This window comes from Scyliorhinus torazame, chromosome 16, assembly GCF_047496885.1.
Source record: "Scyliorhinus torazame isolate Kashiwa2021f chromosome 16, sScyTor2.1, whole genome shotgun sequence".
Taxonomy (NCBI): Eukaryota; Metazoa; Chordata; class Chondrichthyes; order Carcharhiniformes; family Scyliorhinidae; genus Scyliorhinus; species Scyliorhinus torazame.
The window spans coordinates 42,745,748-42,806,695 of NC_092722.1; the positions used below are offsets into that span (position 1 = coordinate 42,745,748).

General features: G+C 47.2%; 2 long non-coding RNA genes across 3 annotated transcripts in view; one reads left to right on the forward strand and one right to left on the reverse strand.

Annotated features, from left to right (window-relative positions):
- Window positions 1-2,019, forward strand: part of LOC140392359 (uncharacterized) — a 6,981-nt gene extending 4,962 nt beyond the window's left edge. The window contains exon 3 of the long non-coding RNA XR_011935304.1: window positions 1,212-2,019. This is a non-coding gene — a long non-coding RNA (uncharacterized lncRNA). The remainder of the gene's footprint in view (window positions 1-1,211) is intronic.
- A 5,138-nt stretch (window positions 2,020-7,157) lies between these two features.
- On the reverse strand, window positions 7,158-41,780 carry LOC140392360 (uncharacterized). Of its 2 annotated transcripts, XR_011935306.1 has the most exons (6): window positions 41,384-41,780; window positions 39,519-39,630; window positions 14,162-14,315; window positions 11,430-11,710; window positions 9,280-9,619; window positions 7,158-7,466 (listed from the first exon to the last, which is right to left on the reverse strand). It is a non-coding gene; the product is annotated as an uncharacterized lncRNA (long non-coding RNA). The 2 variants fall into 2 exon arrangements; XR_011935305.1 differs by lacking the exon at window positions 7,158-7,466 and having other exon boundaries at window positions 9,209-9,619.
- Between the last annotated feature and the right edge of the window lie 19,168 nt (window positions 41,781-60,948).

Here is a 60,948-nt window from a genome sequence, read left to right on the forward strand (position 1 = left end):
TCAACCGCTCATAGCTAATGCCCCCCATACCAGGCAACATCCTGGTAAATCCCTTCTGAATCCGCCACATCCTTCTGGTAGTGTGGCGACCAGAATTGAATACTATACTCCAAGTGTGGCCTAACTAAGGTCCTATACAGCTGCAACATAACTTATACTCAATGCCACGGCCAATGAAGGCATGCATGCCGTATGCCTTCTTGACTACCTTCTCCATCTGTGTTGTCCCTTTCAGTGACCTGTGGACCTGTACACTTAAATCTCGCTGACTTTCAACACTCTTGAGGGTTCTACCATTCACTGTATATTCCCTACCTGCATTAGACCTTCCAAAATGCATTACCTCACATTTGTCTGAATTAAGCTCCATCTGCCATCTCTCCGCCCAAGTCTCCAAACGATCTAAATCCTGCTGTATCCTCTGACAGTCCTCATTGCTATCTGCAATTCCACCAACCTTTGTGTCATCTGCAAACTTACTGATCAGACCAGTTACATTTTCCTCCAAATCATTTATATATACTACGAACAGCAAAGGTCTTAGCACTGATCCCTGCGGAACACCACTAGTCACAGCCCTCCAATTAGAAAAGCACCCTTACATTGCTACTCTCTGCCTTCTATGACCTAGCCAGTTCTGTATCCATCTTGCCAGCTCACCCCTGATCCCGTGTGACTTCACCTTTTGTACCAGTCTACCATGAGGGACCTTGTCAAAGGCCTTACTGAAGTCCATATAGACAACATCCACTGCCCTACCTGCATCAATCATCTTTGTGACCTCTTCGAAAAACTCTATCAAGTTAGTGAGACACGACCCCCCCTTCACAAAACCATGCTGCCTTCCATCTCTAGATTGACGTCATCTGTGGATTTAGACGTGTTTTTAATTTCAAAGTCTAAATTGTTCATACAAATTGTGCACAAAGTGGTCCCAGCACTGATCTTTGTGGCACATTACTTCCCACTTTCAGCCACTCTGAATAGCTACCCTTTAGCTCCACTATCTGCTGTTTGTCTCGCAGCTAATTAGCTACACATTATGTGACTTGCCTCCTGGTTCCACATGCATTGGTTTGTTATGTGGTACCTGACTGAAGATCTATTGGAAATCTAGGTTAATTACATCTGCTACATTACCCTTGTCTCCTTTATGTTACTCCTTCAAAAGTATTCAGAAAGGTTGGTCAGACTGTGCTTTTGTATTCTAGGGGTGGGATCTTCCAGTCCTATGTAGTCTGGCCCTAAGCTTTCTGGGAAACATGGCCAAGTTATAAGAGACACTGTAGCCTGATGGGAAATACGGCCAAGTAACACAGCCACTCGAGAAATCACAGAGGTCTGGAGAATTTCTGCAAATGCAGTTTCTTCAACAGGATGCTGGTCACCTTTGCTTCAAAAGGTGGTCATTAGCAGCTACATGATAATGCAAAAGATAACAGGTATGTGACAAAGAAAGCTGGAGGATGATTTGAAACCAGGTCAATGGAGACACCGAGAAAGGGGCCACATAACCTTTGTCGTCGCAGAAACTGTTAATCTGGACGCTGTTTTATGGCATAATGGAACAAATGGATTCCGTTCACTGGATCTGTGAAAAATAACCTCAGCAACAAGAGAGTAATAAAACTAACGTTATTGAACTTTCGAGAAGCTGGAAGAAATTGTGTAAAGAAGCAGGGATTTGAAGCTTCATCAGTGAAAAACCATCAAGAGTACCTCAAGTCAAGGGCTCGGTGAGCAGTAAAATATCCTTCGAGAAAGTTTGGCCAGCTGTTCTGATTGGGGTGATGTTTAAGTTTGATTTGTGAGTTGAGTAACACATTGAGCAACTTCTTGAGTTAAGGTCAGTGTGATAGTTTTATTCAGAATTAAATATTAGTTAGTGTGACAATAATTACCTGCACAAGAGTCCGTGTGACACATTTCACCCAAGTAAACGTGATTCAAGAATACTTGTGTAAGTGATTTGTATGTTGTGTCAGTTGTGACCCGCGTCCAAGAGGGGCAACACGTGTTTGGCAGTGGGATTTCCTAGTGCCACCAAAGTCAATAGGCTTTTCCTGTTGGGGCAAGGTCAGAAAATCCCAGTCCAGAGGTGCGATCTACCGGAATGGGGACAAAGTCCCTTCGCGTGAGATTAGCCAATTGTTTCCCAGTGCTCGGATTGCCGAGAAACACCCCGCTATCTAACGGTCATCTGGGTAGATCGGGGTCCTCAGTGGGGAACTCACCAACGAGGCCGCACATCGCCCCATTTCCTACACTGAGGAGCTCCGCTCGCCGGAACTCAGTGCAGCGGGAGATCGGCACGCCATTTTTAAATGCTATCCCAATCTCTCGAACCCCCAATGCGACCCCCCGAATCCCCAACTCACTATAAGGGGGTCCTCGGGTGCCCCTGCATTCCCCTGCCCAGGTCACCACAGTTTAAAAACTGTCAGTTATTCACCTTGACAGAGCCAGCCTGGCACCCTGGCAATGTTCCTGCCAGCTGGCAGTGTCACCTTGGAAGTGACAGGCTGGCCGCAAGTGGCACTGCCAGGGTGCCAGGCTGGCAGTTAGAGTGCCTAAGCAGCACCAGCAGTGTCAGGGTGCCACCCTGCCCGAGGGCATGACTTGGGGGTCTCAATCCCCTGAGAGACCCCCATGAGTACCATTTCATCTAGTCCCCGTTTGTGGAGACCAGCACTGAATGATGCTGTCCTGAAGTTTCCAAGGCAAAGGGGTTAGATCCCACGCCTTGGGGAGGGTTCCTCACTATAATATGCAGATTTGCCAGAAAGTGATCCTGCTTACAATTGGTCGGACTCACATCGTAACATCTCACAGGATCGTGTTAGATCTCACAAGGCGTGGCAAGCTGGGTAGATTCCGGATGCCGGATCTCCTGGCATCTGCCAGTCGCTTTGTGCCGCGCCATGCTGCTTTCCTGGCGCAACTGGACCGGTAGATCCTGCCCTAGGTGTCTTCTCCATTTTCCCTTTAGTAGGATTATATTCCCGCCACTGATGTGAAGCTGAGTGGTCTATTTCTCCCTGGATATGTTCTATCTCCCTTTCTAATAATAGATATAATGTTAGCCATCTGTCAAACCTCCAACAAATTCTTAAATATGTGCAATATTATCTCTTCTACCTCTTCCTTAGATTCTGCTAAAATGCATGGGTTCAATCTGTCCAAATCCAGGCTTTGATTCTCTTGGAATTTGTTTAGTTTGTTTAATATTCTCCTCTTTATTTTATAATAATAATAATCTTTATTGTCACAAGTAGGCCTACATTAACTGCTGCTGTGTTATTTCTTTTTAAAAATTCCAATTAAGGGGCAATTTCGCGTGGCCAATCCACCTACCTTGCACATCTTTGAGTTGTGGGAGTGAGACCCATGCAGGCATGGGGAGAATGTGCAAACTCCACACGGACAGTGACCTGGGGCTGGTATTGAACCTGAATTGTCGATGCCGTGAGGCAGCAGTGCTAACCACTATGCCCACCGTGCCACCTAATGTGTTATTTATAATAAGTACAGTTATCCCATCTCCCATTTTCCCTCTCCAACATTTGTAATTATGTTATGGACCGCAATGTTTAATTCCCAGAGGAGGTTCAGCACCGAGGGCAAGGAGTGGCTCTCAATGCCCAAGCACCACCCCACTCCCCATATCCAGATGTTTTATCCCTCAATCAGACACTGGGTGCCTTTGTATGAGGCAACCCTCCGGGATCCTGCAAGAAACCTCGACAGGATTGCTTGCCATGTTCCCTGGATGGCGCCCCGCCTGCCCACGGCTGGGTTAATACCAACTGCAGCAGGTGAAGACCCTTAAATGGGCATTAATTTCCCATTTAAGGGCCTCAATTGGTGGCAAGGCTGGAACGCTGTCCACAGGCCTTCCCACCCTGGATTTAATCGGGGTAGAGGCGAACATACGGACAAGGAGCAGGGCATTCACCCCATTGAACCTGCTCCACCCTTTAATAAGATCATGGTTGACCTGAAATAACCTCAAATCTGCAACGTGCCTCCCCCCAGTAAACTATCGTCATCGCCTTGCTTTCCAAGAATTTATCTACCTCTGCCTTAAAAATATTTCAAGACTCTGTTTCCACCACCTTTTAAGGAAGAGAGTTCCAAAGACTCCCAAGCTTCTGAGGGAAAGAATTTTGTCTAATCTCCAGTTTAAACAGGCGACTCCCTCTTTTGAAACAGTGAACCGAGTTATAGATATATAGATAAGAGGAAACTTCTTCACATCCACCCTGCCAAGCCCACTCAGGATCTTATTTATGTTTCAATCAATCGGGATCCCCACTCGCCAACTGATTAATTGACCGCTGCCACCAAACTGGCCACAAGCGAGGGCGCAATATTCCACGTGATGAATCTTTAGCTCCTCAACTTCAATCATCCTCAGCTTTGTCTTCTTCAACACTCTTTCCCTTTGACAGTCAGCCTTTTGAAACCCCAAATTCCAGTCACCTAATCTTTGTTCACCTCGTCATCTTTGGGAGTGCCCTTTACTTTTGGTCATTCGCCAAGGTTTCTTCATCCAAAATATTTCCTTTGCTTTGCATGAGTGACATTTCAGTGAGCCAATACCTGATCTGCTTCCAGCCTCTCAACCAGGTGGCAGATGGAGTATAACGAGGGGAAATGTTGAGTTATTCACTTTGGTCATAAGAACAGAAAAGCTGGATATTTTTTAAACGGTGTGAAACCTGTCAACCTTGATGTTATGAAGGACTTGGATATACTCCTACAAGGGAAACAGACAGCGTGATTTAACGGAAACATTTCTGAGTGACATTTTGGGCACGTTTGATGGAGTGTTCTTTGATGGTCGTGTTGGTGGGATTGTGGCCTGTATTCAATGGCACTTTGTGCCGAAAATGAGCTCCCACGAGCTTCTCATCATTACTGGCTATCTCGCCGTCTGATCCACCGGATGCGTGCCTCAGCTGCTTGCTGCCAACACCTCTCAATCAACACAAAAGCATGGCATGTGCAGAAATGCTCCTCACTTTGGTGATGCCGAGGTGCCCAGGCTTCTCGATGCTCTGAATGAGAGGCAGAGCATCCTGTTCTCCGGAAGCGGTTGGAGGACCAGCAGCAGGGTCAGCAGTGCCATCTGGGAGGCAATGGCAGTGATTGCCAGGTCAGTCAGGGTGACCAGGACCGGCCACTGTCAGAAGACTAACTACCTCCACTGAACTGCAAGGGTAAGTTACCACCTCTCTCCTGGCATCAGTTCCACCTGACGCCCCTTACAGTCCCATCCCTGTCCCCACAAATCGCTGGCTGCCAGCTCGCACCCTCCCCACATCTGGCCTTCGTGCTTGTTCCTCAGAACCCCCTGCCACCCACCAGCACAATGCCTTCATGTCCAGGTGCGATGCCCACACATCCCGCCTGCTATAGACCCCCCCCCGACCCATCAGTCATGAGGCTCAGTGGGGTTTACCGAGGAGAAAGCAGTCACTGGCACCGCGATTGGCCTGTGGCACAGAGCTGAGGATCTTCACCCAGATGACCTGTCTCAAGTGAATAGGTCATGTCAGACAAAATGATCCTTCCCTCTCACTGACCACATGTCCATTGTCTCGCAGGACCTCCATCTGATGAAACCAGGTCATCCGAAGTTGTCCCCCCCCCCGTCACCCAAGAGACCAGCTCAGAGGAGGGCACCGAGGAGACCACTATCGAGGTGTCACAGCTCTCACCCCCACATTCCCCCAGCGCAGAGACACACACCTCGGTGGGTGATACTAGTGGACAGGCTTCTGAGGGACAAACTGGTGAGCAGCACACAGTTGCTGATGCATATTAGGTGAAGGCAGGGACATGCAAGGGAGCCAGCAGTCGGAGGTCTGCTGGATCCCAGGACTCAGCTGGGTCCCAGTCAGGTGCCAAGCCTCTGGACCAGGATCTCTGAGAGCTGATGCAGGGGACAGGACACAGCAGTGACATTCAGGACGGGCCAGCTCCCTTGAGCTGCATGCCGAAAAATGGAAATGGCTACTCACCTCCTCACGTACCCTCAGCAACCATTACGCCAGCTGCACGTTTTTGAAAAGGAGTACTAAACGACACCGGGGAGTCGGGTAATTCCCGGGAGGTCGCTGCATTCGACTTCAATCTCGCTAATGAGAATGAAATGAATGCAAATTAGGGTTAATGATATCCTCGCCATTTTGAGAGGTGAGATCTGAAACTCACCATTGGGAGTGGAGAGCGAATCTTGATTTTGGCCTTTACGGCTATTTACGCGGCATGCCCAGATCCGCGCTGCGGTGGTTAAATCGCGACCAAAATGTTGCATGCAGGTACAGCAAGCAATTAGGAAGGGAAAAAATGTCATGTTGGTCTCTATTGCAAGGGGATTGAAGACTACGGAAGTCCAGTTGTTGGTGAGACCACACATGGAGTATTGTGCACAATCTCCGTCTCCACAATTTTTGTCTCCACCACGGCACAGTGGCACAATGGTTGGCACTGCTACCTCACAGCGCCAGGGACCGGGGTTCAATTCCGGCCTTGGGTCACTGTGCGGAGTCTGCACGTTCTCCCCGTGTCCGCGTGGGTTTCTCCGGGTGCTCCGGTTTCCTTCCACAGCCCAAAGAAGTGCTGGTTAGGTGGATTGGCCATGATAAATTGCCCCTTAGTACATAAAGATGTGCAGGTTAGGTGGGGTAATGGGGTTACGGGGATAGGGTGGGGGAGGGTGATCTTTCAGAGGTTTGGTGCAGACTTGATGGGCCAAATGGCTTCCTTCTGCACTGTGGGAATTCTATTCTACATGATTAAAAATTTTTTTTTTTAAGAGTACTCAATCCCTTCTTTTCCAATTAAGGGGCAATTTAGCGTGGCCAATCCACCTAGCCTGCACATCGTTTTTGGGCAGACATGGGGAGAATGTGCAAACTTCACACGGACAGTGATCCGGGGCCAGGATCAAACCCGGGTCCTCGGTGCTGTGAGGCAGCAGTGCTCACTGTTGTGCCACCGTGCTGCCCTTTATTCTATACTATCCTATTTAAAGAAGGATATTCTTGTTTTGGAGGCAGGGTGGCATAGGTTCATGATATATCCTCAATTATGACATGAGAGAGTGTACTCGGAAAACGAAGGCTTTAATAAACAGACAACTTCGCCAGATGAGTGCTCACTGAGCGCCGCCCACAGGACGTCACCTTATATCCGGCCCCTGGGAGGTGGAGCCGGAGGCGGAGACCCCCGGGGTTCCAAACCCGGTCTTAAAGGAACATTACATGCATCATCTTAAAGGCACATTACCGATTCACCACAGTTCACTAGATTGGTTCCGGTTAAGAGGGATGATAAGCTGAATAATTTGGTCCGATTCTCCATGGAGTTTAGAAGAATGAGAGGTGAGATCATTCAATCACACAAGATTCTGAAAGGGCTTGACAGGGTAGAGAGGTTCCTTCCACTGAGTGGAGAATCTGGAACATAAGAACATGAGAACTAGGAACAGGATTTAGGCAATTCAGCCCCTTGAGCCCACTCCACCATTCAATACAATCATGGCTGATCTCATCTCGGCCTCAACTCCATCATCGATAACCCTTCAACCCACTACTAATGAAAAATCTGTCTATCTCCTCCCTTCATTAGATGGGGCACCACGTATAAAAACTGGCAAGTCATGCTACAGTTGTATAGAACCTTGGTAAGGCCGCACTTGGAATATTGCACACAATTCTGGTCGCAATGCTACCAGAAGGATGTGGAGGCTTTGGCGAGGGTGCAGAGGAGGTTTACCAGGATGTTGCCTGGTCTGGAGGGCGTTAACTATGCGGACAGGCTGGATAGACTCGGACTGTTTTCATTACAGAGACAGAGATTGAGGGGTGACCTGATAGAGGCCTACATGATTATGAGGGGCATGGATAGAGTGGATGGGCAGGCACTCTTTTCCAGCGTGGAGGGCCAGTCATCAGGGGGGATTAGTTTAAGGTCCGTGGAGCAAAGTTTAGAGGAGATGTGCGAGGCAGGTTTTTTTACACAGAGGGTGATGAGTGCCCTGAATGCGTTGCCAGGGGAGGTTGTGGCAGCAGATCCATTAACGGCGTTCCAAGGGCATCTTGACAAATACATGGATAGGATGGATATAGAGGGATACAACACAATGAAGTTCTGAGGGTTTGGGCCAAGGGTGGTATCATGACCGGTACAGGCTTAGAGGGCCGAAGGGCCTGTTCCTGTGCTGAATTGTTCTCTATTCTTTGTTAAATTTACTCAATGTCCCGCCATCCACTGCACTCGGGTTAAATGAATTCCACAGATTCCCGCCCCTTTGGGACAGGTAATTTATCTTTTTAAATTTGCTACCCCTTATCCTAAAACCAAGATTGCTCATTCTACATTGTCCCCCAAGAGTGTGCACAGTCTCAGGGTAAGGATGTCGACCGTATAGATCTGAGATTAGGAGAAATTTCTTCTCTCAAAAAGGTTGTGAAACTTTGGATATGGATGCTGCATAGTTGAATATATTTAAAGCTAAGACTGACATATTTTTGAAATTGCAGTGAATTAAAAGATATGGGTCGGGGGGAGGGCGGGGGGGGGGGGGGGGGGGGGGGGTGGGGGGGAGGATGTGGAGTTGATACCGAAGATTAGTGATGATTGTATTAAATGGCGGAGCAGGCCCTTGGGCTGTGTGCTCTACTCCTGCTCCTCTTTCTCATGACCTTATGTTCTTACATTTTAATTCCAAATTGTGCATGACCCGTTATTTAGAGGTCAGTATGCCAGCATTCCCTGTCAGAGATGTTAGATATGGTTGTCTCATATTTGCTATTTGCTCATTTAATTTTGTGTAGGCAGAGGCTAATGACGTGGAACATACCCTTCAAATTCCGGGCATCGCAGTTTGCTTCATGTTGAGGTCTGACCTATACTATCAAAAATAATCTATTCTTGTTTTATATTTCATGAGGATTTTAAAGGTGACACAAGAACAGGATGAAGTATTCCAACGAGCGACAGTATCAAAGGACTATGGACAAGAGCCCAGGTGTGATTTAGTGATCAAACTCATGCTCCATTTTGAGTTTTTAGAAATGCGCTTGTTGACCCTCTTATCTCGGTATCTTCGCAAGAGGTCAGTTAGGTATCAAACAAACACTCTACACTGAACTTACAATGCAACACGGGTTATTTACTAAATTTGCATCAAGTATACCATGTATTCAAATCTTATGCTATACAACTGATCACAATTTGTCTCAAGAATCACAGATGTAGACATATTACCCCTTTGAACTGAATTGGCCAAATACTTCTTGGAGGTCTGTTCTGTTCCCAAAGCCTTCACTTAGGGTCTCGGCCTCCACTTCGGTTTACCCTAGGTCGTCGCTGATAATGAGTGCAATCAGTTATTTTAGCACACACAGGGTCTTATCCCAACAACCCCATTCAGTATAATTAATGGAAGAGTTTATCTCAAATCAGTGCAACTTTTTGATGATTTTGCCCTGAGGAAGCGGAAAAGTGGTTTGAAATTACACCTGTCACCAAGGCAATCACTTCAGTTGTTGGAGGGTAAACCAACTTCCTCAGTCCTCCCGAGCAAAATATTATGGATGCTGCAAATCTGAAATAAAAGCAGATGATCCTGGGAATACTCAGATCAGACAGCATTGGCGGAGAGAAAAACAGGGCGTGATTCTCCACTCCCACGCCGGTTGGGAGAATCGCCTGGGCCGCCAAAATTTCCAGGGACGCCGGTCCGACGCCCTCCCACGATTCTCCCAAGCGGCGGGAACGGCCCGGTCGAGTTTCGCGGGCTGCAGGCCGGAGAATCGCCTGAGACACCGAAAATGGTGATTCTCCGGCACCCCCGCTATTCTCAGGCCCGGATGGGCCGAGCGGCCAGGCCAAAACGGCGGGTGCCCCCCAGCGCCGTCCACACCTGGTCGCTACAGTCGTGGGCGGTGCGTGAACGCTGGGGGGGCAGCCTGTGGGGGGGCGAGGGGGGATCCTGCACCGGGGGGTACCTTAAATGTGGGGTGCCCACCGATCGTCGGGCCGTCCTCTCTGAAGGAGGACCTCCTTCCTTCCGCCGCCCCGCAAGATCCGTCCCCCATCTTCTTGCGGGGCGGATTTGGACAGGACGGCAACCACGCATGCGCCGGCCAACCCGCGCATGAGCGGATGATGTCCGTTATGCAGCGCCGGCCACGTCATCTATGCGCCGTCGCTTTTACGCAGGCGACAAGGCCTGGCGCGTGTAGATGACGCGGCCCCGATACTGGCCCATTGTCAGGGCCTGAATCGGTCAGGACCGGGGCCGTTCCGCGCCGTCGTGAACCTCGACGGCGTTCACGACGGCGCAGCCACTTCGGCGTGGGAGTGGAGAATCCTGCTCACAGAGTTTAAAAAATATATATACTTTATTAAAGTTTTCAAACACAATTTTTCCACTTTACAAACCAACATAAAAAATAACACAATAGCTAATAAGTAACAATATTTAAATAAAATAGTGAACTAACAAAGTAACAAAAAATAGTGAGAAAAACAGAGTTAACGTTTCATGTCTGTCGCCTTTCCTCAGAGATGTTAAACTTTGGCTCTCTCTCCAGACCTGCTGCGTAATTATCCCATTTTATGCTTTTCCTTCTTTGCTTTTTGTTTCCCCCCTCCAATTAATATCCCAACTCCACTGGATGTGCTGACTCATCTGGGGTACAGAGCCACGGGGTGTCTGTGGCCCTCTCATACATTTCCCAAGTAACCCTTCTTCACATGCATATGACGCCATGGAGCCATATTCCTCTGTGGAGGGGGAGATTGTGTTACATTCATGACCAGACTTTCTAGCCAGGGTAATCAAGAGCAATCGAGGCTTGATTTTCTTTTAGCCCCGGCCTAGCCCAGGTTGAACCAGGCCACGCACCGAATCACTTCTCCCACATTGCCTGAGATCAGCAGGGAGAATCTGGGACCTCCCAAGCAATGCACCTCAGTTCACAACGGGTGGTATATTGAAGGAACAATTTAAATTACTGTTAAATCCCTTGAGCTGTCAATTAATCCCCTCCCCATCTGTGAAAAAAGCAAAGCAAGGCTGACACTCTAGTGCTGTACAGAAGGAGTGCTGTTGGGTTGGCGATGCCGTGTCTGGCCCTGTCTGGGATCTCGAGTGGCGGTACAAGATCCCATAACACTATTTTACAGATGTGCAGGGGTTGGGGGGGGCCGGGGGGGGGGGGGGGGGGTTCTCCCTGGTGCCCTGGCTGATATTTATTCCTCAATTATTACATTTCGAACCCGGGTCCTCAGCGCAATGCTAACAACTGCTCCACCGTGCAGTCCCATTATTACATTTCTGTTTGTAGGAGTTTGCTTTGTGCAAATTGTCTTCCTACATTATTACAACAGTCACTCAACTTCAAACGTACCTCATTGGCTGTAACGCACTTTGTGATGTCCGGAGGCTGTGAAAGTGCTTTAGAAAGGCATGTCCTTTCCTTGCTTTTGTTGTTGATTTCTCAAAGGAGCATCCTCAATCTGGTCCACCTCTATCTAACGTTGGAGTTTCATTGCAGTCCTGTTCATTGACGCCCAACATTGAGATCAACCTAGCTGGCTACATTTTACAGTGCAGAGCTCTCCCAATTCAGAAGCTGACAAGAGCGCTTGACTTGCCCCAATGCAAATTAATTCTGCCCTGGGAATCATTCTGTCTCAGAAACAAAAGCATCAGCCGTATTAGTCATTGGAGATTGACCAGATGGACTCATAAATCCTGCGCTCATAAATCCTGCGCTCTCTGAGGTAATTAGGTGAATAATGTCTTCAAACAGCCGCTGTTGTGTCAACTAGCTGTGGTTTAATTAAAATGGCCATAAAATGAGTATAAAACGTTTTTTGTTTCGTTTTGAATGTTGATACCTCGGTTAACCTCATTAGATTAGCCAGATTAATGTCACAATACTATCACTAACGCAGACCTCCTTAACCAGATAACTTGACTGTACAAGCGGTCTGCCACTGGTGTAATTTTACTGTCGGCTGACGTCATTTAATTCTTCCATTGTTTTTTAAAAAATTATTTTTATTCATATTTTATCAAAACATAATTTTTGCATAACCATGAACAACATTTAACAAAACAAGATAAATGTTAACGTTATATAAAGAAAAAAGAACAAAAATACGCCCCCCCCCCACCGCTTCAAACAGAACTTTTTCTGTACTTGTTTATTCTCTGTTCACTGGTGCTCTGGGGAGTGCCTCTTTTAGATTGCAGGAGCATTTTCTGTGTTTGAGTCATCGGAATGCATGATGGACACAGTTTAAAACTGAGAGGTCTCCCATTTAAGATGGGATTGAGAATAATTATTTCTCTCAGAGGGTCATGATCTTTGGAACTCTCTTCCCTGGAGAGGCAGGGCCGCTAGCGATTTTTACGGCAGAGGTCGATAGATACTTGACTAACCAGGGAGTCAAAGGTTATCAAGGGGTGGGTGGAATGTGGGGGGTTGAGGCCGGAATTGGATCATCCACGATCGTGATGTATTGGTGGAGCAGGCTTGAGGGGCTGAATGGCCTACTCCTACTCTTGATTTATATGGTCATCCGGTTACTTTGGTTTCGAGGCTGCCAGTTACCCGGGCATTGGCTGAATGTCTGCATTGCCTGAGCCTGGGAAGGCACAATGCTGCATTGTAAGGGCAGGATCAGGAGCTCATAATGGCTGCACCCAGAATAAAAAATTGGCTTGTAGCATTGCATCTTTTACCCACTGCCAACGGTGCTGCACTGCCAATGGCACAGCGGAATAACTTTTATGATTTACCATGGAGGCTCCACCCACTGGGTGGAAAGACGGAGTTGGGTCCACCTCTGCCATCCCTGAAAGGCTTGACTGAATTTTGCAATGTTAAGGCGATTCGTTTGTCGAGGCCATGGCTTCCACCTCTCTGAGGCAGATGTCTAACCTCCAAGAGCTGCCAGACAATCAGTTCCTCACTCCCAGCAGTACTGCAGCTGGGACAGCAGTGGTTCTGGGCCAGGATCACCATTGGAGGCCGGTGCTTAAGGTGAGTGGGGGAGCTTGCTGGTGGGGGGAGAGGCAGGGAAGGGGGAAGCCAGGAAGGCCCTGACAAGGTGGTGGTGCAAGTGAGAGGCTGGGCCAGGGTTCTTCAAGCAGGATGGCCTCAGTCGCTGGAGTGTGAGGGTAGTGGTGGGGGTGAGGATGTTCCTTCATGGGAACAGGGTGCCAGAACAGGAGGGGCAACCCTCTAACCCATAGGCAGGCTGCCAGGGTATACCTGGCATCTCACCAATGGGGCTGGTTTAGCACAGTGGGCTAGATAGCTGGCTTGTAATGCAGAACAATGCCAGCAGCGCGGGTTCAATTCCCGTACCGGCCTCCCCGAACAGGTGCCGGAATGTGGCAACTAGGGTCTTTTCACAGTAACTTCATTGAAGCCTACTCATGACAATAAGCGATTATTATTATTATAGCATGCCCCTCCCCCTCCATCATCCCCACCCCCAACAGCCCCCCCCCCTTCCCCCATGCTGGTAATTGACCCAAGGGCAGATGGGCCGTTTGCCACCCATTCTGGGGCTAGTAAATTACCAGAAAATGTGGGTGGCAGGTGGGCATGGCACCTTCTGCCATCCCACCTCATCGTGTGCAGGTCCCTGCCCCCCCTACCCCCCCCCCCCCCCCCACACCTCCCCCGCACAACCGCTAGCCAGGCCCTAGCTGGGGGGCAGGGAGGGGGAGGGTGAAATTCTGGCCTTTGTTTATGTCACTGCTTTGCCTTCAGAAGCAGGGCTGCTGGCTTCACCAGTGTTGCAATCTAACAGCAACATAGGATATCATTTCATAACGGCATCGAGGCTTGTATCAATAGTTGCTGTGCCGTGCTTGGACTGAGGTCGGAGTCATTAAGCTGTTAGGTGCAATTACTCTTTGAATTTAAATAGACTGTAACCTATTCTTGCGCACTTTGTGACAGTAATTCAGTATTATTCAAATACTTGTAATTCTGCAGCTTCCTTCAACATTAATCAGCACTTGATTTACCTCATCTCCTCTCTTATTCCTTTCAACCGTGATTCTGTTCTGCTTTAGCCAGTCACCTAGGTTGCTTAATGATAATTAAAATATACTCACCCCAGGAATCATAGTGTCTCCTGTCTCATCAATTCAGAAGACTTGCATTACCTCTTCAGCCACCAATCTGAATCAGGACTTAATTCTACTTCACATAGATCTTCCTCCTTGGCTTCCATCTGGAGATTATGCCCTCAATTCCGAACAATGGTTTCTATTTAATAAAACGCACACCCAGCTCATTATGTAGTTCTCTGGGAACGGAGCAGAATGACTTAAAGCTTTTGGACAGGCCCAGACGTTTAGTGGCCCAGCTTATCTCTGAACCCCCAGCAAATCTGGCTAGATCCTAGATCCACAGCTCCCGGCCAAGCCCTCGTCGTCACTGTCATGATTATTTTCTTTGTCCCTTTCCCAGCAGGCAGCTGCCAGATTGGCAGGCTGGCCAGTTGGCAGGCTGTGACAGGCAGTGGCAGGAGGCCCCAGCGAAGTGTCCTTGGCGACAGTGCTTGGCCATCAGGAGAGATTGGAGCTTGGTGCCGATGAAGGGGTGGGGTCGTCAGAGCCTGGCAATCTGGATGCACAGAGAACAAGATAGGGTCTGGGATCTGGATGCGTTTGTGGGTAGGGGGGAGATTGGAGCCTCGCACAAGGTGTCTAATGGGGTTGGTTTGGGAGGGAGGGAAGGTGTGTGCATGGACCGCAGTAGCGAGGCGAGGCTGAAATTGGCTGAGGGAAGGCTGAATTTTGTTTAAACAGCACTCCTGTTACTCCTGACCCACGAGCAGTGCTGTAAAAAGCGGCAACACTCTTGCAATTCCACAGCTTCATTCAGCGTTAATCATGACTTGATTTCCCTCATCGTCTCTCTTGTCCTTTTCAACTGCAATTCCATTCTGCTTAGGCAAGTCACCTAGGTTTCATAAATGATAATTAAAAGACATTCACCCCAGGAATCAGAAAAATATGAAAATTGGATAGTGGGGAACATAAAAACTGACTGTAAAAATTTCTGTAGGTATGTAAAGAGAAAAAGATTGACAAAAATTATGTAGGCCCCTTCCAGTCAGAAATGGGGGAATTGGAGTTAGCACATTCATCCCGTGACTGCATGGGTCTCACCCCACAACCCAAAAGGTGCGCAGGGTAACTGGATTGGCCACACTGAAATTGCCCCTAAAAAAAAAAAAACGGGGGAATTCACAACGGTGAACAAAGAAATGGCTGAGGAACTAAATTAATTCTTTGCTTCTGACTTCACAAAGGAAGACATGAATAATGTATTGGAAGTTCTGGGAAACACAAGTTTCAGTGAGGTGCTGAAGGAAACTAGTATTAGTAAAGAAACGATTTTGTGAAAATAACTTAATGGGTAATGGAAGGCAGATAAATCTTCAGGGCCTGATAATCTTCATCCCAGAGTACTTAAGGAAGTGGCCCTAGAAATAAGTGGTCATTTTTCAAAATTCTTTGGACTCTAGAATGGTTCCTACAGATTGGAGAGTAGCTACTCAAAAAGGGAGATAGCAAGAAAACAGGAAACTATAGGTCGTTGAGTATAACATCGGTGGCAGGGAAGTTGTGAGAGTCTGCTATCAAGGATTTCATAGCACAGCATTTGAAAAGCAGTGGTGTAGTCAGACAAAGTTTAAAAAAAAAAAAAATGTTTTTATTCTCCATTTTCACATTTTCCTTCAAAATTTACACCCCACCCACAAACAGTAAATGGTAACAAATACAAAATCAATCCCCTTAACCATACCAACGATCCCATCCTCCCACCGCCCCAAACAACGGCCCACCTGTCAATATATGCATCCAATAAACAAACCCTCCCACGGTGGCAACAAAAAATCAAAGGAGAAAATTGCCCATGGTCACCATTGACCTATAGAGTCCACTCCCCCTCCCCCCCTACACTCAACGGCATCCAGCCTCTGAAAGAGTACCGTACATGATACCCAAGAGTTGTACCCGCCCCCCCCCCCCCCCCCCCCCCAGTCTCCAACTCCTCCCATCCACTGCCTCTTGTAAAACTCCTCCCCCCAAACACGGTTCCTTCCCCCCAACTTTCCACCCCGGCTAGACCACTCGGACCCTGTTCTGCCAGGCTCCGATGGCCGCAGCCCCTCCCCAACCTCGGTTCCTCACCCCAACTTTCCACCCTGGATAGACACTCGGACCCTGTTCTGCCAGGCTCCGATGGCCGCAGCCCCTCCCCAACCTCGGTTCCTCCCCCCAACTTTCCACCCTGGCTAGACACTCGGACCCTGTTCTGCCAGGCTCTGATGGCCACAGCCCCTCCCCCACCTCACTCCCATTCACGGGCCGGCTTAAACCGGCCAGCGTGGAGGCCCCCGCCCGCGTCCCTTTCCCCCTTGCCCGGCCCTAGGAAAGCCCAGAAATCCCCTTTTAGCACACAAGCCCCGCAGATCCACCTACATCCCAAAGAGCCCTCATTTCGAGTGAAAGTCCCATCACTTCCCTTGTCCAAATATATACAACATTGGCTCCTTCAGCCCCTACACCCGCGCGCAGTGAAACAAAAAAGAAGAAAATACAGTCATGGGGTTACGTCGGCACATGGCCATTTCTCAATTTCTCAGTTCTGCCACAGTCCTTCTGCCTTCGCAAACTCCTCCGCTGCTTCCGCCGTTCCAAAATAAAAGTCCCTGAGCTTGTAAGTCACCCTCAGCTTCACTGGATATACAATGCCGCACTGCACCTTGCTAATGTACAGTGCCACCTTCACCCGGTTGAAGGCAGCCCGCCTCCTCGCCAGCTCCACCGTAAAGTCCTGGTATACACGTATACCAGCTCCAGCCCACTGCACCACCCGCTTCTGCTTGGCCCAGCTCAGGACCTTCTCCTTCACACTGTACCTCCGGAAGCACAGAGTCACTGCCCTTGGCGGCTCACTCGCCTTTGGTACAGGCCTCCACGACCGATGAGCCCGATCCAGTTCATATCGGGAGGGATCCTCCCCCTCCCCCAATAGTTTTGCCAGCGTCACAGCAAAATACTCAGTCGCCCTCGGTCCTTCAACTCCTTCGGGCAGCCCCACAATCCTCAAATTCTGTTGCCTGGATCTGTTTTACAGGTCTTCCATTTTTCCTCGCAGATCCTTGTTAATGTCCATCACCTTCCGCATCTCCTTCCCCATCGAGGCAAGTTGATCACCGTGCTGCAATAACGTCTCCTCCACTTCCTTCAGCGCCTCCCCTTGCTCTCGCACCTCCGCCACTGCGCTCGCCACTGCCTTCGTCACCAGGGAAATCGCCTCCTCCACCAGCACACTCAAAGCCTCTTTCATCTCCTTCCTCATTGTCTCCATGTATTTTGTAAACTGCCTTTCGAATTCCGCAGCCATCACCTTAATTATTTCTTCAGCCTTAAGCAATGCGGCCTCCCCTGGTGCGCCAGCCTCCATTTTCCTTGGTGACTCCGTGGTGACCTTTCCACTCCCCGACGGATCTTCAGCTGTTTTCCTTACGGACGTTCTTTTGCTCACCCTCAACATTTTTCTTCACTGTGCCTTCACTCTGCCGCCTCTGTGCCTTCTCCCTACTTTTGCCGCCTCCGTGGACCCTGGGACCAGGCTTAAAGCCTCGAAAATACCGTTCCCGAACGGGAGCCCTCCATTGTGCGGCTGCCTCCCGCCCGCTGTCACCGGAAGTCCCAATCGTAATCAGACAAAGTTAGCAAGAATTTACGAAAGGGAAATCATTCTTAACAAATCTACTGGAAATCATTGAAGATATAACTAATAGAATTGACCAGGGAGAACCGGTGGATATGGATTATTCAGACTTTCAATAGGCTTTCGACAAGGTATCACATAGCAGCTTATTATGTAAAGTTAAAGTGCATGGGATTATAGGTCGTGTCTTGAGATGGATAGAAAACTGGTTAGCAGACAGGAAGCAAAGAGTTGTAATAAATGGGTCCTTTTCCGATTGGCAGACAATGACTAGTGGGGTACCAGAGTGATCTATGCTAGGATCCAACTGTTCACATTATATATTAATGATTTGGATGAGAGAACTCAATGTATTGGGCGGGATTCTCTGTCCCGCCGCCCCTGTTTTCTGATGTGGTGCGCGCCTGCTGGCAGCTGGATTGTCCGTCCCACCAGCCAGCTGATGTGTTGGGTGTTCTGGATCACACACAGGTCACCAACACTTGAAGTAGTGCAACACTATTTTATTAAAACGTTAACTATTTAAACATGCTTGAACTGTGGGTAAATACGGTACCAGCTTTAACTAAAGACCCTTGCCTTGTCCTAACCAGTTGATGCACTCAGCACATTGTGAATGTCTGTGTTGCAGGCTGTGAGCTCTGTGCTCCTAGCTACTACTCGAATGAGCGGGAACTCTCCTGTCCCCTGTCTTTATAGTGTGTGTGCTCTCACTGGTGATTGGCTGCGGTGTTTTGTATGTTGATTGGTCCCACTGTGTGTCCATCAGCGTGTGTCTGCACCATGATATACTGGTGTATATTATGACACCAGCCAATGGGGTTTCCCATTGTGGGCACCCCCATGCTGTCGGAAAATCCGTAGGCATGAGTGCGCAGCTGGCGAAACAGAGGATCTCGTCAGCGGAGAATCTCTTATCTTCAAATTTGCAGATCATCCAAAATTGGGTGGGAGGGTGAGCTGTGATGAGGATACAGAGATGCTTCAGGGTGATTTGGACCGGCTGAGTGAGTGGGAATATGGTGTGGCAGATGCAGTATAATGTGGATAAATGTGAGGTTATCCACTTTGGTAGTAAAAATAGGAAGGCAGATTATTATTTGAATGGATTAAATTGAGAGAGGTGTATGCTGAGCGAGACCTTGGTGTTTTCATGCATCAGTTGCTAAACGTAAGCGTGCAGGTACAGCAGGCAGTAAAGAAGGCAAATGGTATGTTGGCCTTCAAAGCGTGAGGATTTGAATGTAGGAATAGGGATGTTTTACTGCAATTGTATAGGGCATTGTGAGGCCACACCTGGAGCACTGTATGCAGTTTTGTGTCCTTATCTGGGAGGATGTTCTTGCTATGGAGGGAGCGCAGCGAAGGCTTACCAGGCTGATTCCTGGGACTGTCATATGAGGCGAGGCTAACTTGGTTAGGATTGATGCGACCATCAATTCACTCGAAGACACGTGGAGAAGTAAACCGTGGTTTTAATCAGCTTAGAACTGAGCCTGCCTGTGACCAGTACAACACTGAAGGTGGCCCCGCAGGTCAGCAGCTCTTATACTTCCTGTAAAGGGGGTGGAGCCATGGGTGGAGCCCGTACATGCCCCAACATATCCCCTGTGGGTGAAGCCACACAATGGCCCATAGGTAGCGCCCACAGGGTTAATAACATAACACAGTGCACTGGTGAATTATCAGTAATTATACATTCACCACAAGGATTATATTCATTGGAGTTTAGAAGAGTGAGAGGGGATCTTATAGAAACTTATAAAATTCTAACAGGACTAGACAGGGTAGATTTAGAAAGAGTGTTCCCAATGGTGGGGAGAGTCCAGAACTAAGGGTCATAGTTTGAGGATAAGGTGATGAGAAATGTCTTCACCCAGAGAGTGATGAATCTGTGAAATTCACTACCTTAGAAAATAGTTGAGGCCAAAATGCTGTGTGATTTCAAGAAGGAATTAGATATAGCCCTTGGGGCTAAAGGGATCAAGGGATATGGGCAGAAAGCGGGATCAGGGTAGTGAATTTGATGATCAGCCATGATCATAATGAATGGTGGAGCAGGCTCAAAGGCTAAAATGGCCTTGACCTGTTTTTATTTTCTATTTATGTTTCTGGGTAATCACAGTGTCGCCTGCCTCATAAATATAAAGGACTTATATTATCTCTGCGGGTGTCAATCCGAAATAGGACTTAATTCTGCTTCAGACAGATCCTGCCTCCTTTTCACTGCTGAGTTTCCCAAGCCCTGGGATTTAAACCAAATTCCCAACCATCATTGTCGGAGCCTGATTTAAATGTGATACGAACAGCCAATTTCTGTCAGTGGCCTCCAGCCCAACAGGCAACCAACCTGTCAATCTGGCCAGCTGCCTCTGCAATGGGGACATTTGCATGCCTTGCTGTTTAGTGTCATAAATATTGTTGTGAGGGCTTTTTCAATAGGTCTCACTAAAAGGTTCGGAGGTGGAACGGCAGTGGCCGAGGTTTTCCGGCTCTACCCGCCAGTGGGATTTTCCGGTCCCGCTGAAGGTAATCCCCAGCAGCAGGCTCTCCGGCAAGCTGCCACCGCTGCTGGAAAATACGACGCACGGGGGCCGATAGCGGGGAAAACCCAGTCAGTGTTTACTGGTAACATCGATGTACAAAGTATAGCCCAATCTAGGGGCTAGTTCCAGGTTGACGTCCCCTTGACTCTCTCCATACAACTCTGCCTCCTGTCTACTGTTAAGTGGTCTCGACATCACACAGTGGGAGGTACTGTTCACCAGTCCCACCTTACCCCTTGCTATGATGAATGACCTTATACTGCACCCCACCCCCAAGTCTTTGATCAACATATCTACAGTACAACCTTCCTTTTGTGCGAACCGTTGCCTCTCCACTCTCTGCTGTAAACCCCCCCACCACTACGCTCGCCCCCCCCACCCTGAGGTCACTCAAGTCTTGGACTTCATGAATTCAGATGGTCTGGAGGAATGACAATTCTTCCAGATCCCATTCTGCTCACACCGGCAGGAGTGTTAGTTGGCTCAGTTGCTTTGTGGCTTGGAGTTGAAACCATAGGGCAGAGTTTCACGCTCGGTGGGAATAATGGGAAGCGGCCGCAATACCCGGTGCCGACCAAGATCAATTCAGAATCGTGATATTACGCTGGCTGGTCAGTTAAATGGCAGCCAGCATGAAATGCGTCCCCAGCGGGGTCAGTGGGTGCCCTGTCCAATGGAGGCCCACCGCCAAGTTTACGTAGAGGCCAGAGAGCTGCAGAGAACTGCCTGCATAGTGGCCAGCATTGAGACACAGCAGGAGGGAGGGGAGTTCTAGCAGTCAGCAAAGGGACAGCAATGCCTGGAGAGCTGTAAACTGTGCGGAACCCAACACGGAAAAGACTCTCAGAACCACAAAACACCACCTCAACTCACTCCGTGAAACTCCCAACTCCTCATCATTTGCTCCATGCCCCTTTTATACCTCCCTTGAATCCAAAAAGTAAACAAATTGTTGGCCCGCCTGCCCGTGTCTCCCGTGCGCCGAGCTTGAAGTCGCATGGGGCACATAAAATGTTGGTCGATTGGGGATTTAATCCCCTCAGCAAGCAGCACAATTGTCGGTGGGCCCGCTGCCAATCCGTGCCTTCACCCATCGACCAAAATCTCGCGCGAATGGACCATGGCATCGGAATATGAGCCTAAGGGCGCACGCACACCCACCAGATGTAAACATCTACCCTGGTATTCTGTGTTTCCAGAACTCGGTTGTCTCCCTCTGATTTGCTTTTTACACACCTTAGAGTTGAACTTTTCCTTATCAACTATCCATCTGCTTTGTTCAGTCACCATAGGCTTGCCCCGTTCCTTGTGGAGAACGTGTTGACTCCGCTCCTTCATAATATGAACACGGGCTTTCTTTTCCCCTGGGGTCTGTCATGACCTTTCTGGGAGTTGGCGGTATCCCCAAATTCCGTATTAATGTTCCTCATCCATGAACTCAATCAAGTGTTTGGGCTTTCAGTGCTACACTCTCTTTTTTCCCTTGCCCTCGAACCTCCCTGAGGTGTGTTCTGGTGAGTTGACGGATGTTATTCTCCTGTTCCATCATCGCCTTACTGCTCTGTGCTTCTGCTAGAAATTGCAGTTAATAATAGTCTTTATTGTTGTCACAAGTAGGCTTACATTAACACCGCACTGAAGTTACTGTGAAAATCCCCGAGCCGCCACATTCCGGCGCCTGTTCGGGTACACGGAGGGAGAATTCAAAATGTCCAAATTACCGAACAGCACGTCTTTCGGGACTTGTGGGAGGAAACCGGAGCGCCCGGTTCAAATCACACTTTGGCAGATGGTGAAATTTGAATTGAATCAAAATGTGGAATTATAAGTGAGCATGAAACCATTGTCGATTGGTTTAAAAACCCATCTGGTTCACTAATGTCCTTTAGGGAAGGAAATCTGCCATCCTTACCTGGTCTGGCCTACATGAGACTCCAGATCCCACTCAAGGGCAATTAGGGATGGGAAATGACACCCACATCCCATGAAAGAATAAAAATAAAATTCTGCAAACGTGGCACTGAGATGTTTAATCTTTGTTTTGGTAATATTAGTATATTTTTGGCCTCGGTAGACAGAACCAAGCTGGTAGACAGGGTACAGGATACCCATTGGATCTTACTCCAAAGGGCGGCACTTTGAAAGTGCATCATTCTTTCAACTTGCACTGGGTTATCTGCCTGGTCTGTGTGCTCAGGTCCTGTATCCTAGCTTGAAACCTACTACTTTATAACTCAGAAAGGGATGCTCTGAACTAGCCAAAGTCAACATCTAGATTGAACATACGTCTCCTCCAGCTTTTCTCCCGGAGAAATCGAGGCCCGTAACTTCCTCAGAGTGGGAACCTCCGGTGGATTGCCACTCTTGACGGACTTACCTATGCTGACGTTCCAAAGTCCCTGTCAACCTTCCTCACTGAAGCTGGGTGAGACAAGAGCAGCAAAGTGCAAAGCCGGATGCATGGAGTTACTGGGATGCAGAGAGGTACCGGGCAGCACAGCAGCATACTGGTTAGCACAGTTGCTTCACTGCTCCAGGGTCCCAGGTTCGATTCCCGGCTTGGGTCACTGTCTGTGTGGTGTCTGCACGTTCTCCCCGTGTCTGCGTGGGTTTCCTCTGGGTGCTCCGGTTTCCTCCCACAGACCAAAGATGTGCAGGTTAGGTGGATTGGCCATGCTAAATTGTCATTAGTGTCCAAAAAGGTTAAGTGGGGTTACTGGGTTACGGGGATAAAAAGGATAGGGTGGAGGCAGGGGCTTAAGTAGGATGCTCTTTCCTAGGGCCAGTGCAGACTCGATGGGCTGAATGGCTTCCTTCTGCACTGTAAATTCTATGAAATCTATGAAGAAACGCCACTTTTGAACCACACTAGCCACCATCAAGTGTTTACAGGGACAATTAAAAGGTAAGAGGTTTGGGGGCGGTGTCATCAGACAGGAGTTGTCGTTGGATCAGAGAGAGAAGACAGTGGTTGGGCGGGATTGAGGGAAGGAGGAGTGGTCAGTGTTGTGTTATGTAATTTGGAATAACACGAGCTGCCACTTGATGCAGTTTTGAATAAAAGATGCTCCAGACTTTGAAATGAGTTCAATGTGTTTTATTGAACTATTAGCACAATTCTCAATGAGTTCGACTCTCTGCTAATCTAAATGTAGTAACTCAGTCTAACTGAACCAGCCTTGCTCTAAGCCATGTGCTGGGGTGTGATGCTGAGGATACACCCTGTCTCACTCTGTAGATGTAGGTCTGTGGAAAGAGGCAGGGTGTGAGTGCCTCATCCCTTTTATAGTGAGATACCACCCCTGAGTGTCCTGACTGCTCATTGGTCATGTCCTATTCTATGTGTTCATTAGCTGCATATTTGCATATCATGACAGGAGGGGGAACGGAAGCGGGGGAATGGATCTGGTTGGGCCATGGTGGTGGGTCAGGCCAGGTCTAGCGGGGGGAGTTGGGTTGGGTTGGGTCAGGTTGGGCCACGGGGGGGGGGGGGGGGGGGGGGGATTGTGTATATGGAGTGTCTCATGTGAGGCTGGGCCTGTGTGTTTTAAATAGTTACTCTGGAGTTAGAAGTGACTTTTGTTTCTTCTAACTCTTTCAGAGTAACTGTCAGGGTAAAATTGTCGGAGTCGTCCGAAGTTAGTGATTGAAATTGCTTCTGTCTGATGGTTCCCAGCGCAATTGCCGGGTAAACCCTTACGTGGGAACTTCCTAGAGGGGTTCCCTGGTGCATCACTGGGTTACCCTCTAAATGTGAAACTGGGGAACCAGGAACTTATGGCCCTAACAATGTACACAAAGAGTCAACTTCATCCTGGATGGAGATTTTAATAGAATGATTTCTCATGAATGTTCTTTTGTAGTTCATCCAGAAGCTCTCAGAATTATCTATGATGGTTCACAACTGGAAAGACCCCCGAGCTGTAAAGTTACATTTCCTTTGAAGTTCAGACTGTCAATCAATCATGAGCAAAGCAACTGTATGTGGCAAATGCTCAGCCCTTAAAAACATCTCCTGCAAAACTAAAATAGACAATTATGAGAAGTATTAAAGTGCAAACACATACCTTCTGGAGGTTTTAGCCAAGGCTTCACTCTGAATGCAGAGCACAGTACATACTGGAGAATCATTGAGAAAACTCCCAACTGAAGACCCAGGAAGCATAAAAGTAGCAATTTGCATTCTTAAAATCCACAATCTGATCAAATGAAGCTTGTCTACTGGGCTGCCAACTTGCTCACAGCTGACTCAATTTTAGATTTAAAGACCGTATCCCCCTTAAAAAAATATTCTCTGCCACCTGACCAGGAAAAGAATGTATTTGACACATCATCTAAACGTGCTCACCTTCTTGGTAGTCCTGAAACTTTGGGTTTAATGATTTATCACTTATTCCACAACAGTGAGCTTGAATATTAATCCATAGAAAAAAGTCATGGGGATTTATCCTATTCATCTTTGTGTTCAGTTCCAACACGTTATCGAATGCAAGGAATGTTCTGGTCAATAGTCATTCTCCTGATATCATTGCTTTCTTATTTACCCGATTGGATTTTTTTTTTAAATGTTAAGAAATAAAAATCTGCGGAGTCCACACCTAATCAGCCCATGTCTAGTTTTGACCGAGGTGGGCTTGGGTGCAGGCAACCAATCTGCTCTCACTAGAATATTTTAACAAAGCTGCATACCTCCAGTTTAACAAGAGTATTACTTTTAATGCTGTCGGACCTTGGGAAGGTAGCTGAAGGGAGCTGGGGGAGGAGGACTGGATCCATTAGGTAAGTAACTTTCCAGCACTGCTTGTGGACCAGGAGCAGCAGGGCACGGTTCGCACCGCCAACTCACCAATCTTACCTGCCCGAGATGAGAACCCAAATTCCGACTCACGTCTCTGCACTATCCATTCTCCAATTCTCCAGCGAAACTGCAACCCCTTCTCCAATCTCCCCCTCAGTGGCAAACCTCCCCCAACACATGTCTAAGTTCCCCCCCAACCCCCCCCCCCCCCCACCCCACTAAATGACCACTCCAATGTTGATCCCCCAGTCCAAAGTAGGACTTGCCTGTTCTCTGCTCCCTGGCTGTCTTCCCACCCCATTTTCAGCCATTCTTTCAATCTGGCTGGCTACAGCCAGGAAAACATTTACAAGAGGTCCTGCTGCTAAATTAAACCTCCTGTTTTTTGGCCACTAAATCCCCCCCTCCCCGCTTCCTTTCCATCTCACAGATGTAACCCAAGCCTATGTTTCCAACTGTTCCATTGGCCTAGTGGATAAAGTCATTACTCAACTCTAACACCCTCACTCAGTTATTTTCTCATTTTGTGTTATTAGCTCTGCTCCAAATTGTGTCCTGTGAATAATAGGGCTTTCTTTATTTTCAAGCCTATTTATTAGGATTTTCAATTTTTTAACAAAAATCCCCAACAAACAAACAAATAAAAGCAGAATGATAGCTCCTGGTGCCAATGTGCAGCAGGTCCAGCACAAAACAATAGTCATTACATAATTGGGAACAAATAACACTGGATGAATCAGGGACAAAACCCCAACAAGCCCCCCCCCCCCCCCCCCCCGCCCACGGATAAATGACCTGTCTTCAACCAAACAGGATACAGGCAACATTATCGATCTACATCACATCCATAGCTACAAAACAAAATGATAGAAGTCAAGAACAATAACCTGAGGATCCCGGTGCTCAGAGGGAATCGACTAACAGCACAAATTAAGCTCTTCTCCAGATCCAGACCAGAACAGGAAGCCACCCCACCCCGTCAAGGTGACACAATGACAAAAACAAAGACAAAGGACAGGTGTTAGATTTGGAGATAGGTGAGCACTTTGGTGATAGTGACCACAATTCGATTACGTTTACTTTAGTGATGGAAAGGGATAGGTCTATACTGCAGGGCAAGAGTTATATCTGGGGGAAAGGCAATTATGATGCGATGAGGCAAGACTTAGGATGCATCGGATGGAGAGGAAAACTGCAGGGGATGGGCACAATGGAAGTGTGGAGCTTTTTCAAGTAACAGCTACTGCGTGTCCTTGATAAGTATGTACCTGTCAGGCAGGGAGGAAGTGGTTGAGCGAGGGAACCGTGGTTTACTAAAGCAGTCGAAACACTTGTCAAGAGCAAGAACGAGGCTTATGTAAAGATGAGACATGAAGGTTCAGTTAGGGCGCTCGAGAATTACAAGTTAGCTAGGAAGGACCTAAAGAGAGAGCTAAGAAGAGCCAGGAGGGGACATGAGAAGTCTTTGGCAGGTAGGATCAAGGATAACCCTAAAGCTTTCTATAGATATATCAGGAATAAAAGAATGACTAGGGTAAGAGTAGGGCCAGTCAAGGACAGTAGTGGGAAGTTGTGCGTGGAGTCCAAGGAGATAGGAAAGGTGCTAAATGAATATTTTTCGTCAGTATTCACACAGGAAAAAGACAATGTAGTCGAGGAGAATACTGAGATTCAGGCTACTAGACCAGAAGGGCTTGAGGTTCATAAGGAGGAGGTGTTAGCAATTCTGGAAAGTGTGAAAATAGATAAGTCCCCTGGGCCGGATGGGATTTATCCTAGGATTCTCTGGGAAGCTAGGGAGGAGATTGCTGAGCCTTTGGCTTTGATCTTTAAGTCATCTTTGTCTACAGGAATAGTGCCAGAAGACTGGAGGACAGCAAATGTTGTCCCCTTGTTCAAGAAGGGGAGTAGAGACTACCCCGGTAACTATAGACCAGTGAGCCTTACTTCGGTTCTGGGCAAAATCTTGGAAAGGTTTATAAGAGATAGGATGTATAATCATCTGGAAAATAATAATTTGATTAGAGATAGCCAACAAGGTTTTGTGAAGGGTTGGTCATGCCTCACAAACCTTATTGAGTTCTTTGAGAAGGTGACCAAACAGGTGGATGAGAGTAAAGCAGTTGATGTGGTGTATATGGATTTCAGTAAAGCATTTGATAAGGTTCCCCACGGTAGGCTACTGCAGAAAATACGGAGGCATGGGATTCAGGGTGATTTAGCAGTTTGGATCAGAAATTGGCTAGCTGGAAGAAGACAAAGGGTGGTGGTTGATGGGAAATGTTCAGACTGGAGTCCAGTTACTAGTGGTGTACCACAAGGATCTGTTTTGGGGCCACTGCTGTTTGCCATTTTTATAAATGACCTGGAGGAGGGCGTAGAAGGATGGGTGAGTAAATTTGCAGATGACACTAAAGTCGGTGGAGTTGTGGACAGTGCGGAAGGATGTTACAAGTTACAGAGAGACATAGATAAGCTACAGCGTTGGGCTGAGAGGTGGCAAATTGAGTTTAATGCAGAAAAGTGTGAAGTGATTCATTTTGGAAGGAATAACAGGAAGACAGAGTACTGGGCTAATGGTAAGATTCTTGGTAGTGTGGATGAGCAGAGAGATCTCGGTGTCCATGTACATAGATCCCTGAAAGTTGCCACCCAGGTTGTGAGGATTGTTAAGAAGGCGTACAACGTGTTAGCTTTTATTGGTAGAGGGATTGAGTTTTGGAGCCATGAGGTCATGTTGCAGCTATACAAAACTCTGGTGCGGCCGCATTTGGAGTATTGTGTGCAATTCTGGTCGCCGCATTATAGGAAGGATGTGGAAGCATTAGAAAGGGTGCAGAGGAGATTTACCAGAATGTTGCCTGGTATGAAGGGAAGATCTTATGAGGGAAGGCTGAGGCACTTGAAGCTGTTTTCGTTAGAGAGAAGAAGGTTAAGAGGTGACTTAATTGAGGCATACAAGATGATCAGAGGATTAGATAGGGTGGACCGTGAGAGCCTTTTTCCTCGGATGGTGATGTCTAGCATGAGGGGACATAGCTTTAAATTGAGGGGAGATAGATATAGGACAGATGTCAGAGGTAATTTATTTACTCAGAGAGTAGTAAGAGCGAGGAATGCCCTGTCTGCAACAGTAGTGGACTCGCCAACACTAAGGGCATTCCAATGGTCATTGGATAGACATATGGACGATAAAGGAATAGTGTAGATGGGTTTTAGAGTGGTTTCACAGGTCGGCGCAACATCGAGGGCCGAAGGGCCTGTACTGCGCTGTAATGTTCTTTGTTCTATAATATTCAGCCTCAGGTCTCACATAGACAAAGTGAAAAGAGAGCGAGAGCCAAGAGCAAAAATCCGAACTTCCAGAATCCCAACTCCCAGTCCCAGATCAAAGTACAAAACAGATCATAGTAATAATAATCTTTATTGTCACAAGTAGGCTTACATTAACACTGCAATGGAGTTACTGTGAAAAGCCCCTGATCACCACACTCCGGCACCTGTTCGGGTACACAGAGGGAGAATTCAGAATGCCCAAATTACTGAACAGCCGTCTTTCTGGACTTGTGGGAGGAAACCGGAGCACCCGGAGGAAACCCACGCAGACACAAGGAGGACGTGCAGACTCCGCACAGACAGTGATCCCGCCGGGAATCGAACCTGGGACCCTGGTGCTGCGAAGCAACATTGCTAACCACTGTGCTACCGTGCCGCCCATCACCGGGCCACCAGCATCGCCCTCAAGAAGACAACAGGAAATCCTAGGCCAAGAACCAAAAGGAATATAAACTGCTCCCAATCATAAAACAGGGAGGAAACCCACTCCAGGATGGGAGGGCCATCAGAGCGAGCCCCAGACTGTGGAGCGCCCTCGAAGGGAGTGCTGGTGTGCCCCCAGAGTATTGGAGAATAGCCAATGTTGTCCTTTTGTTTAAGAAGGGGAGCAGGGATAATCCAGGTAATTAAAGGCTGGTGAGTCTGACGTCAGTGATGGGGAAACTGTTGGAGAAGGTACTGAGGGACAGGATTTATTCACATTTGGACTTGTTAGTGATAGGCAACATGGTTCTGTGCGGGGAAGGTCATGTCTTTCCAACTTGATAGAGTTTTTTTGAGGAGGTGACAAAATTAATTGATTACGGAAAGGCTGTGGATGTCGTCCACATGGACTTTAGTAAGGTGTTTGTCAAGGTCCCTCATGGCAGATTCATACATAGAACATACAGTGCAGAAGGAGGCCATTTGGCCCATCGAGTCTGCACCGACCCACTTAAGCCTTCACTTCCCCCCATCCCTTTTTGGTCACTAAAGGCAATTTATCATGGCCAATCCACCTAACCTGCACGTCTTTGGACTGTGGGAGGAAACCGGAGCACCCAGAGGAAACCCACGCAGACACAGGGAGAACATGCAGACTCCGCATAGACAGTGACCCAGCGGGGAATCAAACCTGGGACTCTGGCGCTGTGAAGCCAATGTGCTATTCACTTGTGCTACCGTGCTGCCCACAAAAGGATACAAAAGGTAAAGTCGCACGGGATTCGGGGTGTGCGAGCTAGATGGATAAAGGACTGGCTTGACAACAGGAGACATACAATAACAGTAGAAGGGAGTTTTTTAGAATGGAGATCTGTAACTGGTGGTTTCACAGGGATCAATGCTGGGACCACTGTTGTTTGTATTATATATAAATGATCAGGAGGAAAATGTAGATGGTCTGTTTAGCAAGTTTGCAGATGACACGAAGATAAGTTGAGTTGGTGATAATGAAGGGGACTGTCAGAGAATACAGCAGAATATAGATAGATTGGAGAGTTGGGCAGAGAAATGGCAGATGGAGTTCAATCTGGACAAATGCGAGGTGATGTATTTTGGAAGATCAAATTCACGTGTGCATTACACAGTAAATGGTAGAACCTTTTGGTGCATTGACAGACAAGGGATCTGGGCGTTCAGATCCATAGTTCCACGAATGTGGCAATGCAGGTGGATAAGGTGGTTAAGAAGGCATGTGGCATGCTTGCCTTCATCGGCCGGGGCATTGAGTACAAAAGTTGGCAGGTCATTTTACGCTGTATAAAACTTTAGTTCGGCCACATTTTGAATATTGCGTGTAGTTCTGGTCGCCATACTACCAGAAGGACGTGGATGCTTTGGAAAGAGTGAAAAGAATGTTTACCAGGATGTTACCTGTGTTTAGCTATGAGGAAAGGTTGAATAAACTTGGAAACTTGTTGGAAAGACGGAGGCTGAGGGGAGACCTGAATGAGATGTACAAGATTACGAGAAGTATAGACTGGGTGAATAGTCCAAAGCTTTTTCCCAGGGTGGAAGACTCAATATCAAGGGGGCACAGGTTCAAGGTGAGAGGGGGAAAGTTTAGGGGCGAGGTCTTTATGCAGAGGATGGTGGGTGTCTCACAGGCATTGTCAGTGGAGGTGGTGGAGGCTGGCACGATAGCAACATTAAAGATGTATCTTGATAGGCACCTGAACAGGTGGGGAATGGAGGCATACAGATCATTTGGGCAATAAGTAGTACATCTAAATAAGGAATCTGGATCCGTGCAGGCTTGGTGGCCAAAGGGCCTGTTCCTGTGCTGTAATGTTCTTTGTTCTTTGTTCTCTTTATTAGCCAAGAAATATAGTTTAAGAGCAGGGATGTTATGCTCCAACATATAAAACATTGATTAGGCTCAGCTAGAATACTGTGGGGCAGCATGGTGGCACAGTGGTTAGTGCGGCTGCCTCACAGCGCCGAGGTCCCAGGTTCGATCCCGGCTGTGGGTCACTGTCTGTGTGAGTTTCGCCCCGACAACCCAAAATATGTGCAGGGTAGGTGGATTGACCACGCTAAGTGGCCCCTTAATTGGAAAAAAATGAATTGGGTACTCTAAATTTATTTTAAAAAACAAAAAACAAAGAAAGAATCTAGAATACTGTGTGCAGTTCTGGATTGCACATTATAAGAGGGATGTGACAGCACTGGAAAGGGTACAGAGCCGATTTACCAGGATGTTGCCTGGGCTGGAGAGTTTTAGCTATGAAGAGAGATTGGATAGACTGTGGTTGTTTTCCTTGAAGCGGCGGAGACTGAGGGGGGACATGATTGAGATATATGAAAGTATGAGAGGCATGATTTGTTATGTTGTAGGCGTAACATAAGCGGCTTCCTTGTGGTGCACTTGACAAAGGAAGGTTCAGACGTGGAGATAACTTCAACACGTTTATTAAACTATTTACACTTCTATTACTCTATTAGTTCAACACTACTGCTAATCCTACTATAGCTACCCAGACTGACCAACCAGCTGCTGCAATCCACGTGGTGGGTGTAATATTGAATCAACCCTGTGTCTGTCCTCATTGACTGTCTCCACTGGAAAGAGGCAGATCATGTGTGTGATGTCCTTTATATATGGGTTGGTGTAATGCCCCCCTGCGGTCGTGTCACCTCCGTGTGCATCGTGAATATCCATTGGTCGCGTCCTATCTAACTGATTTAATGGTTGAGTGTGTGTGTGTGATGTTTCTGGTGCTCCCTCTAGTGTCTAGCTAGCCTACATGCACTTACATTGATGCACATCACCACAGGGCATAGATAGAGCAGATAGGAAGAAACATTTCCCATTGTTGGAGGGATCAATGAGCAGGGGGCATAGATTTAACGTAAGGGGCAGGAGGTTCAGAAGGAATGTGAGGAAACACTTTTTCAGCCAGCGAGTGGTGGGAGTCTGGAACTCACTGCCTGAAAAGGTGGTGAAGGCAGAGACCTTCATAACATTTAAGAAGTACTTATTGAAAAAGGGAGTTAAGCAAAAAGTAGGAAATGATAGACCGGTTAACTTGACCTCTGTGGTCCGGAATTGCTAGAATCAACCTTTAAGGAGGAGATGACATTTGAACATTTGGAAAGACAAAGCTTAATCCACCATTGTCAGCATGATTTTATGAAGAGTAAGCCATGCTTGATAAACTTTTGAAAAAATTAATTTAAAGTACTCAATTACTTTTTTCCAATTAGCGGACAATTTAGCATGGCCAATCCACCTACCCTGTATATCTTTAGGTTGTGGGGGTGAAACCCACGGAAACACGGGGAGAACGTGCACACTCCACACGGACAGAGACCCAGGGCTGGGATCGAACCTGGTACCTCGGCGCCGTGAGACAGCAGTGCTAACCACTGCGCCACCGTGCTGCTCTATGCTTGATAAACTTGCCTGAGTTCTTTGAGGATGTAACCAGCAAGGTGGATAATGGGGAACCTGTGGATGTGGTATATCTAGACTTCCAGAAGGCATTTGACCAGGTGCCACATAAAAGGCTGACCCAGAAGGTGAGATCACAGTGGACTGGGGGTAGAATACTAGACTGGATTGAGGATTGGCTGACTGACAGAAAACAGTGGATTAGGATAAAAGGGTTCTTCTCTGCTTGGCGAATTGTAACTAGCGGGGTGCCGCAGGGGTCAGTCCTCAGACCACAACTGTTTACAATCTATATAAATGATCTGCCAGCAGGGACAGAGTGTAACATAGCAAAACTTGTGGATGATACTGAAATAGGTGGGAAAGCAGGGAGCGAAGAGGAGTTAAAGATTTTACAGATGGATATAATAGGTTAAGAGATTGGGACAAAAATTAGGCAGATATAGTTTAATGTGGATAAGTGTGAGGTTTTCCATTTTGGCTGAAAATTAGAAAGGCAAATTGTTATTTAAATGGAAAGCAGATTCAAGATGCCTGAGCAGAGGGATATGGGTGTCTTTATTTATGAATCGCAGAAAGTCAGTATGCGGGTGCAGCATGTAATAAAACAGGTGAATGGAATATTAGCGTTTATTGCAAAAGGACTGGAGTAGAGAAATAGAGAAGTGTTGCAATTAGGGTATTGGTGAGACCACACCTGGAGTATTGTGTCCAGTTTTGGTCTCCTTGTTTGGGGAAGGATGTGGTGGCTTTGGAGGCAGTTCAGAGGAGGTTTACTAGATTGATTCCAGGGATGAAAGGGTTGATGTATGAGGAGAGATTAAACAGTTTGGGCTTATACTTGCTGGAGTTTAGAAGGCTGAAGGGGATCTGATCAAGGTATAAAAAATACTAAAAGGGATTGATAAAGTAAACATAGACCAAATGTTCCCCCCTGTAGGGCAATCTAGAACAAAAGAGGTCACAGATATAGATTGAGAGGTGAATATTTAGAACTGAGATGAGGAGGAACTACTTCTCGCAGAGGGTGGTGAATTTTTGGAACTCACTGACCCATAGTGTGGCGGAGTCTGAATCATTAAATGGTTTCAAGAAGGAGATAGATATATTTCTGATAAAAACGTGTTAAATGGATATGGGGAACTGGTAGGGAGGTGGATTTGAGACCAGGAAGAGATCAACCGTGATCTGATTGAATGACGGAACAGGCTCTAAGGGCTGAATTGCCGACTTCTGCTCCTAATTCCTGTTCCTATTTTCCTATGTACTTAGATGCCAAGGCATATAAGGCTATGGGCCAAGTGCTGGAAGATGGGATTAGAATAGTTAGGTGGTTGCTTTTGACTGTTGTACAAGTGATGGGCCGAAGGGCCTTTTCTGTGCTGTCAACTTCTATGACGATGACTGGGTTAAAAAGACATTGATGCCACATTGCACTTATTTCCAGGTTCCTTACCTATTACCATCCCTGCCTCCCAGCTTATTGTCATGTTACAAAAATCCCCCGTTTCCTCTTTAAGACCAATTGAGATGAGTTTATATTCTGGTTTCAAACTGAAGTATGCATTACCAGTCTTCCATGTTGTGATTTTATTGCTGTCAGAAGTTTGTGATGTGAACCAGGCTCGCGTGTCCGCTGCCACCGAGACAGATTACAAGGAGCTTAGGTTCCTCTCATTAGAGCAAAGAAGGTTGGCAGAGGACAGGATACAAGCATTTAAATTGGTGAGAAGATTTGATAAGATGGAAATGAGTACATTCATTGTTTATTGGATACGGAGCAATTGAACAAGAGGGCATGATGGCAAGGTTTAGATGAAAAGACCAAAGAATAAAATGAAGTGTCATTTGCTTCTAGAGGATGGGCGATACACAGACTGCACTGCTGCCTGAAATGGTTAGTGCGCTAACATACACTTTTAAAAGAGAGTTGGACAGTTTGCGTCACAGCCAGCAATAATTGACTTTAAAACCTGATTGGGAGGAACAAATGTAGGGACTGGAATCCTGAAAGAATGTAGAAGGGAATGTAGAATGGAACGCTGATGGGAAAGTGAACACAATTTATCTGAGCATGTTGGCTATTGTCCCCTCTCCACTTCTCCCCTGAATGTGCAGTCCATGCAAGAAACATGGAAAGTTAACTCAAATACTTGAGCAATGGCTCAAATTTTGGACTGTTTGCATGGAGCTTAGACTAATTATGGGATATGGTTTTGTAGGCACAATTAGCTGGGCCGTTCCAATTACTCTTCGAGCGTGGCCATGAGGTGGAGATGCTGGTGTTGGACTGGGGTGAGACACATTCGAACACAGTAAGAAGTCTTACAACACTAGGTTAAAGTCCAACAGGTTTTCACCTGTTGGACTTTAACCTGGTGTTGTAAGACTTCTTACTGTCTTCGAATGTGACCTTAGAACGAAGGTTGAGCAGGCTATTTTGTCTCAGTCGACACTAATTCCACTAGATGCCCATACACATCTCCACACACACACTTTGAGCATGGGCCATTGGATAATTCTGCCCCAGGAATGCTGAGCGTACCTATTACAACCTGACCCCTGGCCCAGGTGGGGTGAGGGTAATGTAGCAGATCACAGTTTTCAAGTTGCGTCTTGTTGGTTTACATGGCTGGTAACATATTAGCCAATGTGACCACTAAGCCAGTTGGGGAAGGGACAAATTTTCCGTTCCTCAGCCTACAACCACCAAATAGATCATCAGGTCATTCAAATCATTGGCTGTGTGATTTGGCTGATGTGAATGCCTCCCTGACAGTGACTGCACTTGGATGTCAAGTACTTTGGGATATCCTGAAGTCTGAAAGGTGCTGCATCGGGGAAAATATTGCTCTTCTGTAATCTTCACAAGAGCTTTTGATTTGATCCCCAAGAGGGATTGAGCGTGGTAGAGCTGAGATGGAAAAATAAATTTTACTTATGTAGCACCGTTGAGGACAACTATTCAACCGTTGGATTCTTTCTGGAAAACAATTACTGTGGTAAAGCAGGCAAATATGGCAGCCAATTTGTGGGCAGCAAGATTCCACAATTACAAATCAGAAAAATTATGAGATAAACCGTCTTTGACGGCAATGATCAGGGGCTGAATGCTGGTCACGGTCCACTGTTCCAAGCCGCTCCATGTTTCCTTTTGCCCACCTGAGCAGATCCATGGCGTAACATCTCATCCGAAAGGTGGTACCCACTTGAAGCACATCCTCAATGCATCGCAAAAGTCACCAGCTTAGTTCGCACGTTGAAGTTCATCGGAAGGCTTCAACCCACAACCAGCTCATTCAAAAGTCGTAACAGCCGAGCCAAGTGCTGAGCTCCAGCCAAAGGCCAAATAGATTCCTGCATTTCAGACCCAGATTGGGGCAACAAATCACGTGTTTCAAAATGGGTTTCTCTGAATCGTCTTGGAGCTGTCAATGCCACTTTTGTTGAGATGTCTGTCCATCTTTGAAACTTTACAAGTGGATAGCAAAACAAAAAATACATGAGATTTAGTATGAAATGTTTGGCGTTGCTGACTTTTCCTGTGCAATTTAGCCAGGAGCCACAAACAGCATAACCCAATCACCCAAAACCAATCTGTTCAAAGTCCAAGAGTTACCACACTAACAAGTTAAGCTGTTAATCATTCTGCCTCTCATCCTTCTGACTGTGAAAATAAAGACTCTTGAGAGTGCCTGATATAAATTATATTTTGGGTGCATATGATAATCAAGCCTATTTTTCAATTATTTTTCTCCCACTCTCTCACAGTCTAGATAATAAGTAGAACTGCCTCCAGGATTCTGTCTCATTGTTTCCTACCCGTCAGCCAGTTTCTTATCCCTTTGTGTTCTTGACCTTGAATCCGCACAACATTTGCATTTAATTAATGGCCTTGCGTGTGAAACGTTATTAAAATGTTTTTGGAATTTGAGGTAGTGTTGGAGGGCTAACTGCAGTCCATTTGGCTTGGCAAAGAAGTTGCAAACAGTGGCCAGGCTGGATCACCTCCTATGAATCCATGCTGGCTAACTAAGCTATTGTACATATGTGATGAGGCACTTTCGGAGCTTTATTGGTATAACGAAAAAGGATTTATTCACAAGTCATCTCCAGGAACTGCATTCATGCCTGCAGCTAATTCTCTGTACTAGGTGAGCTCCTCCCCCTGGGGTGATTCCCCACTCTGCATCTCAATTGGTCATCCAGACCACGTGACCCTTACCCTGCTATGTTGCCCCAGCAAAATCCGTCTCTGGGCTATCGGGGAGGCAAAGGTCAATACATCGCCCCCCCCTCCCCGAACTTCCGGGTCTTCTGACACACCAAATATTGGCACCTCCGGACTTGGAACCACGCCCAAACCCAGCAACGCGGACATCATGTCCGAGAGCCCCTGCCAGAATCCCCATAATCTTGGACACATAATCCAGTGCCACCGAGTACTGCCTGTCTACCCTCAAGATCTCATCGACCAGCCTTGCCCTCTGCTCCAGCTCCACGCCCTCACTGTGTGCCCGAATCAAAATAAACTCCTCTCTAACTACAGCCTTGAGTGCTTCCCACAACGTGGCGGTGTGACTCCCTTGTATCATTCAACTCCATATAACCTCGAATGGCAGCTCTCACCAGCTTACACCCCCCCTCATCCTTCAACAGCCCAACATCCATGTTTCATTGCAGCCGTTGTGCCTCCCCCTGAACCACCCGCAAATCCAGCGTAAAGTCAGAAGCCACAATCGCCGATTACTCTAAGTCAGCCACCCACGCCAGCAGCACCTCATCCATCACGTGGGGTGTTAAGTGGGGGTTACTGGGTTACGGGGATAGGGTAGATACGTCGGCTTGAGTAGGGTGCTCTTTGTAAGAGCTGGTGCAGACTCGATGGGCTGAATGGCCTCCTTCTGCACTGTAAATTCTATGATTCCATGGTCACAAAGAAATTAATCCGTGAATACACCCACCTCATAAAATCCACATCATCCCAATCCGGGGCATAAACATTTACCAGGACCATTGGCATCCGCTCCAGTTTCCCACTGACCACAACATATCTACCCCTGGATCGGCCACAATTCTTCCTATCTCCAACTCCACCCTCTCGTTAATCAACACCGCAACCCCCCTCGTCTTCATATTCAGCCCTGAGTGGAGCCCCTGTCCCACCCATCCCTTCCTCAGCCTTGTGTGATTCCCCCAACTTCAGGTGTGTCTCCTGTAAAAATACCAAGTCCGCCTTCAGACTCCTCAAATGCGTGAACACACTTGACCATTTAACGGGCCCAATCAGCCTTTGCATGTTCCACGTGATCAGCCTGGTCGAGGGGGTTCCCAATCCTCCACCCCTGCCGGTCAGCCCTACTCCTTTTTGAGTCAACACCCGGTCCGCGTCACATGGCCTTCCAGGCCCACTCTTGGATGTCTGGCGCCTTCTCTCCCTTCCCAACTGTGTCGATTCAACTGCACACATGTCAGCAATCTTCCCCCCTCCTCCACCCCCAAACAAAGAACCAACCCCATCCCCCCCTCACTCCTTCCTCCTGACTACTTCCCTCCCATTAACTATCCCACCTATTCCGTCCTAAGGCCTCTGGTCTTCCCTCCACCCTCCAGTCCACCCTTCCCTCCCCCTCCCAGCCGCCAACAAATAAAGACAAACAAAAGGCACACTCAGCATCCTCACTCTCCCATCAAAACCACCCCCAACATACCCACCCCATACACTTTCCCATAAACACAAAGCTCCTCTCCAAAGTTCAGTGTCCTCACATGGTCTCTCACGAAGTCCATTGCCTCCTTCGGCGAGTCAAAAGAACTCCTGTTTCCCATGTGTTACCCACAAGCGGGAAGGGTACAAAACTCCAAACTTCACCCCATTCTTGAAGAGAGCAGCCTTTATCCGGTTGAACCCGTTTCTCCTCTTTGCCAACTCCACACCCAGGTCCTGGTGAATCCGCAGCTCAGTCCCTTCCCAGGTGCACTTTCTGGCCTGCCGCACCCATATCAAGATCTTTTCTTTGTCTAAGAATTGATGCAGCTGCACCAACTTGGCGGCTCCCTGCGTCCTCCTCTTCAGCACCCTGTGTGCCAGATGCACCTCAAGGCCCCCTCCTATCAACTTCTCCAGCATCCTCGCCACATACTTGGCGGCCTCTGCTCCCTCGATGCCCAGAGGCATCCCGCCGATGCTCACATTTTGTCTCCTGAGTGGTTCTCCAGATCCTCTAATTTCCCTCTCAACCTCTTCTGACTGTCCAACACCATCCCCAACTCCATCTCCAATGAGGCCATCCGCTCCTCATGCTCCCCCACCACCGCCTCCACCTTCTGAATCGCCAGGCACTGAGCCTCCGATCACTACCCCACTCTCTCGATTGCAGCTCTGAGCGGCGCCACAACCTTGGCCAGGTTTCCCGAGGCCTCCTTCCTCTGCCGCTGAAATTTTCTGTTCAAAAACTCCACCAGCTGCCACATCAACCACTGGGCAGGTAGCGCTGCCCCCTTGCCCTCCGCCATCTTAACCTGTGACCCACCGCGAAAACTGTCCTGCTCCAGCTGCTTTCTCTTTCTCGTAGCACTTCTCATCCTCTGATCCATACACCAATCTCACCAGAGGAGTATTACCTTCCCTGGACACTCACAAGCCTTTTGCACTCAAAAAACGCCCCTTCCGGGTGGGGAAGGACCAACAAGATCCACCTTGAGCGGGAACCACCAAATGTGCGACCACTCACTCCATGACCATCACCAGAGGTCTACTGCTGAGAATTGATGACATTATTTTGCTCAGAATGGAAATAAGACTGGTGGGGTTTAGTTGCCTATGTTAGTTTTGTCACCACTTTAAAATATGGGCAGCGCACTAGTCCATCTTTAACCTTCTGGTACCGTGTCCAGTGTCCGCTGGCTTCTTTCCACAATACCCACCAGTGCCTCACAAATCTGTCCCCATGTCACTAACAACACACTGGCATAAATACATGGGGATTTATAATGAAATCACAGATATTACATGATTTCCTTGGCGGGAGGCATTTTGTTGATGCCGTCTCGATAGAACAGAGAAAGTAGTTACACAGAATAGTTATTATTTAATGCTCATCCTCTGTTTCAAACATATTTGCATTTTTAAAAATAGTTTTTTCACCTTTATTCCAACTCACCTCTTTCGTTTGTGGTACTGATTTCTGTGTATTTGCTGTTATGCTCAGTTTGTGCCCTTTTTCCAGGTGTCTCTGATCTTCCAACATTTTTCTTCTTTTATTGTGTCCATTCCTGTGATTGCAGGATTGTTACAAACCATAACATTTTTATTTACCATCTTTTAAAAATAAAAGTTTAGAGTACCCAATTCATTTTTTTCCAATTAAGGGGCAAATTAGTGTGGCCAATCCACTTAGTCTGCACATCTTTGGGCTGTGGGGGCGAAACCCACGCAAACACAGGGAGAATGTGCAAACTCCACACGGACAGTGACCCAGAGCCGAGCTCGAACCTGGGACCTTGGCACCGTGAGGCAGCCGTGGTGACCACGGCCCCACTGTGCTGCCCCGATTTACCAACTTTTGTGATGTCAAGCCTTAGATACATTTAAAAAATATATGAATTTAGTGTACCTAATTAATTTTTTTCCAATTAAGGGGCAATTTAGCGTGTTCAATCCACCTACCCTGAACATCTTTGGGCAGTGGCTGTGGGGGTGAAACCCACGCAAACACGGGGAGAATGTGAAAACTCCTCATGGGCAGTGACCCAGAGCCGGGATCGAACCTCGGCGCCGAGAGGCAGCAGGGCTAACCCACTGCGTCACGGTGCTGCCCCAAGCCTTAGATACATTGATATCTCGTACCAAGTCCCATTCGACCATCACCCCTGTGCTCACTGACCTGCATTGGCTCCCAGCTAATGCCTCAGTATCTCGTTAACCTCTTCCTTCCCAGGACTTACCCCATACCACAAATCTCTGCGTTCCTCCAATTTCTGGTGCATCTTAGATTTGAATCATTTGCTGTGTTTTATGCTGCCGAGGTCACAATCACCAAAATTCCTTCCATAAACCATGGTTTGCTCCTTTTGGAAACTCCTTAACACCTGTCTCTTTAGTCAAGATTTTGGTCATCTGCCCAATATCGTCTTACATGGTTCGGTCTCTGGGTCTTTTGATAGATAATGCTCAGAAGAGCTTTAAGCAATGCTTCACCACATGAGGTAAGTGCGAGTTGCTGTCGGTAATACATTGGGAAATTGTGAACTTCTGAAAGAAATATTCTGGTCCCTTTGCCTGGAGTCAATGGACAAATGTTGTTTACAGCCCATGACGGGTATCAGAGATGGAGGATGGTAACTGGCCAAATTTTCAAACAGATTGCATTCACTAATTGAATTGCGTCTTTGGAAATTTAAATAAAGCCATCCTTTCAATCTGTGATTTGTACCAAACAATTAGTTACATAGGTTAGGTCATCTAAGAAAATGTAGGTGAGAGTAAATTATCTGGCATTTAATCAGATGAAGGGAGAAGGATCTAATTTTCCATACACAATCAACCTGAATGGAGAAACTGATTCTGATGTTGATTGAGAAACACTCCGACTTTGATCTTGTGTATTGTAGTCTTCTCAGAAAGTGAGAAGAACCGTGCAAGAAGTGGAAACATTCCCCCTTTCATCAGCTCCCAGTTCCCATGCTTCAATTCTCTGATTTCACATCACAGTGGTAAGACGGAACTGCATGCAACTCTGAAGCACTCAGTTAAAAGACTCTTAAGAATTTGGATATTGTAACTTGAGACATTATAAGATACTGTGCAAGCTAAACATTTGTGATGACTTGTTCAGGTGTGCTTCAGGTTTTTGCGTAACTATAAGTCCTGTAAATAAATTTGAATACTAGTCTTAGCCTGAATGAAATGGAGAGGGAGTGCACGTAAGTAACTGTGCAACCTCTGCTGTGAACTAACTTGAAGAAAAGATTATTATTAATCCTGTAGCACGTATCTTACACTTCATAGCTCGGGTAAAAGGCTTACCTTTTTGATCACATGAGATGCAGGATTGCCCACAAGCTGTAATTCCAGCTGCCCTCTGCTCTCTTGGTCTCTGTTCTTCACGTGTGAGCACGGATATTGAGTGGCGGTGGATTAACGTTTTGGAGAAACTTCATTCAGGCTTCAGCAGATCTCTTGCATATGTTTAACTTTAAGGTGATTTTATAGCCTGTCAGCAATGAAAAAAGTCCAAGGCCTACCTCTCTCCTGACCTGAGCTATTGCTCGTATTACATTGAGGGAAAACATGAAACAGATTGTGCGCAGTAGTGCACAATAAGTAAGCACTTTGTGGTTTTAATTATCTTCACTATAGGCCCGAGAGAACTCACACATGTCACGATGCCAATGATTACCCTCCACATCTGCAAGGATAAGCCTGCAGCGACAGGAGGCAAGCCGGGGATTTGCATAATTCCGAGCAGTGCGAGAGACAGCGGGTGAACCATGATTGGTGTCTGTCAGATGAGTTCATCCAAGTTTCTGACGTTACAGCAGGAAGCTCCAGTTTAACGGTCCATCATACCCTGTTACACCATCATTTATTAATTTTCAAAGACTTCTTGTTGAGGCGATATTATGCAATGTATCGAATAAGCTGACTAAAAGGCCAACAAGGCCGCCACGCCACATTTGGTAATGTCTTACTTTCATGATTAAAATGACCAGAAATCTAACAATGTATCAACACAAGTATACATTCTAAATCGTAAGTCGGAGCAACAAATTAGGATGAATTCATTCTCTGAATATTCTGAATATCTTTGTTTAAACTGTGAATATTGAGGTGTTAATGGGGGAATTGAGTTCCTGAACATGGCAGCAGTGAGAGCTAAATTATCGTGCACAATTTATGGGTTAGGATAAGGGGAAAACTGACTGATGATGTTGATCCCTCTTTTACCTGAAGTCCCCAAACACTGTCATCCTTCATTGCAATGTTCCTGTACTTACATAGGGACAGAGAAACATAGAAATTAGATGCAAGGGGAGGCCATTCGGCCCTTCAAGCCTGCTCTGAAATTCATTATGATCATAGCTGTTCATCCAACTCAATAGCCTGTTCACGCCTTCCCCCCATATCCTTTGATCCACTTAAACCCATGAGCTACATCTAACTCCTTCTTGAAAACATAATGGGCGCAATTTTCCGGAAAGATTTCTTAGTGTGGTAAGGAGTGGGAATTTCTGCAAGCTTCCAGGCCCAGCAAGGCCGGCAACGCAATACGTTAATTGGTCCACTTAACGAGGCCCCACGGGTTTCACGCCGCAAATGAAAGCTCGCCAGCCGATTTGCCGGGACCATGCTCGCTAGCTAGCAAGGTCTAACAGCTCTTAAACAGCACTTGCAAAGCCAACTCCACTCAGCTTGCAGCCATGGTGCTGAGACACCGGGCCCCAATGTTTGGATACGTGGACCTAGGGAGGCTCCGAGATGCAGTCGAGGCCAGGAGGGTCCTGGAGGGTGAGCCACAGGGCAGCCAGTGTCGCCTAGGATGAAGTGGCAGTGGCCGTCCGCTCGGGAAGCATGACCAGGAGGACTGACCTCCAGTGCTGCAAGAAGGTCAATGACCTACACTGGGCTGCATGCGTGAGTTGACACTAACCCCCCCTCCCCCCCCCCCGAGACCTTTCCACCCTCAAGCGAGCATCCCCCCGAATCCTCCATGCAGCCCCCAACTCGCCCTTCACCACCCTCTCCCTTCAACCCCCTCACCCTTCCTTTACCCCCCCTACCAATGTTAACCACGTGTGTGGCTAATGATGCCCTCTCTGTGTCTCCGCCAGTGAAGCTCTCCCACAATCGCCAGGAGGAGGCCCAGATTGGCGGAGGGGTACCAGACATAAGAATCCTCACCACCTTCGGGGAACGGGCCCTGGAGGTGACGAGGGTGGCTGAAGACAGTGGAGGTTGGCAGAGGTGAGGATCCACCGGGCCCTACCTGGGGGACCTGTCAAACGTGAGTTATTATTGCCACTGACCCATCCGTCCCACTGACCACATGTCCATTCTCCCGCAGGTCCTCCAGCCGATGGCGTGGCCCATCTGGGGTGGCCCCCTCCCTCCCATGAGACCACTTCGGAGGAGAGCTCCAAGGATGCCACAGTCGATGTGTCACAGCTGTTACCTCACCCTTCACCAGCGCAGATACTCACACCTCAGTGAGAAACGTTCCTGGTCAGGCTTCTGGGCTCAATCTGGTGAGCACCACACAGTTGCTGATGAACAGCAGGTGGAGGCAGTAACCCCCAGGTGAGACAGCAGTCAGAGGGCTGCTGGATCCCAGGACCCAGCTGGGTCCCAGCCAGATGCTGGGCCCATGGACCAGGCTATCCCGGAGCTGATAGAGATGTTAGGAAGCGGCCGGGACATTCAGAGGGACATGTCAGCAACACTTCAGCAGGTCCATAGCTGAGGAGTCCCAGAGGCTAAGTATGCAGGAGATGTCGCTGGCAAAGCGTGAAGCCGAGGCCAACATTGCCAGGATGGTGACCGCAGTTGGGAGCCTGGTGCACAATGTTAGCAGCATTAGTGGACTTGCCCAAGGCGTGGCGCAGTCGGTGACGGCCATGGCTGAGGGCCTTGGCAGAATATTCGACTGGCTGGGGGACGTGATCCAGTACCAAGCTGACCTTGATGAGGTGCTGTCGGACATGCCCCCCTCTCAGATGGGAATGCCCAAGGCCCTGCGGGGTATCCCCCAGGGCTGCGGCAACGCGGATGAAGGCAACCATTCCTTGTTGACTTCCAATATCCATTGTCGGCAGGTGGTGGAAGACCGACATGTTAGCATCGTGCTTACCCCTGTACCCAACCAGGTCCAGTGGGCTACGTGATGGCCCCGGTTAGCACTGCACACCCTGTCCCCTCCCCCCTCCCCCCTTTCCCACTCCTGCCCATCTAACCCTATCCTTCAATTCATTTCTCCCTTGTGTACACATGCATTTAAAGGAAAGCTGGATATAAACATGAGGGAGAAGGAAATAGAATGACACACAGATTGGGATGGACGAATGAAGGATGGGGGAGATTAGTGTGGAGCTTAAATACCAACATTAACCAAATAGTTGGGCATTCGATGTAATTCTAGCTTCTCCTCATCGATTCTATTCACCTCAATTATGTTTTGCTGCAGCAAGTTGCACATTTCAATACTCTGTGTGGGACGAAGAGTTTCTCCTAATCTTTTTACGAGATTTATTAATGAAATGTTAGATTTATGGGACCTAAGTTTTGGACTCCTCCAGAAATGGTAACTTTTTCTCCACATCTAAACTCCAGACTGTTGATGTCATTAGGCTTGGAAAGTCTTCTAAGTCAGTAACCATGACAACCCTTACAGTGCTCACTGTTCAACACATTAACCGGGGATGTTAAAGTTGATTAGAATTTGCAACTGATTCTTAAAAGAGGCCCCAGGGAGAAAATCTAGAGATTAATAATTCACTGTGAGTAAGCTACATTGAGGCAATTGCCAGGCCTGATTATGGAGGTCAGTGTGGGGACCAATTACTGGTTTGCTTCACGTTCTTTTTAAGCCAACTTTCTCCTGCATCCCTTCCATAAAAGTGTTGATCAAAGTTTTTCCGCAAGCTTCGGGACCCTGATTTTGGGACCAAATAGGGGTCCCAAGCCACATTTGCCAGCTGATGAGATTGCTTCAGCAACCTTCTGGTGGGCGGCCTTCTAAATGGGCACCTCTGAATTCACCATCCTTGCCGGGCTCCCAATTCTGCTGGCCTGATCCATGGGACTGGCAGCTCCAGAACCTCGTCAGGCCCATTGCGAGTGGTGGACGGTCCTGAGGCGGGCCAGAGACCTGCCTCAACACTGGACAGCACATAAATCATTAAGTAACTGAGTTCTAGGCCAGTAGGTGAATCAGGGTGGAAGGAAAAACTCTCTGCTGGATCTATTTCAGCCAGAATTTAGAAATGCAGCCCCTCTTTGTGGCACAATTAAATCCTGGGTTGCTCTGGGTTGCTCTTATGAGGCTGCATCCACTGAGCTGTCAGCTCCTGCCTGCAGCTGGTAGTGCCAGAGTGGTGGTGGGGGGGGGGGGGGGGGGGGGGGGGGGGAGAAGAGCGGGGGGGAGGTGTGGAACCTCTCCGCTGCCAGCAAAAGATCAGCAAGCCTGCAAAATCACCCCTAAATAGGCCCTCAACCTATTTGATTCACTGCTGGCCTCCAATGAGTGGGCAGATGTTCTGCTTTCCAATCCCAACCCTGGGAGTGATGATTCCAAGTGGCGGGAATGCATTTGGGAGGCATCATGAGGGAGTCTCCCCTATTTTCCCAGAGACCACAGCACACCACCCACTCCCCCGGCAACCAGTCCCACCATCTTCAAGGCCCCATGGCTGGGAGAATTTAGGTCATGGACTGTTTCCTGGCGGCCAGCTCAACTCGCAGGTACTTCACCCCATGTGGCCATTGTTTATGGCTAGTGAGTGTTTGCAAGTTATTTAACTGTGGAGAGAGAGCATTAGAGCCAAGCTCATGTGTTGTTATGTTGTTTTGAGTAACATAAGCCGCTACTTGGTGTAGGCGCTGTCGAAGAATACTCCAGACCTTGAGGTAAGTTGAACGTATTTATTGAGCAATTGGCAAAGCTCCTAAAGTAGTTCTATACTCTACTGATCTGACTCTAGTAACACAGTACACTCTACTAACTATATGAACTTACTCTAGACCACATATAATGGTGTGACGGTGCTGCTTACTACACACATCTTGCTCTCTAGGTTTCTGCCGGTGGAAGGGCTGAGGGCCTGTGTCTCTTATCCTTTTAAAGTGGTTGTGTGGTGCCCTCTTGTGGTGATGCCACCGCTGGATGTTCTGATTACCCATTGGTTACATGTCTGCATATCATTACATCTCCCCCCTTTTTTTTGTTTATGTGCATTTCTAATATGGTGGTGGTAGCTATGGTTGACAGTACTAAAGAAAATAACATGATGTGCATGACTTGGATATACAGGAGACATGAGAAGGAAAATGTTCATAAGTCCAGTCTTTGGGGTCTCCGTCTCATCCTTGATGACCTTCTGAGAGGTGGCGGAGGGGATGCCGGTGTCTTGATAGTCATGTGGGAGTCACGACAGGTGGAATTGTCGTACGTGGTATCTTGAGGTGGCGCTTCAACAGATGGCAGTGGAAGGGGAATTGGTCGTGGGCGTATGATTTTCCGAAGTGCCCTTCGATTTCGTCGAATGATGGTGCCGTCAGCCATTTCTATCACATAGGATCTGGGTGCGGCCTGCCGAATGATGACAGCTGGGGCAGACCACCCGACATCAGGTATTTTGATCATGACGGTGTCTGCTGGGGATAGCGCGTCTAGATCGGTGGCATGTGCGTCATAGTGATGTTTCTGACTGTCATGAAGCTGTTGCATCTTTTTTAGTACCGGTAGGTGATCTGGGTTGGGCAGGTGTAGGGCTGAAAGCATTGTTCTCAGGTCCCTGTTCATCAGCAGTTGAGCTGGTGACATGCCATAAGGGAGTCGCCCGATACAATAATAGTGCAAGTTGTCCGAGGCTTTGTGGATAAGTTGTTTGATGATGTGCACACCCTTTTCGACTTTGCCATTGGACTGCGGGTAGTACGGACTGGAGGTAACGTGCTTGAAGTTGTCGCCTTTAGCAAACGTGATCCATTCTCGACTGTGGAAACGGGCCATTGTCGCTCATGGCGGTATTCGGGATGCTATGCTGCGAGAATGTCACTTTGCACGCTTTGATGACGGCCTTTGAGGTGAGGCCGGACAGCTTCAGCACCTCAGGGTAGTTTGAGAAGTAATCAATGAGTAGGATGTAGTCGCGACCATTCACGTGGAATAGGTCAATGCTGACCTTGGACCATGGAGAGGTTTCCAGGTCGCATTGTTGGAGCGTCTCCTTGCCCTGTGCTGATTGGAACTTCTGACAGGTCTGTACAGTCCAGGACCAAGTCCGTGATGTCCTGGTTGATGCCGGGCCATAGACTGCTTGTCGGGCCCTGCGTCTGCATTTTTCTATGCCCAGGTGTCCCTCGTGAATTTGCCGCAGTACCATGTGCTTGAGACGCAGCGGGATTACTATTCTGTACATCTTTAGCAGGATTCCGTTGATCAGCATTGGGTCATCTTTGACGTAGAATTGAGGGCATTGTCCTTTCGGCCACCCATTGTTGAGGTTGTAGATGACTCGCTGCAGCAGGGTGTGTTTGTCCGTCTCTTTTCTGATGAGAACGAGTTTTTCGTCTGTTGCAGGGAGGTTGCTTGCGCACATTTGTACCTGCGATTCAATGTGCTGGATGATCTCCAGTGGCTCACTCGGTGAGGTGACGGAGCGGGACAGTGCATCTGCAATGATGAACTCTTTGCCAGGCGTGTACACAAGATTGAAATCGTACCTCCGGAGTTTGAGCAGAATTCTCTGTAATCGGGGCGTCATGTCGTTCAGGTTCTTTTGGATGATGTGGACCAGAGGTCTGTGATCTTTTCAACGGTAAATGTTGGCCGTCCGTAGACGTAGTCATGGAATTTGAGGATGCCGGTGAGAAGACCTAAACACTCTTTTTCAATCTGCGCGTACCTGGTCTCTGTCAGTGTCATTGCCCGTGATGTGTATGTTATTGGGACCCATGGTGATGTGTCGTTTTTCTGCAGCAGTACTGCTCCAATGCCATCCTGACTTGCATTGGTCGAGATCTTAGTTTCGCGATCTGGGTCAAAGAATGCGAGGACGGTTGCAGTGGTGAGTTTGGCCTTCAGCTCCAACCACTCTGTCTGGTGTTCCGTCGTCTTCTCGAAGGCGGTTGATTTCTTTATCAATTTTCTTAGGGACGTTGTGTGTGTGGCCAAATTCGGGATGAATTTGCCTGGGAAGTTTACCACTCCAAGGAAGCGCAGTACTGTTTTCTTGTCCTCGGGGACTTTCATTGCCTCAATGGCTTTTATTTTGTCCATGTCCGGGTGGACACTGTGTTTCGATATTTGATCACCCAGGAACTTCAGCGTGGATGTCCCAAAGCTGCACTTGGATTTGTTTAGCTTGAGGCCATGCTCATGTATGCGTTGGAATACTCTCTTCAGTCGCGACACATGTTCCTCTGGAGTTGAAGACCGAATGATGACATCGTCAACGTAAACATGAAACCCGTCTATTCCTTCCATCATCTGTTCCATGTTGTGGTGGAATATTTCAGATGCCGAGATGATGCCAAATGGCATTCGGTTGTAGCAGAATCTGCCAAAAGGTGTGTTGAAGGTGCAGAGCCTTCTGCTGGATTCTCCGAGTTGGATTTGCCAGAATCCTTGGGATGCGTCTAGTTGCATGAAGAAGCGTGCGTGTGCCATTTCGCTCGTGATTTCTTCCCTTTTTGGGATTTGGTAATGTTCTCGCATAATGTTTTTGTTTAGATCCTTGGGGTCGATGCAGATTCGTAGGTCCCCCGACGGCTTCTTGATACACACCATCGAGCTGACCCAGTCAGTTGGTTCAGTGACCTTAGAGATGATGCCTTTCTTCTGTAGGCTTGTGGGCTCTGCTTTTAGTCGATCCCTCAGTGGAGTAGGAACTCTCCTTGGTGTGTGGACCACTGGTTTTGCATCAGCCCGCAAAAGAATTTTGTACTCGTATGGAAGTGTGGCCATTCCGCTGAGGACATCTGGGTATTGGTTCAGTATGTCGTCGATGCTGGCCTGAAGATCCTGATGAGACGGCGTCATGGTGTAGACCCTTTGGATGAGATTCAGTTGCTTGCAGGCTTGCGCACCTAGCAGGGATGCCCTGTCTGGTTGGACAATCTTGAATCTCAGGCTTGTCTTTATGTGTTGGTTGGACACTGTCAGATAGCATGACCTCAGTGTCGTAATTGCGTTACCATTGTAGTCCTGGAGTTTGCAGGCAGCTGGAAGGATTTGGGGAGCCTTCTTGATTTTCGTGAAGTCAAACTTCGAGATCAAGTTGGCGGAGGCACCTGTGTCCAGTTTGAACTGGATGGGGCACTGGTTGACATCCATCACTGCATTCCATTCATCCTCGGAATCAACAGCAAGGATTAATTTGACTTGCGAGGTGTCCGGTGTGGTGTTTTCACACTTTATGATGATGCCTACTCAGAATGTTTTATCCAGGTAGTCATCATCTGGATCCGTTGCACTACCTTGATCCGAGTCACCTGTCTGGTGTTGCACACTTCTGATGCGGTTTTGTTTGAACTGTCGTCGCTGACTCCTGAATTGTGGTGCAGATCTGCACTGGGCAGCATCGTGGTTGGGCCTCCCACATTGGAGACAATGTTTGCCTTTTGCAGGGCATTGTTTTCTAAAGTGGACGGTTCCACACTGTGTACACGTCATGATGTCGGCGTCATGACGTTCCGTGCATCGTCGCGCATGCGCGGAGCGGTTCTCGGCCGTTTCATTCCTTTGGTCGTAGTGCGCATGTGCGGTGTAGTTCTCGGCCGATTCGTGTTTCCGGTTGTACTGCGCAAGCGCCGGGCCCAAGGAGGAGCGCGCAAGATGGCTGCCATTGGAGATGTGGAGGCCCTGCATTCGGGAGATGGCCTGAACACTCTCCACCTCGTGGGAGGTTTGTTTTTTACTCTCAGCGTTTCTGTATTTTAAGTAGCAATGTTTTCAATGTTCATTTACAGTGCACGTTTCGACAGCGATCTTTAAAGTCATATGTTTAATTTTTAGCAGTTGCTCTCTCAGAGGATCAGAGTGGATTCCAAAAACGATTTGGTCTCTGAACGAACGCCAGTTAGCACTAAGAATACCGATGGCCCAGAGGTGACGAGGAGCTTGTATCTTGTCCATCGTGCCTGGATTCGGTAGCTTTGTTCCGGCGGTTATGCTTGAGTTGGCTCTGTTGCCAAAGAGCTTCTGAGTTTGTCTCTGAACTTACTGAGTTTAACTAGGTAGATACAGTAGCCACTCCTGTACCATGTGTTGTTAAAGCCGCTACTTGGTGTAGGCGCTGTTGAAGAATACTCCAGACCTCGAGGCAAGTTGAACGTATTTATTGAGCAATTGGCAAAGCTCCTAAATTAGTTCTACACTCTACTGATCTGACTCTAGTAACACAGTACACTCTACTAACTATATGAACTTACTCTAGACCACATGTAATGGTGTGACGGTGCTGCTTACGACACAAGTCTTGCTTTCCAGGTTTCTGCCAGTGGAAGAGGGAGAGGGCCTGTGTGTCTTGTCCTTTTATAGTGGTCGTGTGGTGCCCTCTTGTGGTGATGACACCGCTGGATGTTCTGATTAGCCATTGGTTCTGTCTTGTTCTGATTACCCATTGGTTACATGTCTGCATATCATTACAGATCAATGTCGAAATCTATGCAGTTTCTAGCAGGACAGGGGTATTCGAGAGTTGTTGGTCACTGGATAGTAATCAGCAGTAGAAGTCCTGATTGACTTTCCCCTTTTAACAACACATTTGTAATATAATGTTTACTTAAGATGGTTAATTGCCTTTTATGGCAATGCGATGGTGGTGGTGTGGCGGGGTGGGGGGGGAGGTCAGTGAATAACATTACTGGGGCAAGTGTGGACCTTCACATCATTGGTCTTTGATAGATATTCCTATACTGAGTTTAATTTCTGAAGGCTTCTCCTCCAGAACATTTGCTTTTCCTTCTGTTTTGCACTGCCCCGTGTCAGCGTGACGACTTGTGTTGGATGATTCGGATATAGAATCGTTCATTGGCTTTAGTGATGTTGGTTCCCGAAATGGAGTTTTTCTTCAATTGAGAAGTGAAATACAAACTGCAAGGTTGAACCACACATGGTTCTGTTTTTGAACCAGAGTTCAACATTGCCTGAGACCAAAAAAGATAACTATGTTCACCGCAGGACGGTGCATCAGTCACAAGATGACCATAATGTGCAAGATATCAGGGCTGTTTGACATATGCTAGGGACTGAACTTTGATAGAGTTAATATTCTTTTTTATCTTTCACTTTTAAAAGGCTTTTATTGAAGTTCCCTATCAGAGATTGCTAATACTAATAGTGCTCATTTCGAACTGAAGTGTCTGTTAAGGTAGCAGATGCTATTAAGTTAGTAAACTGAATCCAGATATGTTTTACAACTGATGCCAGTTCCAATTTTCCATGGTTTACAAAATCTTTCCATGGAACAAGTTCAAGACTCCAGTCCATTTTTGTTGTCGGGGCAATGTCCTTGGGGATGGTTAGATCAGTTGGCTGGATGGCTAGTTCGTGATGCGGAGGGATGCCGATAGCACGGGTACAATTGCCGTCCCGGCTGAGGTTATTCATGAAGGCCCCGCCTTCTCAGCCTTGCCCCTCACCTGAGGTGTGGTGTCGCTCAGGTTAAATCACCACCAGTCAGCTCTCAAAGGGGAGAGCAGCCTATGATCCCCTGGGTCTGTGGCAACATTTACGGCTGCTTTGCTATCTGGGACAATGGCGACTGTCGTGGAAATTATAATAAAGACAAATTCCTCGAGGTTCGATTTCAGCAAATTTATTTACACAAATATATTTGCGGAGAGAGAGTGTTCCAGCTGCAAAGCCAGTGCACTGCACTCTGAGATTCGATTGAAGACGGCATGTTTTATAGTCTGAAAAAACAGCTTGAAGTAAACAGGCATGTTTATATTAAATAGACCTTGGAAAGTACATAAGCTGAAATACATAGTATGTATGTGTTCTTGCCCTTGGCTAAAAACAACTCAAGTACACATTTTGTAATCTTTCGGAGGACAATGTGTTATTATAATAAGGCCGAGATCAGAATATTAAGCAGTATTGCATTTATGTTACCTGACCTACTTATTTTTATTCAAAAGGAGTGTTGAACTATAGTCAAGCATTTCCCAGCATGCTTCTAAGTTGGCAACTCATTAATTTCCCTTCCACAATTCCCTCCTTGTTAATCTTTTGATCAACACCTTTTAGTAAATTATCGTTGTAGATTGGGTTATAATGTAAGGGGAACGGACGTATGACAGTTCCCTGTGTGTTATGAGCCTGGTAGCAAGGAGGCAAGGTGGCTAGGGCTGTTCCCGTGTTCGTACAATAAAAATATCTTGTGCAACATTAAAACAGTAACCATACGACAATCAAGATTACAATGGCGATTATAACCCAGAACACAATCCTCTGTCCTGACGATCCTAACTACCCAAAGCCAAAGTCCCATCCCTCATTTTCATGTAATCTTGTCACCTCTCTACGAATGTGATCCACCAGATTATCAATTTTTTCTCTGAGTTATCGTGCAACAGTCACTTCCAATCAGGGCACAAGTACCTCCCTTTTCAGCTAACAAGAATTCAGGAGCCATTCTATTCTGCAGGGCAACCGCTCTTATAGCAACCACCTCAGTTTCTATCTGGTTAACAGCTTCTGCAGTGTCATTAGCTACCTGCTCAAGGATGTCTCGTAATTCGTGTAGTTCGTGTGCATTAGTGGCTATTCCTAATGGTGGTATCATTATCCCCAGCATTTGTGCCCATGTCATAACACTTCATGTCATCCTATGATGGGGATAGTCCTGCAATTGCTGAATGTGATGCACTAAGGGACTACCTATCCCAAATAGCAGGAGCCTTCGCAATTTTCTGGTATGGTCACAGATAAAATATGTGCCGTTATATGCGGTCAGGTATCTTTTACTATCAGTCATTATTAGTCTAATCGATCCCCTCCCCAGGAGCCGCCACTAGTTTGATTTTCAACTCCTGACCAATCAAAGATGAATAGTCCTTTAGCTGTAAGGTGGAACATAGGGGGTTGCCAATTCAAGGTCTGATCACACTGACTCGTGCCTACTGAGTGGGTCCCATATGTTTTATGATTCTTAAAGCATATACTTCCTTTTGGGACTCCAGAATAATTGGGAAGGATCAACCAGGGCAGTTGGCGTGTTACATTAAACCTAGGCCCCCACCATTCCTCAAACCTATTCATATCGTATCCAGCTAATCTCCAATCTAACATATCCTGTGTATCTTCCCCATGCCCTGTATTATTCCGTCTTAGGGCCCACTCTGCTATCTCGTTACTGGGGAATGGGATAGGTCGCACGGGGATGCCCTCCCCCAGCATCTGGGAATTTGTGTACAAACCCAACAACTGAATTTATTGGCCCTCTCTGCGTATGAGTGAGACATGTATATCAAGGTGTTAGTGTTCAGTTTACCCTCTACATGATGTTGGATTAATATGTTAATATAAAAACATCAACGTAATTCTCTTCAGGTCAGTGTTTCGCTAGTACTCTCAAAGTTCCGTATGATGTAGTTTACATGAGTTGTGTGGATCGCATCTGGCTTTTCTTTTACTTTAACGGCTGTTCGGGTTGTTAGCAGGGTCCATTCCACTTAGGAGAAAAATAATCTTTGTTTAGTGCTTTCACATATACTTGATCTCCCGGTTTAAAGGGTGTGTATTTCCCTCTTTTGGATGCATCTGAGCCTGTTGCACCTTTTCATGTTTTTTTTTCAATGGTTTCACACATGTCCTATGCATATTTTAGTGTTGCCTCATCTGCCCATATTAAGGCTACTGCCGCTGGAGTCATTGGGGGATTGATTCCAGTTGTCATGGGACGTTCCATTAATATCTCCTACGAGGTTAAACCCGTATTACGATTTCTCTGATTTCTCAGGGCATACATTACTATGGGTATGGCATCTGGCCATAGCAGCCCATTTTGTTGACACATTTTTGTAACTGCAGTTTTAATTATTCCATCTGCCCTCTCCACCATTCCTGAGGCTTGTGGCTGATATGGTATTTGCAATTTCCAATCAAATCCCATGGCTTCTGTTAGGGCTTTGGTCAATTTGCTAGTGAAATGAGTTCCCCTGTCACTGTTAATACCCATTGGTATCCCAAACTTAGGTATTATTTCCTTTAACAGAATATTTGCCACTGTTCTAGCATCATCTCTTTTGGATGGAAAAGCCTCTACCCACCGGGAAAACATATCCACTATCAAATTATTGCTTTGACAAATCATACATGTGCGAGCTACTTTTTCAATTGTTACCGTAATACCTTGAGCATACCATTGTTGACGTGGCATGTGTCATTCCTCCTTTGCCCACATGAGCCTGCCCATGGGCAAGCTGCGCGGGTATCTGGGTGGATCCAGATTTGATGATTGTCTTGATAGCAACTTGCGTTTAGCCAAGAGCGATGCTCCTGTAGGGAGGCTTGCTCCTGTGCCTGTTTTAACTTTGGTTCTGTTATGGTGGATGGAAGTTCAACTGCAGCAGCTTGCAGTTGTGGCTGCTGTTTGAGAGCCAATTCCTTTGCTATTTTATCAGCAAATCTATTGCCGCATGAGACTTCATCGTCTGCGGTAGTATGCCCTTCACTTTAAAACAGCTATCTTGCTGGGCAGCTGAACAGCATCTAGTAAATTTAAAACCAATTTAGCATGTTTAATAGGTTGGCCGGAGGAAGTTATGAATCCCCCGTTTTTCCATAATTGGCCAAAATCATGTACTACCCCAAAAGCAGATCGGGAATCAGTATAAATAGACTATTTTCTTTTTAGCTAGAATACATGCTTTAGTAATGGCAAACTATTCGGCCGCTTGAGCAGATGTTCCCGAAGGCAGAGCAAAAGCTTCCACTATCTTGAATGGAGTTACTATTGCATAGATGGCCAGGAGGGTCATATCATTTGGTCGGTTTGCTGACCCATTGGTGAAAAAGATGATGTCTGGATTTTCTAGTGGGTGACTCAATAAATCAGGTCGAGGGGTTGTGGTGGCTTCAACCAATTGTAAACAGTCATGATCATACATATGTTCTGCTTCCGAGGGCGCGGGCAAGAATGTAGCAGGGTTGACAGCTGGCGCTCGCTTGTAGGTAAAGTTGGTTTTAGAGAGGATTACTTCGTACCCAGTGTGTCGAGCCGCAGTAAAATGCTACGTTGCGGATGAATTAAGCAGCAGCAAAACTGATTTTTTTTCTACTATGGCCGCTATGGCTGCTATTGCTCTTAAGCAATTTGGCATACCCTTTACCACAGCACATAGGACCACCGAGTAATAGGCAAGGGGTCTTTTCCCTCCTCAATGTTAGAACATAGAACATAGAACAATACAGCGCAGTACAGGCCCTTCGGCCCACGATGTTGCACCGAAACAAAAGCCATCTAACCTACACTATACCATTATCATCCATATGTTTATCCAATAAACTTTTAAATGCCCTCAATGTTGGCGAGTTCACTACTGTAGCAGATAGGGCATTCCACGGCCTCACTACTCTTTGCGTAAAGAACCTACCCCTGACCTCTGTCCTATATCTATTACCCTTCAGTTTAAGGCTATGTCCCCTCGTGCAAGCCATTTCCATCCGCGGGAGAAGGCTCTCACTGTCCACCCTATCTAACCCACTGATCATTTTGTATGCCTCTATTAAGTCTCCTCTTAACCTTCTTCTCTCTAACGAAAACAACCTCAAGTCCATCAGCCTTTCCTCATAAGATTTTCCCTCCATACCAGGCAACATCCTGGTAAATCTCCTCTGCACCCATTCCAAAGCCTCCACGTCCTTCCTATAATGCGGTGACCAGAACTGTACGCAATACTCCAAATGCGGCCGTACCAGATTTCTGTACAGCTGCAACATGACCTCCTGACTCCGGAACTCAATCCCTCTACCAATAAAGGCCAACACTCCATAGGCCTTCTTCACCACCCTATCAACCTGGGTGGCAACTTTCAGGGATCTATGTACATGGACACCTAGATCCCTCTGCTCATCCACACTTTCAAGAACTTTTCCATTAGCCAAATATTCCACATTCCTGTTTTTCCTTCCAAAGTGAATCACCTCACACTTCTCTACATTAAACTCCATTTGCCACCTCTCAGCCCAGCTCTGCAGCTTATCTATATCCCTCTGTAACCTGCTACTTCCTTCCACACTATCGACAACACCACCGACTTTAGTATCGTCTGCAAATTTACTCACCCACCCTTCTGCGCCTTCCTCTAGGTCATTGATAAAAATGACAAACAGCAACGGCCCCAGAACAGATCCTTGTGGTACTCCACTTGTGACAGAACTCCATTCTGAACATTTCCCATCAACCACCACCCTCTGTCTTCTTTCAGCTAGCCAATTTCTGATCCACATCTCTAAATCACCCTCAATCCCCAGCCTCCGTATTTTCTGCAATAGCCTACCGTGGGGAACCTTATCAAATGCTTTGCTGAAATCCATATACACCACATCAACTGCTCTACCCTCGTCTACCTGTTCAGTCACCTTCTCAAAGAACTCGATAAGGTTTATGAGGCATGACCTACCCTTCACAAAGCCATGCTGACTATCCCTGATCATATTATTCCTATCTAGATGATTATAAATCTTGTCTCTTATAATCCCCTCCAAGACTTTACCCACTACAGACGTGAGGCTCACCGGTCTATAGTTGCCGGGGTTGTCTCTGCTCCCCTTTTTGAACAAAGGGACCACATTTGCTATCCTCCAGTCCTCTGGCACTATTCCTGTAGCCAATGATGACATAAAAATCAAAGCCAATGGTCCAGCAATCTCTTCCCTGGCCTCCCAGAGAATCCTAGGATAAATCCCATTAGGTCCCGGGGACTTATCTATTTTCAGCCTGTCCAGAATTGTCAACACCTCTTCCCTACGTACCTCAATGCCATCTAATCTATTTACCTGGAGCTCAGCATTCTCCTCCACAACATTATCTTTTTCCTGAGTGAATACTGACGAAAAATATTCATTTAGTATCTCGCCTATCTCTTCAGACTCTACACACAACTTCCCATCCCTGTCCTTGACTGGTCCTACTCTTTCCCTAGTCATTCGCTTATTCCTGACATACCTATAGAAAGCTTTTGGGTTTTCCTTGATCCTTCCTGCCAAATACTTCTCATGTCCCCTCCTTGCTCGTCTTAGCTCTCTCTTTAGATCCTTCCTCGCTACCTTGTAACTATCCATCGCCCCAACTGAAACTTCACACCTCATCTTCACATAGGCCTCCTTCTTCCTCTTAACAAGAGATTCCACTTCTTTGGTAAACCACGGTTCCCTCGCTCGGCACCTTCCTCCCTGCCTGACCGGTACATACTTATCAAGAACACGCAGTAGCTGATCCTTGAACAAGCTCCACTTATCCAGTGTGTCCAACACTTGCAGCCTACTTCTCCACCTTATCCCCCCCAAGTCACGTCTAATGGCATCATAATTTCCCTTCCTCCAGCTATAACTCTTGCCCTGCGGTGTATACTTATCCCTTTCCATCCTTAACGTAAACGTCACCGAATTGTGGTCACTGTCCCCAAAGTGCTCACCTACCTCCAAATCCAACACCTGGCCTGGTTCATTACCCAAAACCAAATCCAATGTGGCCTCGCCTCTTGTTGGCCTGTCAACAAACTGTGTCAGGAAACCCTCCTGCACACACTGTACAAAAAACGACCCATCTAATGCACTCGAACTATATCTTTTCCAGTCAATATTTGGAAAGTTAAAGTCTCCCATAATAACTACCCTGTTACTTTCGCTCTTATCCAGGATCATCCTCGCCATCCTTTCCTCTACATCCCTAGGACTATTTGGAGGCCTATAGAAGACTCCCAACAGTGTGACCTCTCCTTTCATGTTTCTAACCTCAGCCCATACTACCTCGGAAGATGAGTCCCCATCTAGCATCCTCTCCGCCACCGTAATACTGCTCTTGACTAGCAGCGCCACACCTCCCCCTCTTTTGCCTCCTTCTCTGAGCTTACTAAAACACCTAAACCCCGGAACCTGCAACATCCATTCCTGTCCCTGCTCTATCCATGTCTCCGAAATGGCCACAACATCGAAGTCCCAGGTACCAACCCATGCTGCCAGTTCCCCTACCTTATTTCGCATACTCCTGGCATTGAAGTAGACACACTTCAAACCACCTACCTGAACACTGGCCCCCTCCTGCGACGTCAAATCTGAGCTCCTGACCTCTATACTCTCATTCTCCCTTACCCTAAAACTACAATCCAGGTTCCCATGCCCCTGCTGCATTAGTTTAAACCCCCCCAAAGAGCACTAACAAATCTCCCCCCCAGGATATTTGTGCCCCGCAGGTTCAGATGTAGACCATCCTGTCTGTAGAGTTCCCACCTTCCCCAGAAAGAGCCCCAGTTATCCAGAAATCTGAATCCCTCCCGCCTGCACCATCCCTGTAGCCACGTGTTTAATTGCTCTCTCTCCCTATTCCTCATCTCACTATCACGTGGCACGGGCAACAACCCAGAGATAACAACTCTGTTTGTTCTAGTTCTGAGCTTCCATCCTAGCTCCCTGAAAGCCTGCCTGACATCCTTATCCCCTTTCCTACCTATGTCGTTAGTGCCAATGTGGACCACGACTTGGGGCTGCTCCCCCTCTCCCTTAAGGACCCGGAAAACACGATCCGAGACATTACGTACCCTTGCACCTGGGAGGCAACATACCAAACGTGAGTCTCTCACGCTCCCACAAAATCTCCCATCTGTGCCCCTGACTATAGAGTCCCCAATTACTAATGCTCTGCTCCTCTCCCCCCTTCCCTTCTGAGCAACAGGGACAGACTGTGTGCCAGAGGCCCGTACCCCATGGCTTACCCCTGGTAAGTCGTCCCCCCCACAAGTATCCAAAGCGGTATACTTGTTTCTCAATGTTCTTGCACCAGGACCCCTGTTGCAAATCCCCCTGCTTCATTCACATAAAGAGTAAAGGGCTTGCTGAAATTAAGAAGTCCCAAGGCAGGGGCGCTAATCATGGCTTGTTTCAAATTATGAAATGCTTGCTCCCTTTCTGGGATCCAGGTAACAACTGAAGGGGCATCCTGTAGGGTAGCCTTGCGCAGTACTGCGTCCATCTCTCTATAGTCCGGTATCCACTGCCTGCAATAGCCCACCATGCACTCCTTTTCCGTGCGCGGAGTTGGAACCCTTGCTACAGCCTATACGCTGTCAGACCCAAGATCCGCTGTCCTTGCTGCAGCTGAAATCCCAAATACTGAAATGTCTCCGGCCAGAATTGCAGCTTGTCCATTGAGATCCTATGCCCTCTTTCTGCCAGATGTGATAATAACAAAAGGGTATTCTGTTGACAAACTAGCCCTCCCACTGAGGCTATCAATAAATTGTCATCATATTGAGGGAATGTTGAGCCTGCAGACAACTGGCACTCGTCCAAGTCTCTTTTAATACTGTTGATTCCGATATGTAAAGCAAATAGATGTTGACTTTCCGTGTGCAATGGTATGGAGAAATAGGCTGAGAAAGTATCCATTGTTGGTGGTACAGAAGACAAAATGACATTTGTGTCCGGCACCAATGGAGCAATAGTGATAACAATTTTATTGATGGCTCTACGATCTTGCACAAACCACCACTCGTAGGGTCTTCCTACCTTTGCAATGGGGAGTATAGGGGTGTTACAGGGGCTTTGTGTTCTCTTCAGCACCCCTTGCTGTAATAGTGCATTGATCACTCCCTCTATCCCTTTTTCTGCTTCCGGTGCCAACCTGTACAGTTTTAAGCAGGGCTGGGCAAGGTTCTTCTGTAACTGCCCCTATGCGCTGGGGCAGAATGTACTTTTCCAACATGATTTTTATGTTGGGCCCATAGATGTGCCAGTACCTGGGCCAGGATTGAAGGGAGTAAATGATGGCTCTCTCGGGGAGGTTGTTGTCTTTCAAATGTAGCGGGCCATTGCTCCTCTTTCCAGGTCACCTTGCCCTCCTGTTTGCCATAAAATTCTATCAGGCAATTTCATCCATCCATTTCGATATAAATCCTATGTATTACTTTTTTCCTTTGGCCTCTTTGATCACTTCTCCTATTTGCTTTGCCTTAGCGGGATGTCTTACGGCCAATGTTAAATGGGGTTCTGAAGTTAAACCCATCCTAAAAAGGTCCCTCTGACTATGGGTCAACTGTACTAACATTCCTAATCCCACAACACCGAAAAATAAAAAGGAGTGACATGCAATGATGTCTGCTTTCCTAAGTGACATTTACCTTAGCTTACATGCTATGCTATGCCAGCCTGCATCTCAGTTCCTTAGATTTTGGTGAGCATGGTAAATGATGTGTGTTCATTCGATGAAAAAGGACATTTTAATTCGAGGACTGCGTGACACTGCTGCAGGGGAGAGAATAAAGGCAGCGCCAGGCTCGCGGCCTTCACTTACCTTCCGGGAGCAGAGAGGAGCGGACCTGCGCGGGACACTGTGCTGCAGGTAGGACAGCTGCACAATTGAAAAAACATCCGATAAAGTGACATCACAGGAGGCTGTGATCTGATTGACTGAAAGGCAGACTGGGCTAAATTTGAATATTTGTGGAGTTACTAGTTTTAATTTGACTCAAATTACTATTTTTAAGTTGATTTGAATTACAATTTCTTAAATTTTAAATCTCACATAAATAACTATTTTGGGTTGATTTAAATTACTATTTTTAAGTTGATTTAAATAACTTTTTAAATTTTAATTAAATAACTTTTTTAATTTCAATTAAATAACTATTTAATTTGTTGTAAGATC